Below are 72,089 nucleotides of genomic sequence, written 5' to 3' on the forward strand. Positions count from 1 at the left end.
TGTTTCCCTGTGGATTATGCCACCATTACTGAAACTTGTGCTGTTTTCATCAGAAGTAATTTTTTTAAAGATTGTGGAAGCCAAACTGCCTAACCTTGCAGAAAGATGGCCCTTTTAAAACATGGAGGAAAAGTTGGTACCAAGATTTTTTCCCTGCTGCTTCTTGCAGTATAGTCTGTGTTATAAATTTACCTGTCCAATTGATTGACAGAGACTAGTCAATTAGAATTTTTTTGATTTATTAAAGCAAGCAACAAGTAAGCAAAACAGCGCTGGGCGACCGGGGAGTCTCCTGCTCCACCAACGGCCGGCAGCTTAACAGTCTTTCAGTCCTCTCTTTATCCTTTTCGTCGGTTGTCAGTTTCTCCAATCACAACCCGTTTTCACTCGCGCCTTCTTTCGAATCTTCCAATTGCAATCTACTCCGCTCCCCCCTCCCTTCTACCTCAGGGCATGTTCTGTCTTACTTGTAGCCAGGGGTATTCAAGGTGTTAAGCAACGATTTCTTATCATGCCGTTCCATCTTACTACACAGTTCTTTCATTCTTAGCATTACCATCTAAACTTTAATGCTTTAAGAAAACTTTAGCGAACTTTAGGAAACATGGTTATGCAAGATTGTCTCACAGGACTTAATTGTATAACACATATCACAGGACTTAATTGCATCTGACACAAAGTTTTATGACAGTTTATAGTTTATCACAGTCTGCAAATCACTTTTTGTTCTGTTTTATATTCTGTGCATTTTTAAAACATGCTCCAGGCAGCTCACTTTCTCCTAGCACTGACATTCAGAAAGAAATTCCATATTAAAAAAACAAATAAATAGCCACACAATTAAGGGAGATGATAAAGTCTGATAAACTATCTGTATTTCTCCCTTTGTTTACAGTCATAGATTCCAGGACCCATGGTTACTTGATGTTACCTTGTCTGCCACTGGTGGAAAATTGATTAGTTACACCAAATATTAAAAAAAATGGTCTGTATCTTATGTTGCCGTTGTCTTCATTGGAAAGAGCAGGTGTTTGACCTGTTCAGAATTTAATTATTTATTTGTAGTAATAGTGTCTTTTAAAACACTCTTTCCTGATTTACTAATTTGAATTAATGAACAGACTCCTGCGACTGTTTTTTGGATTTTATTAAAATGACATGAAGACACATGCTCAGTGATTCACCACTTGAGTTCTAAGTAGGACATTTTTACTAGGTGGATCAATTTTAAAATGACAGCATCTGGTTGCTTGTACACATTTATTTATGATTCTTCCCCAGGCGAGTATAGCAGGAGTCTGGTGAGTAATAACCAGCTGTTGGAATTAGCAGATAGGGAAAGTGGTTATCTGATGTGTGAAGGAGTATGGGAGCCAAGGCCAGAAGTAATAAAAACTAAACAGATGCCCCAAATGCATAAACCCAAGTAGGGACTTGTAAATTACTTGCCTGCTGATGGGCAAAATAGTCTCAGATGTGTTGACTTTGTCTGGAGTTTTTGTTAGAGATTAAACCCTCTCCACCACCGCATCACAGACAGCAATCCAGAGAGCATCCTGGGTCTAATTCTAGCACTTTTGCAGTGCTCGGTCAGCATGAGCAATAGCATGCAAAGCATGGAAGCTCTCTCTGGTAGCTTTTGTCAGTTGTCTCTCCAATACATTAGAATAGGCAAAAAGGGATACGAGTGTGAGGAAACTCTGCTGTTGGACCACCTTGTCTCAAATCCCAGGTGTGCTGTGACTCAGGTCCTTTCTGGTGCTCTTCTGAGGTGTGTTCTTATACTGAGAACAATCACTGCAGGAGCACAACAGCAACACCCCAGCGGTTTTCCATCTCCTCAGGTCTTCAGGCTGCCACTCAGCTTCTCAGGAGCTCTGTGTCACTTTTGGCAGCCTGGCACTCTTGAATTACTGAGAGAGGTGGTCTGTTTTGTCATTACCTGTGCTTTGCGAAAGAGTTATCAGAAGACTCTTTCTGTGGGACTTCTGCCCTTATCCTGATAGTTGATGAGACCAGCCCTGAAGTGACTGTTGCAGCTTGATGGGGGAAGCTTACCCTGAGAATTAGTGTTACCTTCCACTGTGACTTTCAACAGTGATGGTTTCCTAAACTGGAATTTATATTATGCTCATCAGAGTTACTGCAGTTGCTCTTAAATAAAAACAAATTTATGACAACAAATGAAAAATGTACATTCTTGATACATCTCCTTCACATTTTGTAAAGGAGAAGATAAACCAAGGTGAAACTATGGAAGTTACATTGAAACTTTCATAACATTTCATAACATTTTGATGACTGTCACAGTATTTTATAAATGCTGTATCTTCAGAAATACTAATTGTATATACATCTTATTAAGCTTACACCCTAGCTTGCCATTAGGCTGGCATAAATTGCACACTATGGTATGTAAAGGTGGGACCCTAAAACACATTAGTCTCTAAATGGTGTATTTTGCCAATTATTTGTACAAAGGAAGAGGGTCTACAGTAACTGTAGTGGGCTATTAAAGAAAAGGACTCTGTAGTCACGTCAGGTGAGCAGGGATCCAGAATTTCACAATGCCTTTGCAAGTGGAAAGCATAGAAGTTCAAAAACAACCTGCAAGATGAAGCCTATCCAGTTCAGGGCATGGGGAGTGAGGTAGACCTTGCAGAAATCCAAGGTTTGCAGCCACATAAAAATTTTTAACAGCTGGGTGTTTTTATGATGAATAATAATTGCAGCTGTGAGTTTGAGTTAGGGGCTGTCAGGCTTCTGGTATAAATTAACTTCTCCACTTCTCAAGCCATCACAGGATTAATTCCCTTTCTGTGTTAGTATAGGCAGCTGCATTTATGATCGGTGTTGCCACTTTCCATGGAAAGTCCCAAGTTCTGAGTGCTGCAGGAGTCAGATGGGGCAGCTGAATAATATCTTCTAATAATTTATACCGCATAACCATCTTTTGGGGTTCCATCTCTTGTCAGCTCTGCTCTCTTTCTTAGGCTTGTATACTGTTACATAAAACAAACTAGTTCGATGCCAGTTTTTTAATTATTTGTTTCCTAAACTAACTCAGACTTTTGAAAGTGTATCAGGATATAATGTATGCTTGCATAGTAAACCACACAAGATTTAAATGTAATAGATAGCCAATCTTATATAAGAATTATATAAGAATATATTAACAGGTTATTATCAGGCTTACTATCTTTTGTTCTAGTAGAAGCAAAATGAGTGACAGATATGAGCACTGTTTTCCTAGGAAAGCAACTCTTTTTCTGACTATACAAAGGTTTAAAACCTGCTAATCTTTATTCCTAACTATCTCAATTATATATGTATTTAGCTGTATCTATTGTTTATGTATCAGCCATGTTATATTTTACAATGTTAATTACCAGTACGTTAGTCTTACTTTGCATATCGTTAATTATTATGTTGTTAGAAATTGATTTTTGCTTATCTTGGAGAAGACACTTGGAAAAGTGGTCTCCACTAACGTCTTGTAAGAACATATACAAGTGTTAAAAACACTCTTATTGTTTAGTGTACAGACATTTCAAAACTAGTACACATGTACTACAAGGTTAATTAGTCTGACTAAATAAGCGAGGATGGAATCAACTTTTAAAAAGTATTATGGTTGAAGGTCATATGTTAAAGTAAACATTATTTTATGTTTACTTTATTTATATTATGTTTATTTTAAAAACAGCATTTTATGTTTGTCCCCCAGGTCTAGATTCTCTGTTACAAAAGCTAACAGATTTTCACCTAGAACTTAAAATTCTAGTTGATTTTATTAGTTTGCCCATTTAAAAAGAAAGCCTTACTATAACCATCTTAATAGAGTTAACAGGCTATGAATATTGTTTAGCGTCCTTGTTCTCTGAATCAGTATTTCCAGTGGCTGATCTAAGCTGAAGTGGCATCTGTAGAGTCTTCATTCTGGAAAGCGAGAGAAAGCTGTTTAGTTTGATGCTGGTGCTCTGACGTTCTCCCTGCAGGACTGATGTCCAGCGTCAGCCACAGACATAAAGCTGCCATGCTGCTGAGGGCACCTGAAGCTCTGCCACGTCAGGGTTACTGGTAGTGACTGCTGCTTACAATTGTGGTGCTTCTGTGAGATGATGACAATGAATTCCCCTCCAGCCATCTGCATCAGGAAGATGCTCTCATGGTTGGCCTGGGTGGTGTATGCCTTTACTGGCCATTACAGCAGCGAAGTGCCTGTCGGTGTTAGCAATGTCCCTCTCTGCCTGGGGCAGGGATGAAGGGGAGGAAAGGCTGGTACTGCTGCTGTCCTGCCGTGTGTGCCTTAGGATAAGTAGACTGTCTCTGCTTCCAGGGGTGGTTGGCTGGTACCTTCCATGAGCACTATACTCATTTAACGCCCGCTCCCACCTCCCCCCAAAAAAGGGGGGAGGGTGAAAATGGGAGGTAATGTGCCCTCTGGTCCTTAGATGGGAGTGTAAATTGATGATTGCCATGAGAGTGTTTAGCATGGCTGACTGATTTTCCATTACAGGGGATGAATGGTTGTCTCTCCCTCTGCAAGAAAAAAAACTTGAACACATAAGACTTTCAAGACTTTGAATGTCTTTCCTGGCTGCCTTTTCTGCTCCTGTGGACAGGAGATGAATGATTCTGATTAATAACATGTACAGAATTAATTGTTATATGAGAGTTATTTTCCTCAGGTAAGCAAGGTCTTCCTGGTCAAGAGTGGCAGAGCCATGCATTTCAATTGTGTCTTGGAGTCGAGTGTAATTGTACAGCAAAAGTCTAATGACGTATGTGTCTTTATCAACCTGTTCTCTGCATTGTGTTTTTATCACTGCCATCTGCTCTGCCAAGAGTGGCAGCTGCCGGGTCTCACAAATAGCGCTCTCATGTACTTTCATGTAGAACAACATATTGTCATAATTTCTCTGATATTACTAGATGGAATAACTTAAGTGAGATAAGGTGACATTTTGCATGGCACTTTGGAATGCATTTCATTGCAGTGTGTGTAGGACACATGATGTTCTTTCTGGAGCGGGCTATAACAGCGCACACAGTTCTACTTTCAGAAATCACTGGAAAACGCTTATTTTTCCAAAATTATTATGTAACATCGATCTGGGACATATGTGTCAGTGCTGAGATGCAACTGAGACATAGTCAGTATTAGTATTGCTTACATATGTAGTTATACTAAGCCTTAGTTACTTTTGCTGTATGGAAATAGTGTAAGTTAAACTATTTTTTAAATGTAGGGGGGGTTTTTTGTTTATATCAATTTGAATCTCCTTCATATTTGCAAACATGTTCAGACAGCTCCTTCAACATTAAAAAAAAGAAAAAAAATCTTTACAACAAATCTTTAAAAAGATCTTTATGGCAGTGAGTACTCTTTCTGTTGTCTCAGATGGACCCTAGATAGGAGATCTAATTGTAGACTAGGCCAGATTCCACTAGGTGTCCAGCCTAAGCCCATCCTCTGGGCTCTCTCGAGTTGTTTGAGAGAGATGTCTTCTGAGAGGGATCCATCTGAGACTGAGATGGGGTATCATCCAAGCAAGTGGAATGAATTGCTCTCTGTGGATGTCTGTTTCTCTCCTCAGGCTACAGAAGAAAGCTAAAAGACTAGCTTAGATGACGTTCTTGCCTTTTTGGCAGATAAATGTAGGTGAGGTGAATCACATACTGAATATAAGCCAACATGTCCTCTTGTTCTGAGTGCTTGCCAAAATCTTGTTTGTGCACCAAGTGTAGGAAAATATTTGGTGTAATCTACCTTCACAGAGATGTCTCTCCTTAAAAGTAATGAGGTACATCCTCTTTTACATATTCATCTCATTCTTTTGGATGTGTATTTAGTGCAGTTTTTACTACACAGGTAGTCTCAGTGATTTCTAGAGCAAGTGACTGGCTAGTCTCTTCTTTCTGTCATAGTCCCTCTTGCTGCTTGCAAGGAAAGAAGGAAAATGGCGTGTAACTCAGAGAATATACCTGTCTTTTGCAATATACCTGTCTCATACATGTGTGTTGTAAAACCGTGACACCAAATCTGTCTACCTACTGGAAAGATTTACAAGGAAAACTGATTTAGGATGTTTCTTCTTGCTAATGAGCATTGATGAGAAACAGCCTTTCTGATACGGCAAAAAACCCAGTTGTGATAAAGAATGTGGAATATTTATTCTTGATTCTTGTGTCATTTTCTTTTTCAAGTGTGATAGGATGTAAAATGCTGAACAGCTGATCAATGATATGAAGGGTGGAGGCAAAGAAACAGCTTGCTTGCTGGTCAGCCTGTTTGTAATGATGTGGTAGGTGGAGAGCTTTTCTGACAGAAGTGTGTAAGCAAGCCAGGGCATGGCTCCTGTATGTTTCTCTGCCTCATCCAAACGGATGTGTAGCTTTAGCATGTCATTGCTAGCCAAGCAGAGGCCATTTGAATTGTGAATAGTGTTCTCCCAATGGCAAACAGATGATCAGGCCAGAGAAAAGTCTCTTGGCATTTAAATGAAGTTGTATGCTCTAGAAATGCAAGTCTTGCCTGTGTTCCAGTAGTGCATTTCAAGAGTTGATAAAGGCTGCTGGCATTGTACTGATCTTGAGCACACACCATATCACCTTTTTATCCTAACGATAGGGAAGTGTCATTTTCAGTAACCAGACTTTATATATATATATATGTACCTTAAGAGAAACACTATATATATAAAAAAACTTTTTTTCATTTCCTTTCAAGATTTACAGATCTTATTTGAAACTTCTGTTTGATTTATCCCCCAGACTGGGGCTATAAATGCTGCATGAATCGTTTTTGTGCTCTGTTTTAAGTATATTTTGAAGTGTACACAGTTATTTGTGTTCATACATCACATTCTTATTAATGAGCACAGTATAATTGTTGGTTGTATTGACTTTTGTTTCTGTGGATGTTCTTAAAAGGTATTTTAAAGGCTTTGCTGGAGTTTGCATGTGCTTCAGAAATTAAATTTAGTCTGTGATTTTATTACCCTTTTTATTTAATTTATCTTAACTGTTGCTTTCAAGCTGTGAACCAGCTGTTGACTTTGAAAAAACATTGTTCAATTTGAAAGGAGCATTTTAAAGCTTAATGTAATGGCTGTAAGTAATCACTACAGCAATTATATTTTCCGATGTTGTGCGTCACTATAATAATATTGGAGGTTGTGAGAAAATGCAGGAGAGAAACACATCAAGCCCAAACTTCTCTGTTTTGTCTGTGATGCCCAGCATCTCTCTGTTTTGTATATAGCTTGGTGTCACTCTTGAATTGTGGCAGAAAAACTGAGTGTCCACTCTTTTGGGGCCCTATGTGTGCCCAGCAGAAATCAAGGGCTGCTTCTGAGCATTGCTCTCTGTCGTTCTTCTCAGACTGAACAGGTTTTTTTCTTTCTCCATACCAACAGATTGTAGATGGATGCTTGCTGCAGTAGCAGAGGCACCTGCTGCTCTGCTGCCTCCTCCTGGCTAGTTCCAAGATGTTGCACTTGACATAGAGTGGAATTTTGGGTTTGACTCTTCTTGAGCAGCTGTGTACCCACCTTGTATGGTACCATTGGTAGCAAGGCTCCTCAGAGTGTCTGGCCAGGGCGGGAGTGCTTGGTGTCCTGCCAAGTCAAGTCATGCTCCTATTGTGCTCTGGAAATGAGCAGCTACTTGCCACAGTGAGGAGAATTAATAGAGAAGTTAAGGGTGTATTTTCATCCACATTCTAAGAAGGAACATCCTCCATTTATTTGTGAGCAACTCTCTAGTTCAAGCAGGCTGGAGCTCTTGGGGAAGAGAACTTTCCAGGTCACTGCAGTGAAGGTAAGAGAAGCAGCATGCACTCAGGATCCCTTCATATTGTAACAATCCATGAAAATGCTGTGCAGCTTCCTCTGCACTGGAAATTCTCTCCATAATGACTTTAAAAGGAATGTAATATGCATCATTGTGGGAATGGGATACCTTTCAAAATGAGTCACCTAGCTATGCTGTATTTGTGTTTCGAAACTGTGGATTATAGTGGTGCTCTAAAAAGGTACTCCACCAGATCGCACAATTGTGCAGGACCTAGCCCCTTCTCTGCTTTTGCCAGTGTGTGTTGCACAGCAGGTCCAAGCTAAACCATCGGTTCCCGTTAACAGCTTTGTGAAGCAATAATGCAGCTGGGGTAGACCCAGTAGGAAGCTTAGATTCAGCAGTATACTAAGCCTTCCCCCAATTTACATTGCAGCAAGATCCTTCAGAATAAGGATCTAATGACAGCAAGATCTGAGCCAATACAATTTAGTGACAATAACAGGAAGGGCAAGCATGCAGGGAGCTAGAGGCATTGAGAGCTTGGGACAAATGGGAGACCAGGCTTACTACTGAGGCAGAATTCCGGTGTTTGATTGCCGTGGTTTTGAAGGAAGGACTGATGATGCATTTGGAAGTAGGTTTTGTGATGGCACTTGTAATGGATGGTCGTCATGGTGATATGATTGGGATGATCCTCTACTAAGAGGTAGTTCTCCTTTGGCATGGCAGCACTCAGCTAGAATGACCTGTACTTTACCTTAAAAGAAAAAAGTAAGATTAACAAGAGAGTGAAAGCATACCCACATGTACCTGTGTGTGCAGTAAGCATCAGTATGACATCTGCAGCAAACTGAATTTTGATGTAGTTTCCTGTTTCTCCACCTATGTGTGGTGCACAGGAAAGCAAAAGCACTGATGCAGTTCAGGTGTATCCCTTCCAGACAAGTGTGGTAGAAGCTGGGCTGCTGACCATGTATTTCACAGAAAGGGGCAGAGACAGAATCCTCATTGTGACAAAGGCAATATGACATGTGAATTACATTATATACATATATGTATGTATGCATAAATTAGACATTCAAAGAAAGTAGCTGCTGGGATGGAGACAGACATGGAACAGTGTGTTCTGGAAAGTTAAAACCTTAGCCAGCGTCCCAAGGTATTTTTTAATGCAGCAGAATGAAATTCCTTTGGGTGTAGCAAAGGAGGCACATAAAGTGTAATGCCCTGTGAAATCACAAAGAGCCACTTTCAACAGATGGAAAAAACAACTTTAATACAAAACCAAAAACTGATAGACTCTACCTTTGATAATCCAAATACCAGGTTACACTTTAACAGTATCCATTACTGTCTATAAAGTATATTTCAGTTGTTCAATGCACTTGCTGATTTGTCACTATATAGAACTTAAAGTGCTGAATCTTATATTGTTCTGCTCTCTTCACTCTAAGGAATTAAACAAAGTCTGTGACAAATGGCTCCCAAGTTACATATGCTATTTCAGTCTGCTGTCTGCTGCACCTGTGCTGCTATTCTGAGTGTGGAACCAAACCCCTTGTTTTGAAGCTGGTTTTAGGAGTCCCTGTGGCAGGGGATGTTAAGAGCTGTGAGCGGACACAGATGAACTGCCCGTTGCCAGTGGCAGACCTACAGACTGGCACCCTAGAGCCAGGGAGCTTTCCTGTGCCCCTGGAGAAGGAGCATCATCGTGCAAATGGATGAGAGTCCTCACCTTCCCCGCATTGCACCACCTCTGACCTTTCTGAGACAACACCTCTGCAGAGGAGAGTAGGGGCACCTCTGCCAGCGGTTCTGTGCTGCTCAGTGCAGCTTCAGGCAGCATTTCTTGGGAACATTTAGCTGAATATTCCCAGGGTATGTCAATGCTGGCACTTGGAAAAACTCCCCGTGCACCAGTCATTGTAACCTAATCAGGGAAACCTGGAGACAGCACGAGGTGGGGGAGGCATCAGTGTCTTGTTATTTTAGGCATGCATAACATCAATAGCACGTGTTTAAATGTGACACACTGAAGACTTAGGAGTCCTGTAGAGAAAGGCATGTCTCACAAATCTCTTGTTCTCTGGAGGAGGCCACAAACATGTGGGACAGAACAACTGCATTTATATATTCCATTTGGATTTCCAAAACGAATTCACCAAGGTCGCTTGTGAAAGACTTCTAAATAAAGCAAGCAGCTATGGCATGAGAGGACAGGTCCCCAGATGGATACATAACTTAAAAAGTGTGTAGGAGTAAATAGCCAGTTTTCACAGTGAAGGGAGGTCACCAGAGGAATCCTGTGGGGATCCGTGCTTCAGCTGTTCGACATACTCAAACGTGGTCTGGAGAAAAGGATGAACGATGACTGTGTGTTTGCTGACAGTTCTCAGGTACTCGAGGTAGTAAAAATAGGAGCTCACTGCAGAGCGCTGTGGAAACTCTTGTGTATAGTAAGTGACTGACCTGATGTAATTTAGTGTAGAGAAATAGAAAGCGATGAGCAGAAGGAGGAACAATCCTAATTTTGTGTATACAGTGATGAGTACAGAGGTGATTGTTAAGTCATGAATGAGACCTAGGATTGTAATAAATACTTATATGGAAATGCTGGTGTAGCACTCAGTCATAAAAGTAAATAACATGTTAGGAGTTCTTAGAGAAGGAACAAAACAGGTAACAGGATTATGTCCTTGCATAAGTTCCTGGTGTTTCGCACCTTGAATACTCTATGCGGTGCTGTTCCCCCATTTCAGAAAGCAAAGAATTTAACTAGAAAATGTTAGATGAGAGAGACAAAGATGATCAGAGATCTGGAATGGCTTCTTTATGAGGACAGCCTTGCCTTGTAAAAATGGAATTAAATGGATTAAATGGAATATATGTGTATAAAATCATGTGGAATAGGAAGCATGAGGAAGGAATGATTGTTTACTGCACCTGTTCATGAAGGAGCTGGGAGTGGAGGGGAGGACATGACAATACATATGTCAAACTCAAAGCAAAAAAAAAAAAAAAAAGGAGATACTTCTTCACACTGTGCATATTGGAACTGTGGAACTCCTTGTGCCTGGATATTGTAGGTGCTAAAAGTTTCAAAAAACGAAAGCATAAAACTAGAAGAAAAATCTGTTTGTGATTATTAAATACCAAAGACCCACCGCACTCTGACTCAGAAAGTTTCCAAACTGTATGCACATCACTAGAGGCTGGGGGCATGCTGCTACATGCTTTCCTAATTCTTATCTTCTTATCTAGACATTCTTCTCCTGTCTGTTGGTACAAAAGGAAAGCAGGATATTGGGCTAAATAGACTTTTGGTTTGAACTCATGTGGCCACTCTTACATGTTTATGTTATCGTAAATTTGACACATTTTAGGTAAGAAATTGCGTATGACATAGGTTTACACTTAGGGACAATATTTTTTACTGGTGCTTTATTTACCTCTAAAATTTGCCTTTGGCTCATCAGAGATAACTGTAGCCTTGAGCTGCGATGTGTTTGGTTCTTGCAGTGAAAGTTGTATTGCCAGCAGTGGATGTCAGATCTAAAGACAGTAGGCAAGTGCCTTGTTGCGTGGATGTCAGATTCCACTGGAGATTGGCAGGCGAGCCCCTGATCTGGTGATGTTTTGCTGATTGATTGGGGTAGAGGAAGAAAGGGGAAGAAAAGGTTCAGTTGGCATCTAGGATCCATTCTGAGTTTTCTGTGAGACAGTCAATGAGGCCCTGGGAATGTTTATGGAGGCTTCTGAGTAATGGATGGTGATCTAAGTCTGTGCACTTTTTGGTGAGTGTTCTTAATGCTTGTGCAAGGAGATAGCAGCCTGCTAGCATGGAGGAACCCAGATGGTGAGGAGGTTGTGGGCCTTTCTAGATGGAAATTTTGAATGAGTTAAGCAGACACTGACTCCAGTCTCTACCATTCCCATTCCTTTGCACGCCCTGTTGCTCACTGTGTAGCACAAGAGTCATGGGGGTAGAGTTCTGGGCTTCCTGTCACTCCTTGGCTGTGTTGCCATCAGGATGGAGCCAGCTCCCCAGATTCTCCTCTGCAGGAATCTTCCCATTTACATGCCTCAGAAATAATTCCTGTGAATTTACTTAATCACAGTTTACATGGTAATAACCCTTGGAATATTTTTAATGGGTAAATAATGTGTATCCCCTGCTGTAAGGGGGGTTCTGCTGGTTCCAACATTCAATTATTGTATGATCTACTTCCCATTACATGATCAGAGAGTGAGACCAAAGGAAACTAACAGCGGTGGGAATGATTAGCAGCTACTTTGTGTCTGGGGCATGGGCATACCTTTTTAATGCTCGTTCAGAAGCCCCTACAGTTAAGGAGAATGCAGTTCTTTGGTGCTGCCAAGCGAGTGCCACGGAGGGAGCGTCTGGTTGGCAGCGTGGTGCTGTGCACAGGGACCTGGCTAGTTCTCTGTACAAGGATACTTATTCCCAGAGAAGTTCCATGCGAATGAGGCTACTCAGCCTCTGGTACCTGACTGAGTCCAGTCACTTTCCTTCCTGCATGCCTGGCTGCAAGCTGTATTGCGAGGGGGCCTGGGAATGCCTGGCTGCAAGATTTTGTTCAGTCCCTCTTCTCCTAGCAGGCAGGCTTTGAGCAGCTCCAGATGGTCACAAGTATGTCACTTTCTTGTGAGACAGTGAGAAGGGGAGTGGCATTGCCACCCAGCACCTTTGAGAGAAGAGAAGGTGAAGAGGCTTGCCTTGGGGCTGCACAGTATTTCTGCACCAGAGCAGTGTCAGGCAGACTCAGGACTTCATGTGTCTGTTGCTGGGGCTTATCATGCTCCACTGCAGTCAGACAAGCCCTTCTGCTGAACAGTGGTCCAGGAGCCATCCCGTCACTACAAGCCTGGCTGATAGCTTCTGGAAAGGTGACATACCAGCCCGGCTAGCAGCCACATACATGATCACAACGTGTGGGGAGAACTACTCTGAGGTAAGGTGATGTCTGACTGGAAAGTGCTTGCTCAGGGGCACACTCCAGCCCCTGCACTGTGATTATCCTAAGCACCAGCATATTTTTGCCAATTTATGTTCCTTTTCCTCCCTTCTTTTAGTGATTTTTGCTTTTATTTAATGTTGTATTCTCTTTCGTAATTACTTCTTTAATGTGTAATGTTACCGCCTGCCTCACTTGCCGATGCCCCCAGCTCCTGGGCACCTTCAGGACCAGCACTATAAACAAGTTGTGGTGTCTCTCAACAGCAAGGTTCCTGCTGAAATAGCTCCCTAAATAAATAAAAGGCAAATTGGATATTGGAAAAGAACTTTAAATAACATCTGAATTCCTAGGGAACTACATCTTACATCTCTGTTAGGGACAAATGGGTTCAACATAAGTAATAATCCTCTGGAATGAAAAATAAAGAAACACTGTTCACCAGTCTCTGTGGGCTGGAATGAGAATAGACTTCAGTGATAAATAAAAGCAAAATGCAAAGATGTCCCTGGGTGGCAGATGGGAGCAAAAGATTTAAACATCATAGGACTATAAACACACCATTTCTGAAATATGCCATAGCTTGTCTCCAAATAGCTGGTTTGGATATGATGGGTCTAGCTTTTTCCTCTTGTGTGATGGGAAGAAACTAAAAGCCCTTTACTGAGACAGCATTACTGGCAGGCCTCTGCAGCACATGCTAGACCATAACCTTCCCACATGCAGCTGCACCTTTCAAAACACAGCCTCATTGTGCTGGATTCTAGCTCTTTAATGAAACATAACTCACTGAAATTCTCTCAATCACTTTCTTTCTTGTCTTTCCTCATACTGAGGTAATGCTAAAATCTTCCCTTATTCCCACTTCATGTAGTCTATTCATGTTTGCATTTTGATTGCCATGTCTCTGCTGTTTGATACTCGCCTCTTCTCCACACCTACTTCAGGAATTTATGACTGGATAATGCCAAAAGGAGTGTGCACATCGGCTCCTGGCATTCTTCCTCTTCTGTGCGTGCTGTGCCCATCCTTTTGGTTCTGGGGCAGCTTATTCCTGTCACTGGGTGGACCAACTGCTTTGTCACTGGATGCTTTACTTCCTGAGCTACAAAGTCCTCTGTCAAAGCAGGACTGCGCCGGTGTTTCAAGTCTGTGACTGTGACGAAGCAGCTGAGCTCACTGTGGTGTGGGTGTGATGGCACGTGCTGCCAGGGAATCCCCAAGCACGTTCCGTCCACTGCATCAGAACGTGAAGCAGCGAGTATGGGTTTTGCTACCCTTCATCTCCTTCCACCTGTTCGCCCCCCCAGTTACCAGCAGTGGGTATAGCTACTGCCACTACTGCACTACTCTTCATCTTCCTTTGCATCTCCTGGATGCATGTCCTTCCTGAAGAAAAGCTGATTCTTGCTTCTGTGAGCCTGAGCTGAAGATGAGTGCATTTAGTAGAAGATGTCCTTCCTTTTGAGAAGCCTTTTCTCTTTGCTAAAATGAAGTTCTTGATGTGCCTGTTCATGAAAACCAATCCAAATTCTTCCCTGGCCAACAGGGTTGTGCAGCACCCTGGTAATGATTTAATAGCAGTTCCTGAAGAGGGCAGCATGGGTTAGCTGATGCTCCTTCACGTGGCATTGCACTTTACATTCCAGCCATGTCCAAGGCAGAGCTAGTGAAATGTAAAAGAGCATTGAAGGAATTGGTAGTAAAACTCTTGGCTGTGATAAGATGCCTGGGCTGAGCAGACAGAGTTATCCCCATTCCTGTTACTACAGGAGAATATGCCTCTCACCAGCAGTTGTGCTGCCTGACACAGGCTGACATGAAATGCAGAGGCCTGTGGGACCTCCCTGCAGGCTGGTCCCACTCCGCTGTCCAGGGGAGAGCACAGACACAGAAGAGCACATGTAGGAAACCTCAGCTGCTCCCCTGTCTTTAAGACTGACCCTACATATTGAGTGGATTTTGAGACTTCAGAGTTGTGGACGGGTTGTTGTTAATTGTTGAGCACTGATGTTGCACTCGGCTCTGTGCAATGTACACAAAATAGCAAAATGAAAACACAAATCCCCCTATACTAAGGAGCTTGAACAGTGGTGGGATATGAAGTACTTTTTTCACAAAGAGGAAGACACTCGGAGACCTAAGGGAAGGGATCAGCTTAGTTAGTGAATCCTGGGACTTTGGTGCCTGACTGTCTCACAGGTGATGAATGAACAGCTTTTTTCCTCAAAGGAGAAGCCAGGATGATCTTAAGCACACAAAAAGCCTCGAAAATCATGTGGAAGTACTTGTGACATCCACATTAATACCAGATGAACTAATCAGGATAAATGTTAGTGGGAATAATACCAGTGGATATCGCAATGATTAGACTATTATAATAATGAGTTTTCCAGGGAGGATGATGACAGGTAATTTATATACTGTACAGGTATTTCTTCTGTGTATCCAAATGATAAGCAACTCTGCAGTTTGCTGCAGGAAGTTGGGACTTTTCCTGAAGTTGCCCAGAATGTGGGACTCTTCTAACTAGTTAGTTGGCCAAAAAGATGCTGGACAAGATGGGAGGGAAGGCTGGGTCGAGGAAGAGGATGCTGGTGTTTCATTCCTTAACTGCTTGGAGAGCACTGTTGTGAACCTAGCCCTGAGACGTTTTCTGGCCTCACTGGGAAAAATGAGGAGAACTCTGTCTGGAGATGTGATGCAGGGACAGTTTTACAAGCACCAAAGGCAGTAAGGTGATGAAGGTCTGGCTGCTGTTTTATCACCAAGCTCTACTTTTTTGCTATACAGGCATCATCTGCTTTCTTGGAAGAAATATATCCAGTGGAATATAAACCTCAGTGGTAACAACAGTTTCACACAGTGTATATGTGTACAGTATTTGGCCACAGAAGGCCATGATCTAGTGCTAGGAGTCACTGTGATGTGTAATAGTGATTGCACAAAAAAACGAGGAACCTAAGGTAGTAAGAAAAGGTAGCTGCAATTTTCCATGCATGGCATTTCATCCTTCACCATTTTTTCTGCATCTTTGCTAAGCACTGACCGTAATTGTTGCCATCTAGGATGCACAGTCACTTCTTCGTAGACTTTCCACCATCTCTGTAGGCTGGCAAGAGATAAGGAGTTACGGTATTCTTGTTCAAAGCCTATTCTAGCAATGTGTTATCAAATCGTTTGGAAGAAATTTCTTCTTTGGAACTGAAATCAGAGGACAGGGAAGCTGCCCAGTAGCTTGTTGAGGCTGCAAAATTATGCAACATTTGAAGATCTCATGGTAGATATCGAAGCTCTTTTATTGATTTGTTGACAGAGTGACCAGGGCAGCAACAGCTGAAATTATTTTTTCTCCTCTCTCCTCTCTGGAAAGTTGGATCCTTTCCAGAGTCCCATTTTGGACTTTAGAAGCTATGTGGGTACCTGTGTCCCACTGCAGCCTCATTAGTTAAATACAAAACTTTCTACCTTTGATACCCATCTTGGAGAAGGTAACACAGTATCACCATTGTTCTCAGTGATCACTTTTAAAAATTAAATCAAATGTTTGGTAATAGTAAGAATAATCATCATAATTTTCAATGTAAGCCTGAAGAAAAGAAAATAAGTTCAGGGCATTCATTCTGAAAGTTTAGCATTGAATTTTCATTATGGGTATTTCAGCTATTTCTCACTCAGTGGGGATTGTTCATTTGTTCCTACTGCTGTGTGCTTTGCACACTAAGACCTGAACAGCTAATAAGTGCAAGAGTGCCACAGATGCTGACCAAGCCTTGTTCATTCTGATTCCTGCAGCAGGTTAAGGTTGAATAGTGAGTTAAAAAGCTAAAGTTAACACTGCTGCCCAAAAAATAAATGCCGTATGTTTCAACTGTACTTGTTTTGGGGTAGAATGAGATCCGAGGCAGCATCTTTCAGGTGATAAAGCCCTGTGTGTCCTTTTGTTTTCACATTGAGAAATGACTTTGGGACAGGCGTCCAGATGAAAGCAGCCAAAAAACTCCTGGTTTTTTTCTGTTGTTTTTGTGATTCCTAGGAAGGGACAGCACCGTCTGCCACAGGAAAGAGCTCTGTGCTCTGCAGCAGGTTGCTAGGCTCTTTTTTCTTTGGAAATGCTGTAATTCCTTTCCTGTCACTATAATCCTCAACCCTCAAGTGACAATGCAGGCTTGTTAGAGCCCTGTCCAGAAGAGATGCTGTATTCAGATTGTAATCTGGCAGAGGGGTAGCATCCTGAGCCAAAGCTGCTTGTCCACCCACACCTCCAGCCAGTAACTGATGATACACGCACAAGGACTGAGCATGAGGGGATGGGACAGGTGCTGGTTGTGCTTTTTATTTCAGTGAATTTGAAACAATCTACATGAAGTGTTGGTTTGGAAGTGTTAGTTTGGAAATGTACGTAAACCTAGACACATACAGCTAGGGTTAATGTGTTATCAGTGTTATACCGGGGAACTTTATTACATGACGCTTAGATACACAAACATATTTTTATGAAAAGTGCCCCCCATCGGTACTTCTGTTTTAGTTTAAACAACCCAAATCATGAAGGGCAGCTGGTAATCTACATTAAAGCAAGACTGTGCTGTGCTACATTGCCACTTGAATGCTTCAGTACCCCAGAGGTTCTTTTGCAGATTTGCTCAGGTGACCATGTCACCTTTATGTGCAGCTCTGAGGGTCTCTTGGCTCAGTCCAGAATGGGAGGGAATGCAGGCCAGACTTGCTTACTAATTACTTGCATTCTGAACTTACTCTATTTCATGCTTGAATTTATCTTTTTTTTAAGCTGTGATTAGACTTTGCAGATATCTCACTGATATGCAAATGTCAGGCTGGGAAGTACCCTCATGCCCAAGGAGAGCTTCTGTGAGGTGATTGTTCCCAGCAGAAGCAGGCCTGCTGTGACTGCAGGTTGTTCTGAATAGGCAACACTCGGTCTTGACAAGCTTGGGGCTTGGTATGGCCCTTTCAGAGAGATTCTATCTTTGCTTAACCTCCTTCCTAGTGCTTTCTGATCTGTATTGCTGTACTGCAGAATGAAATGCCTGATTCTGGATGCCTGCCATACTGGACCTGTTGGTCACCAATGCATCTGAGCTAATTGGTGACATCAAAATTGGAGACAGCCTGAGCTGCAGTGATCATGCACTGGTGGAGTTTGCAGTCCTGAGGGATATGGGTCAGGCAAAGTGTAAAGTCAGGACCCTGAATTTTAGGAAAGCAAACTTGCAGCTCTTCAGGGAGTTAGTCAATAGGACCCCCTGGGAAACTGCCCTCAGGGACAAGGGAGCAGAGCAGAGCCAGCAGATCTTTAAGGACACTTTCCATAGAGCGCAAGAGCTCTCAATCCTCAGGTGTAAGAAATAAGGAAAGGAAGGCAAGAGGCCAGCATGGCTGAGTCAAGACCTGCTGGGCAAACTAAAGGGCAAGAAGGACATGCACAGGCAGTGGAAGCAGGGACAGGTATCCTGGGATGAGTACAGGAACGCTGCATGGTTGTGCAGGGATGAGGTCAGGAAGGCCAGGGCACAGCTGGAGCTGAACTTGTCAAGGGATGCAAAGAATAATAAGATGGGCTTCTATAGGCATGTTAGCCAGAAAAGGAAGGTCAGAGAAAGCGTACCCCCCTTGATGAGCAAGACTGGCAAACTGGCAACAATGGATGAGAGGAAGACTGAGGTATTCAATGACTTCTTTTCCTCAGTCTTCACTGGCAACGTCTCTTCCCACAACTCTCGAGGGGATGACCTGCAAGATGGGGACTGCAGGAGCAAAGTCCCTCCCACTGTAAGAGAAGATCAGGTTCAAGACCACCTGAGGAACCTGAACATGCACAAGTCTAGGAGACCTGATGAGATGCATCCCAGAGTCCTGAGGGAACTGGCTGATGTAGTTGTCAAGCCACTCTCCATGATATCTGGAATGTCCTGGCAGTCAGGTGAAGTCCCTGGAGGATGGAAAAAGGGTAACATTGCACGTATTTTTAAAAAAGGTACCAAGGAGGACCTTGGGAACTACCAACCCATCAGCCTCACCTCTGTGCCTGGGAAGATCATGGAACAGATCCTCCTACAAGCTATGCTAAGGCACATGGAGGACAGGGAGGGGATTCGAGACAGCCATCATGGCTTCACCAAGGGCAAGTCCTGCCTGACCAACCTAGTGGCATTCTATGATGGAGTGACCACAGCAGTGGACAAGGGAAGAGCTGCCAATGTCATCTATCTGGAGTTCTCTACACGGTCCCCCACAACATCCTTCTCTCTACATTGGAGAGATATGGATTTGATGGGTAGACTGTTGGGTGGACAAGGAATTGGTTGGTTGGTCTCATCCAGAGGGTAGTGGTCAATAGCTCAATGTCCAGATGGAGATCGGTGACAAGTGGTATCCCTCAGGGGTCCATACTGGGACCAGTACTGTTTCATATCTTCATCAATGACAGAGACAGTGGCATCGAGGGCACGCTCAGCAAGTTTGCAGACAACACCAAGCTGAGTGGTGCTGTTGACACAGCTGAGGGATTGGATGCCATCCAGAGGGACCTGGACAAGCCTTAAGGAATAGGCCTGTGTGAACGTCATGAGGTTCAACAAGGTCAAGTGCAGGGTCCTGCACCTGGGTTGGGCCAACACCCAGTATCAGTACAGGCTGGGGGATGAAGGGATGGAGAGCAGCCCCATGGAGAAGGACTTGGGGATACTGGTGGATGAATAGCTGGACATGAGCTGGCAATGTGCACTTGCATCCCAGAAGGCCAACCGTATCCTGGGCTGCATCAAAAGAAGCGTGGCCAGGAAGTTGAAGGAGGGGATTCTGCCCCTCTACTCTGCCCTGGTGAGACCCCACCTGCAGTACTGCATCCAGCTCTGGAGCCCTCAGTACAGGAAAGACATGGACCTGTTGGAGCGGGGCCAGAGGAGGCCACAAAAATGATCAGAGGGATGGAACATCTCTCCTATGAAGAAAGGCTGAGAGTTGTTGTTCAGGCTAGAGAAGAGAAGGCTCTGGGGACACCTTATTGCAGCCTTCTAGTACTTCAAGGGGTCTTAAAAGAAAGATGGGGACAGACTTTTTAGCAGGGCCTGTAGCAATAGGACAAGGGGTAATGGTTTTAAACTAAAAGAAGGCAGACTTAGACTAGATATAAGGAAAAAGTTTTTCACAATGAGGGTGGTGAAACCCAGGCACAGGTTGCCTAGAGAGGTGGTAGATGCCCCACCCCTGGAAACATTCCAGGTCTGGTTGGATTAGGCTCTGAGCAACCCGATCTGGTTGCAGATGTCCCTGCTCACTGCAGGGGAGTTGGACTAGATGACCTCTACATGTCCCTTCCAACCCAAAGATTCTATGATTCAGTTCTAGATTAACTTGGTCTCTCCTTAACAATGTACATTTACTAAGGATCTCTGCTGGCAAAATCAAATGTGAGTGCCCTGGTGGGTGATAAAGACATCTAGGAACATTTTGTGTCATCCTGCTGAACCATGTTAGGTCTCTTGTCACTGGCTGAAGATCAAGATGCTGCATTCAGCTCATTTGTTTCAGAAGTAAAATAGGAATACATGAACACTGCCAAGGCCTTTTCATGGTGCTGGACTGGCTCCACAGTGAGCAACCCCACAGACAAGAGTGGAGCTAGTATGATTTACACCAGCTGTGAATCTAGTTCCCTGCACTCACTTTTTTTGTGCACTGCACACTGCTAAGGTAAGCAGTTGAGCTTTTGCTAGGGAGTATGTCAAACTTACTGATTTTGCTCAGTCTTGGATTAAGAGAGCAGCAGTACTGCCTAGAAGCTAGATCTGGAGAGTTCAAAAATTTTCCACCAGAACCCCATTAACTAGAAGAGGATAAAGTGATCTGTAAAGCAAGCTCTTGTCATGTCTGTCTTCTGTGCTGTCAGTTTGTCAGGCATGGACCTTAGACAGTGTTCATACAGGAATAAGTTACACTTACTCCCTGGTTTGTGCCCCTGGGATGAAATGACAATACAGCACAGCTAGACTAACCATGACACTGACAATCTTTCTAGTTTGGTAGACTAAAGAAGAGGAAAGGAAAGGCATGTACACTGATCATGTACACTGAACTTAAAAGCAGTTGAGAAGGGGGTGATGGGTACTGGGAGCACCAGGTTGTCCACTGGGGTCTCCAGGAGCTATGTAGAGCTCTGCCTTTGGAGGCCAGCAAAGGAATTTGTCCCTTCGGTCAGGACCTGCATAGAGTTCTGATTCCGCTTCTCTGCATGGATTCACATTTTCTTCCAGATAGTTGACTACATCCAATGTCTTTGGGAGCAATTTTTGTAGGCTGTTTGCAGGGCTCAGCTCCTGAATTACTGGCAGCTGCCTAAGTCACCAGGGGCCCAGGTAGGAAAGATTCTGCAGCCAGCAGTGTAGGTCAGGACCACATGAGCAGGGCAACAACATGCACCTCCTAAGAAGCAGAGGTAGTAAAGGCCATGGCTCTGATCATAATGGTTGTGTAGAGCGGGAGGCATGATGAGACCATCCAGGCAGTGAACAGTGAATGTCTTTGCTATGTGTAATTGGCTTGTGGCTCCAAAGAGCCTCTTCCCTTACTGTTGATGCTTGTCTGCTCTCAGCTCCTGATCCTTGCATCTGCCCTTGCTGGCCTTCTGCTTTTGTTGTCTTTTTCAGCTAATCACTCTCTGTCTTCTGTCTCTTGATTCTGATGTGTAAAACACTGGCTGTTTGTAACAAAATCAATGAAATTTCTACTCAGACATGACACATCAGGCCAACCAGTGGAGTCTGAGCAAGGTAGCCCATAATTAACACCTCTTATGGAGGTGCAGAAAGGTTGACTCACTGCACAGAGGCACAAGGGCATGCCCTGTCCAGACAGGCTGGCTCCCTGGCGCTTGGCTTGGCTTGCACAAAGCCAGAGTTTTGTTTGTTGCATGTCTGTCTTTGTAAGGAGATGCAGGGTAACAACTTTAGCTTGGTGTCAGCTGGCTGTTTTAAGCCAGACTACACTGCAGGCTGCTTCCATGTCTCCTCAGGAAGAGGCTGTGTTAAGCAGCTTAAGCCATCCACTTTTCAGAATCAAACTAGTCTTGTCCTATATGCTCCAATCAGACTCTTCCCAGTGTCTTCAGACCCATGTGACTTTTTAGGCTGAAGACCTTGGTCTATTTTCTGTCAGTTGTTATTTTCTGTTAAGTTCTTCTGTAGATACAGCATTATGCTAAGATAAAGCAAATATTCGTTCTTCATACAAAAATGAGTCTTCGCATACCCAAATTATTCCAATACAGAAGCTTTGAGAATTTATTAACCATTAACCATGTGCAATCAAAACATAACTTTTTTCCTACTAGTTAGATGTTCAGAGTTGTTAAATTTGACTTTCCAGAAATGGTTGCCAGTATCATAATTGAACAGTTGACTAAATATATTAATGCAGTTTGCTTTGGTGTAATTAGAGACCTATAAAGTACATTTTAGCAAGGTGAAAGTGTTAATACAGGCCCACACATTTGCACATTTTCAGTTTTGTAACATTACCTAGGCTGTGGGCATGTGGAGACCAGGGCTAAACCTCCCAGCGCTCTTAGAACAAACCAAGGAATCATACCTGTTTTGTGGGGGTTGGTGGGACAAATTGTGCTTTAACATAGCAAATAAAATACTGGATCATTTAAGCTGTGCAGGTTCCAACCACTGTGTAACCCATGCTGAAGAACTGTTCATTGGTTTAGAAGATGGACCCACCTGTGGGTTGAACTCATGGTTGGTGAAAGCACTGCATGCTCCCAGAGCGCAGAGTTGCCTGAAGTTGTTCCTGGCCATGGCAGTGATGTGGAGCCAGTTTGGCATCAGAATTAGGCAGCAGGTTGCATGGTTGCCTTGCATGTGTTCCCTCCACAGGGACTCACCTTCCCCAGTCTGGGGTAGTGCCACATGAGCCGTGGTGTTTTCCTGCAGTCTGTTAAATGTGTTTGCTTTACATTACATTTCCTCTGCAAGAACAGAAGAGCTCTAGATATATTCTAATGGTAAACATAATGTTCAGGCTACTGCAGAAAATAAGACCACAGGAACTGTGGGCATTGTTGGTTTTCCTTATCTTGTAATTCAGCTGAAACTTGAAAAAGGTGTTAGTGTTCATTATAGGTGTGGGTCCGCCTGCATGGGCAGTGCTCTGTGGAACCTCAGACATGGCACATCACTCCGGGTTTCTGTGTGTGGGATGTGAGGGCCAGTTAGTTAGTGGGCCAGTTAGTTAGCTGATTGGCCCTGACTGGTTGTTACCATCTCAGAAAGAAACACTCCCAGACTTGTGAGCAGACCAGCACTTCTACTGTGAGATTGTGTAGGAGAGACGGAGGATAGCAGGACTTAGGCTGAAGAGGTGACTGCACTTTTGCTTTTGAGCCTCAGCCTGCTAAAAATGGCCAACTTTCACATGAGATGCTTTTACAGCAGCAGGGGCTTTCCCTGAGAGCCCAGGCTGAAGAATGTGGTACAGTTTGGCAGTGAGTGTCTGCCTGGCGGGGATGGAGGTCCCTCTCCAGAAGATGTTCCAGCACAGCCAGGGGCTCTAGTCTATGCACAGGAGTCTGGTGGGGAGGCTGTCTGTTTTTTCCTCTGCAGGTGTGTCACAGTAACTGCTTTCCAAAATTTAGTTTTATCTTCATCCCCATGAAAAACATCCACTGCTGTCACAACTAGCATGAAAGAGCAAACCATCCTCAGGGGATCTGTGGGAGATTGTCCATGCAGCCACAACTGCACAGTAGGTGTCCAGGCTGCCAGCGTACCCTACCCTACCTGTGCCCATTGGGGTAGCAGGACATGTCTCTCTGCAGGCCATGATTCTGCACAGTCTAATCAAGGTACTGGAGAAGGTGTTCATTAAAGTATCCTCTTCTCAGTGACTTCCACAATGTGAATCTGTCAGACTGCTCCCTACCTAGGATGTTCATGCTTGGAAACGCAGCTTTCTGCACTGTGTGCTACTGGCCTGACAAACTGTTCTGAACTCTTCTGCTAGTGGTGTGTCAGTCTTTTGGGACTCCAACTTTCTCCCTCTGCCTCCTGCACCAGAAAAATTCTCCAGGGTCCGTGTCCTCTGTTTTAGTCCAGTGGCTGGTTCTTTCTTTCCCCTTGTCCTCAGGTCATCACAGGCTGCTGCCACTGACCATTTTGGCTTTTGTTGTTGCAAAGATGGTCCCCAAAAAGCTGAAGAAGCAGCCAAAGAGTAAGAAGAGTTTCCAGGAGAACAGAAGTGAACTTTTTAATGAAATTCATGAGAAATCTTGACTCTAGTGCAGCATATCAAAGCCAGGTCAAGGCATCTTTTAAACTTTACAAACATGACATTTGCTCCTCCAAGGCTAAATCCACACCCAAAATTTATGCACAAGTAGCAAACTTCTCTGGGGATTTTCACTTTACTCCCCATGCCCATGTTCCTGTGCATCTGTGCAGGACCCACAGTTCTGGTTACATGTCAATGTGTGAAAGCAACTAGACCAAGAGGGATGCCGTTTGACTCACACTACCTTGCAGCCCTCCTGAAAAACACACATGACAACTCCCCAATTGTCTATCCAGCCCCAGGTTTCCTGACAGGGCAGTGGAGAGCTCTGGGAGACTTGCAGCTGTTCTGCTTAGTCAGGTCTGAAAACCATGGTCTGAATGAACACCAGGCTCCTGAATGCCAGTGACACACTGCACAGATAAAATTACTTAGAGCCCTAGGTGCAGGAGTTGCCTGAAACATACCATATGTCTGAGTTCAGGGTCAAGCATCAAGAGCAGATTGGCAGAATGTGGCATCTGGAGACCCCAGGGCTCAATTTCCTAGAGCTGGTCTCTGTGCATAGAGACCAGAGCACACATTGCATCACATTTCTGCTCTCTCAGCCCTTGCGTTCATCATAGTCAGTGCCTCACTGAAGGTTATAGGCTGTCATCTTACACTGTTTCAGAGGTTTGCCCTTTACCAACAGGAAATTTCTAGCCTTGGTGTGGACTGGTTACCTCCCTCTTCTGTTAGCTGTAGACTTACAAAGAGATGTTCATACTTTAAATATGGTGCAATGACATCAATAGTAATAATTATTGCATGCATCAAAGCTTTGGAGATTAGCCATGGATCATGCATCTAAATGGCAAATGGTTATAATAGCTCCATACATGAAACATCAAAGTCTGAGGAGACGTTGGTCTGTTATAAAAAATACATCAGAATGATCATTCCACTCCAAGCGAAGTGCGGAACTGTAGACGTGCATGGAGCAAATGCAACACATTTCATACTCAATTGGGGGTTTCAAGTATGGGGAAAATTGATTCCACAGCTCCAATTACCAATCCACATCAAGTGAAGACTGTATTGAAATTAGGAGATTTCACACAATATTAGGCTTAAGTTGACTCCTCCTTGTGAAAATGTATTTATAATTAGGGCCTAGAAAAGCAAGAAGCAGTATTTTGAGTTTTAATTTTTTATATGCTCCCTGGCAGAGAGAGAAGTGGCTGAGATTGCATAAAATTCTTAAAACCATGATGTTTCAAGTATCCTTTTGCTGAATTGAAATGGCTTTCTTGTAGATTAAAGGAACTACACTGTTGTTTTCTTTGTTAGGAGAAAAGTATTCCACGAAAAGCACAGGCTGTCTGTACTGAGCCTGGGGACAGCTGCTGGAATAAGAAAATGCAAAACAGTCACTAGAACAACAGAACGTCTGAACTCAGCGACTGAAATTCCCAATTACAGACATGCTGCTGTTTTTCCTCCCTCATCACTGCTGTTTAGCTTGATCACTCCCCCAGCCCCAGTGAGACAAACAGTGTGAAGGATGCAGTGCCATGCATGCTCCGACAGCCAAATCAAAGGCCCAGCCTAGTCTCTGCCTCAGCTATGAGTCTGGAGGAAATCAGAGACCCTCATTAAAGTTTCAGAAAAACCTAACTGGTAGGAGGACAGCATTCAAAAACGTATTTGGGGAAAACAAATATTGTTTTAACTCTATTAATAATTGATGCATTGCCAGCAGAGATCCTCATAGCATGAAGGGAATTGAAAATTAAAGGCACAAAGACACTACTTTAAGAAAACGTCTTGATAAATAATTAATATGGCATAGGCCTACTGGAATCTGAAGAGTGTAGGTTTTAGCTTGTCTTGTAAATCTATGCTTTCTAATGCCACAGTTTCTTCCAGAATGAGAGCATGGTCATTTTAATTTTGTATCGACAAAAGGTCTAGTTGTTTATGCTGCTCAGCTGGAATAATTTACTGGCTTCTCCATGAGCTGCTTGTGCTGAGCCCCTAGGATCCTAAGTAGCACATACTGAAAGATCATAGCTTTCTTAAATTAAAGGGAAAAAAGATTGATGATTATTTAGAAAACAGAAGAGAACATGCCTGTTTCAGGGAAACTACTGTTTGTCAGGGTCAAACTGGATCAGAAGAAGAAACCTTGGCAATGCCTGTTCAGCAATATGGTATATAAATGGCTGGGAGAGGTGTCTTGGGATGTGTAATATGCAGGAACAGCTACTGCTTTAGTTGTGTGTCTCTAGCAACGTGCATTTTCAATCCTTATCCTGGCCTGTATCAGCACTAGTGTGGCCAGCAGGAGCCAGGCAGGGATCGTGCCCCTGTGCTCGGCACTGGTGAGGCTGCACCTCGAATCCTGTGTTCGGTGTTGGGCCCCTCACTACAAGAAGGACATTGAGGTGCTGGAGCGTGTCCAGAGAAGGACAGCAAAGCTGGTGAGGGATCTGGAGAACAAGTCTTATGAGGAGCGGCTGAGGGAACTGGGGTTGTTCAGTCTGGAGAAGAGGAGGCTGAGGGGAGACCTTATCGCTCTCTACAACTACCTGAAAGGGGGTTGTGGCGACGAGGGCGCTGGTCTCTTCTCCAAAGTAACCAGCAATAGGACGAGAGGAAATGGCCTCAAGTTGCGCCAGGGGAGGTTTAGACTAGATATTAGGAAAACTTTCTTTACTGAGAGAGTGGTCAAGCATTGGAACAGGCTGCCCAGGGAGGTGGTGGAGTCACCATCACTGGAGGTGTTCAAAAAACATGTGGACGTGGCACTTCAGGATATGGTTTAGTGGGCTTGGTGATGTTGGGTTGATGGTTGGACTTGGTGGTCTTAAGACTTAAAGGTCTTTTCCAACCTTAATGATTCTGTGATTCTGTGAATGCTGAGGCCAGTCTTGGGGACTACACTGAATAATTCAGCAGCTGGCACTTCCCTTGTGCATTCCATCTCATGGGGATCTTAAGGACAATAAATAGAGCAACCCAGCATTCCATAGAATACAAGTCCATCAGTATGACTAAAGCAAGTCTGGACATAGGATGTGCTAAAGAGAGTAAATACAGAATTTCTGTATTTCCCTCCAAAGCAGCTCTCTACCACTGCTGTGAGCAGAGCGTGGGAGAAGAAGCTTTCAGATACATGGCTGAAGAGTTTGGCTGATGCACAGTTCCTGACATGGAGAGACACTGTAGTTTCAAACCAGAATATTGAGCACCACGTTAACTAATAGAGCTTCTGCCATTCTGAAAACCTGTGTGTTGCTGAAGGGCATACAAGCTCTTTAAAGTCCCAATTTATTCTAGTCCACTCCTATCTTTTAGGTTGTTATAATGAAGCAGCTAGTAAGTCAGGCATAATTGCTGGCAGGCATTCTAAATTAAGAAACTGCACAAGAGCATCCACAGAGCTATGTTTATCATTTCATTCCTTTAAATAAAGCAAAAGTGAATGCAGCTGCTTCATTACAAGTGTCTTAGTGCTTTACATGCCAAAGGTTTGTTGAGATTGATGGAATTCATAAACACCCTTTATTTTACTACAGCAAAGTTAATAATTAAGCAGAAGAGAGAATATCCACAAATGCTGTTATAAAAATAATTCTTGCCCTAGTTCCTAGCAAAAAGCCCATGTAAATTAGTCGTTGAGAACATAAGGGCGATCCAGTAGAACTATAAAGGGGAGTTCATTTTTTCCCGTATGGATAACGTAAATGCAGTGGTCAGACATCGCCTCAACATATTGGTGAGTGCAAAATTATCCACATTGCAGCTGAGTGTGTCCTGTCTCAGGCAGATGCCCCTTTCAGCAACCCCCGGCACATGGACTGCATTCATTGCATCTGCCCTGTGCTGAGCGAGAGCTCGCCATTCCTGCTTGCGGCTGTGACCTGTGCTTGCTGTGACCATGGGCAGCAGGGTCACTCCCGTGTTGAAACTGGAAAGTGTGTGCACTGGCACCCACTGGGAAGGTCGGGGCTGACATGCCAGAGAAAGGGTTGTAGAAAATCACCTCTTGCCCACAGTCCAAATATCGCAAAGTTGTTGATATGTAAATTTGCACTTAGGAGGGGGACATGCTAACTACACGCTAACTGCTGCAATCAAGGTTGCTGATACCTGAACAAGAGAGAAAGAGAACAATCCCTTTGGGGCCTACAACCATCAGAGACCACCCGAGGGACACCACTCCCCCCACCCCCCCCCCACCCCCCGACAGTGTGGCATGTGTGAAAGGGAGGGAAAATATGTAAATGACTTCTGGGAACTAATCAACATAAGACTACTTTTTCCAGGAAATATAAAGAATATGTGAATCATGACGTATAAAAATGCCTGCCTCTCATGAATTGGTGTGCATGTTAGGTGGAAGGATTCCCCATGCACCTGGCGCTCTTTTATTGAGAATGTCTACTCTTTAATACTACATTGGCATTAAAGAGTCCTCTCCCCAACTTTTTGGTAACACAAAGAAGTGGATTCCCTTGAAGAAGAATCCTTTGGTTTCAGTGCTGTTATCTTCTCCTGACTGCATTGCTGTTCCCCTCTCCAGTATGGCTGTCAGGGCTCAGCTGGGAAAACGGGCAGCACAATGGTTAGAGCACAGCAACAGGGAGGCCACAGGGAAGAGCCACGCACGGCCAGTTGCGGTGGTCAGGATAGGGTGCGAGTGGCCTGTGGGAGGGCTGTTAGGTGGGCAGCCTCAGGAGCAATTCTGTCTGAGCACCATGAAGGCCAGAGCTGCTGCCCTGTGGGGAGAGGCTGGCTGCAAGACTGTACCTTCCTGTAGCTGTTCCTCCCCATCCCGCTGGTGCAGCTGCAGCTGTTCCTCAGTTCTTCGCTGTGTCCATGTCTATGGCTCTCTGTACTTCTGCTTCCACTCCTGCCTAGCTCTGGATGCTCTGCCCTGCATTCCTCTACCTCTCCCTGCTCCTGCCTGGCGCTGCCTGCCCCACCTCCTAGCGTTGCTTCTGCTGTGTCCCTCCCTCTCGCTGCTTTGCTCTCCTGGTGTAGATGCCTTCTATCCATCCTGCTGCTGGCTGGCAGGATGAGCTTCAATGCCTGCCAGACAGCTTTATTGTTATTTAAAGATGCTGACTCTAGGAGCCTCATCCCCATCAGGCAAAGCTGGGAGTCTGTCTGATTTAACAAAGCAGGGAAACAAGCCAGTCAGAGTTATCTTGATCTGAAGTATATTCTAGGAGTGATTAGCTGCCTAAACTTACACTGTAATTATCTGTGCTGAGTGGCTTCTGCACATCATTGCCCATTTTTCTGAGTGTTTTTATTTAAGTTGATAATGGAAAATGAAGAAAGCCTTAGTTCCACTCTGATTTTGACACTTGTGCCAGAAAATATCTGAAGATGAACATTTTTTTGTTCACAATAGTTAGATTAGTATTTCATTTGCTAGAATCCAGCAAGCTGATTAGTTTACCTCTGATATGGCTCAACTTTGTAATTACAGGAACTGGCTCCTCCTGGTTTATGCCTGGGGTAAGAGGCTCAGAGACGTCCTGACATCACTGTGACCACGACTTCACCAGGCTGACGTACTGCGAGGTTATCATCTGAAATCTCTGCTCCTGGAAAGAGGTACAGACTGGGACCTGCTCCATATCTTCCGAGGACAGAGAAGATCTGTCCTTGATTGCATTTAAACTGAAGGGAAAGAGAGTGGAAACAAGATGCAGCCATGTCAGGTCTCAAGGAATGCGTGGTGTTTGCCTGCTGCTGCAAGCCAGGCCTGCCTTGGTGACACAGCCCATCTGGTGCTGCAGGCGTAGGGGAGATCCTGCAGCACTACAGTTTGTCATACACTGGGGATGGGCAGAGCTAACCCAGACACAGGAGATCGCCCCGCCTTGATGGTGACCCTCTGTTGAGCCTGGGGAATGCTGACACTGACAAGCCATTGAATAACCTCCAGCACCACCATGGAGGCAATCTGAGAGAAAGCTCAGAGTGGCATGGAGGGCTGGCTAGCTCAGGGCCTCTCTGGCCACAGCAATTAGCAGATGCTTGTGAAAAGCCTACAGCAGACAGGGCATAGATTACATGATCATTTGCTATGGTCATCAGGGATTCTGGTCACAGTCCATCTGGAGTAGTGGTGGTATCTGACCATCGCACTGAACTAGCAGGTAGGGCTGTGCTCCAGGAGTGTCTCTGAAGCCTCTTGAAACCCATGAATACATCTGGGCTCCACAGTGTTCTGGGCAAACAGCCACATCCAATTCAGGGGTCATACTGCCCTTCCTCTTTCAGCAAGATACCGAATAATTACACAAAATCACCTTGTGATTCCTACATTGTGAAAACAAGGGCTAGTGCACATTCAGTGTGCTCTGGTGATCCCTCCTGCTACGGACAGTCCTGCCTTCCTGACTGCATTTGTAGGCGAGTTGTCTGCCTGAGTTTTGCTGGACCCTCCCTCTGCCTGCTCTTGGGGAAGCAGAGGCAACAGGCAAACTCACATCCTTTGTTCCCAGGACCGTGCTCCCAATGCTTCCTTCACAAATGCAACTACCACCTGTGACTCAGTCGTCCCAGTGATTAAGCCTTCCTTATGTTCTCAGAGAGCAGCTATGGCTCAGAATCAAACTGAGCCTTTAGAATTAACCCATCTGTAATGTCCATTAAGTCTGGATTCCCCTGACCAGTCATGCAAAGTAATATCTTGTCTTAGTGCCATATTCATCTTGCACTGTCAGTTTTACCCAACTCCTAAGCACTCCCTAATAACAAGACTGTCAAGGTGTTAGTTATTCATTAGTTTTCACTCACTTGAAGAATATATCGTCATCATATGGCACATGGCACTGGGAACAAACTCCCCATGCAGACAGGGATTAGGGCCATCTTTCAAATGCTTCTGACTGTTAATTTGTACATTGTTTGAAGGGAAAACATTTTGTTAGAACTCTGTTTTGAACATTACTTTGACAGAGCATAGTGGGCAGTTTTCACATCCTCTCTGATAGCTTAGGGGACCAATGGGTGCTGGTGACAGGGATGCAGAGTGCTACCCCTATGGCAGTATGTGCCTAGTGCCTCATACACAGTCCTTGTTCATGCACCCAAAGCTAATCAAGTGAAGCTCATCAAAATCCACTTGTTCAGCAGCTGACTCTATAATAGCTGCTGGCTACTCAGCCTCCATCCCTCATGACTGTCCTCCAAAACTGTCTGCCAAAACCTGATCAATGAGAAGTTCAGATATTTTGTTTAGCTGCAGTACAATCCTAGCTGGGTGAGAAAAGCACCAGGCTAATGCCACAATGAACAAAGCATTGGTAGTAGCCAGTCCATGGGCAGCTGCTCTGCTCAGGAGAGGGATGGGAGGTTATGAGGGTTAAGTCTGGTAAAACTGGGAACAAAAAGTTGATCATCTTATATGGAAAAGGTGAAGATAGCCACAAGTCTGCGGGCTGGTGTGGAGGGAGCGTGTCTGTGGTGAGAAGGAGGGACCATTTCATGCCAGCTATAAGGTTACTGTTGTGTCCCCAACACTGACGAGTACTGCGACAAGGACCTTCTGCAGTAATGTTCTTGTGGAGATGCAGTGCACCTCACTACAAGAAGGACACTGAGGTGCTGGAGAGTGTCCAGAGAAGGGCAACAAAGCTGGTGAGGGGTCTGGAGAACAAGTCTTATGAGGAGCGGCTGAGGGAACTGGGGTTGTTTAGTCTGGAGAAGAGGAGGCTGAGGGGAGACCTTATCGCTCTCTACAACTACCTGAAAGGGGGTTGTGGCGACGAGGGCGCTGGTCTCTTCTCCCAAGTAACCAGCGATAGGACGAGAGGAAACGGCCTCAAGTTGCGCCAGGGGAGGTTTAGATTGGATATTAGGAAAAATTTCTTCACTGAGAGGGTGGTCAGGCATTGGAACAGGCTGCCCAGGGAGGTGGTGGAGTCACCATCTCTGGAAGTGTTCAAAAAACGAGTGGATGTGGCGCTTCAGGACATGGTTTAGGAAACATGGTGGCGCTGGATTAATGGTTGGACTTGATGATCTTGAAGGTCCTTTCCAACCTTAGTGATTCTGTGATTCTGTGATTCTGTAATTCCACATGTGCAAAGGGCAAAGTGGGAGGAGTGCCATGCCTATGCAGAGCTGGCTTCTTGTGGAGCTTAGGGAAAGCAGGTCAGGCGGCACCCTCAGGTCTGTCACCTTGTGTCTCCTCAGGCCAGAGGACTGCTTGGGTTCAAGAGCAGCTTAATGATGGAAAGGAGAATTGATTAACATTCAGAACTGCTCCATTATTCAACAACTAGAGCAGATCTTCTTTGTACTGAAGCTGGATAATCTGGGGAGAAGGGAAGGAGTAGGGCTTTATATCTGAGCCAGAGCACTTGCTATTCTCAGCTCTTCCGAGTTACTTTTCATCATCTGAACAGCTGCCCCCAGGGAGCTCTGGGAGGAGTGATGGCAAATACTGTAGAGCTCACAGTTCAGCCACCAGCTCCTGCAAGCTGAGTGTCCTGTTTGCTTCTAGACTAAAGCAGCAAGTGGAACAGCCACCTCTGGTCGGGTGTTCTGAGCTGTGACATGTCTCTAGACTGCCTTCATGAAAGGCAGAAATATTAAAAAGGAAAATTAATCTTTCAGGGGCAAACAAATCAAACCAGCAACCTCTGCTACAGCTTGTAGCCTGGACTAGAACAGCATAAGTCTGGACTAGAACATTCGTTGCAACCATTTAGTCACCCATGCTCTTCCCAGATTCATCTTATGAACTGGAAAAAGCAATTTGTCTGCCCATGTGCCCTGAAGTACAGCTATTTGTTAAATCCACATGCTTCAAAAGCCCTAGAATTGAACTACTGGATATGTAGAGAAAAAAGCAAATAAAGCCAGCTGTGTTATGTCCGTTTCATCTAGATAATATTCTGATAAGGCCCCGTTCATTGCCTTTATGTCTTAAAGCCAGGCAAGCCTCATGGGATCTCACCTTCGTCCCAGTCATAAAGTACAATGAGGCAGGAGGAGGAGGAGAGTTTGAGAAAGGGGAGCCAGAAATCATATTTGCCTGTGGAGGTCTCCGAGTGCTTCCTTTCCAAGCTTTCCAATTCACAGTGCTGTCTAGTTCATCAGTTCGCTGGCACATCAGCTGTCCCTCTCTGTCTTGGTGCCACGCTCATGCATACTGCCATCGGCATGGCTGCAGTGAGCCTTCTTGCTGCCTTGGCTCCGGGGTGCCAGCATCTCCAGGGCATGGTGCCCGTGGCTGCCCAGGGTGGCTGTAGCACTCACCCTTGTGCGCTGTTCTCCTCTGCAGAATCTGACCTTCTTTGAAAAATTATTACAGTAAGAAAGCCCAGGCTGAAACCAAGTTATCAATGACAAGAACAATATGAATGTCACCTGTGAACTGGGGATAAATAATAAGGTAAGACAAACACAAGGCATACAGAGGGTAATTAAAACCACAATACCTAGGGATATTTCTAAATGAAAGAAATAATCTTCACACTGAAATTGCAAAATAATGCATCTCAGTGTATTAGTTCTGGCCAAATTAGCAGTGCCTAAAGAACTGTTGACATCATCTGCTAGCTTCAGAGAGCCTGATGGGGTTAGCAGAGCAACAGAACTTTGGTCTCCCCTTTCAGTGTGGCTTGGTCTTTGGGACCAGGGCTGGGGAGGAGACGCTGCATTTCTGTGTCTGGCTTCCCTGCTGGCCTACAGCTCCCTGTGTCGGCTGCTGAGTGACAGCACACGTCCTGAGCTCTCTGTGCAGGTAGGAAGGGAGCAGGCAGGCACAGGCTTTCCCCTGCTCTTTCAGCCAGCTGCTGCTGCTGTGGCTGCCATTTTGTCATATTCCTTCATGTTTTGAAGCAGGCTAAAAAACTGGAGCAGATGAGGATAAAAATCTTTGTGGAGTCCAGCACTTTTCATGGGGAACTTGGAGCGAAATCACAGAAATCTTCCAGGAGATTGGCTAGTTTTTAATGATACAGGATTATAGTTTGGCTGTTTAATTCAACCTGAGTGACATAATGTCTTTCATTTGGACTTATTACCAGCAGAGCAGTTAGTCAGTTGGAAGCAGACCTAGGGCAGGGCATTTTGTCATTATTTTAAATTTTCTCTATCTGACAAAATTGAAGGCCTTGAAAAGACTAGAGCCATTGTAAAGGATAGAGCATCAGAGAATAGGTCACACAGTGTATTAAAGAATGAAAATTGATTCATTCTTTCCTCTGTTGAATAAGCAGCTGTACTTTGGTCCCTGTGATCCATGAAATAAGCTGTCAGGGAAATAGGAAATGTGCCACATTTGAACTTCACTCATTGATTCTGTTCTGATCTGAGGTGCAGTATTAAAATGCATTAAAGTGGGTGCAGAATCTGCAACACAGACAGCAGCTAGGCCTAGCTTGCTAGTTAGTTGTCTGGGCTATTTGTTATTAAATTAATCAGTGCTTTACAATGCTGGGACTCATTTACTTAGGTCATCTGGTCAGAGCCAGCTAACAGGAGGAATTTCACAAAAGTGACATTTGTTAGTTTTAAATAAAATCAAAGGCGAGGAGGCTCAGGAGAAGTGGTTCTAACAAGATCTATTGGCCCTTTTATCTGGAGAAGCATTTTTCAGGCAATTCAGAGATTCTGACAGTAATCAGTGTAAGAAGGGGTAGCAGAGACTTCTAGAATATGAGATTATTAGCTGGAGCACGTTAGGCCAATTAATGCCTGCAACTCTGATAGACTGCTTAGCTTCAAAATTAAATGGAGAACATTCCCCTTATTGCATAGAAACCATACCCAGTTTCATTTTTTGTAACAGAACACACCTTCTTCTTTTACACAGCTTTTCCCAAGTATAAGTTAACCTTGTTGTGCTGTCCTTAAGTAGCATACAGAGGACTGCCTGCAAGTATTATTTCTTATGGTAAATCTGGTTTATCTGTACTGAAGTGTCTTTTGCTTCTTTTGTGAGTTCTTAAGAGTTTTATTAAATAAAGCATAATTTTTGCTGCCTTTGCTTTATTTGCCTCAGAATTGTGATTCATAAAGATGGATTTTTATAATTAAGGTAGAAATGAGAAATAACCCCCTATATATAATTTAAAATGTTGAAATTATAGACACTTTCTAACTTCAGCTTTAAATCACAGGAACAAACTGTTCCCCATTAGCAGCCCTAATTAAATCCATTTTTCTAAGAGTCTTTGGCAAATTCCATTTTAGTGAAGCTGTATTAAGCTCTCTTTTATTTCCTCTTGCTTTGCAGAATTCTGAGATGAATAATAGGTCAAATATGGTATGTGACGGCTCTGTAGACTCCAAAGATATAACATGAATAAATATATTGCTCTGGAAAGCTGGCATAAGAACGCTACTTAGGATTTAGAAGGATCTTGACTACCAGACAAGTAGGAGCACTACCATTCTGGCCTGAGGAGTTTATACGTGGTGCAAGAATTGGCAAACATCATGTAGCAAAAAGGCTGTGGGAAGGTGGAGGAGGCTTGGAGAAGGGGAAGAGAGGGAGAGTACTGAAGCCAGCAGCATGCTGTTCCCCCTCTACACTGCACATTCAGGTATTGCACTCCTGAGCTCTGGTCTACCACCCACTGTGCCCTGCTGGTGTTGCCCCAGGCCTTTTATGAGGAATGAGCAGTTGCAGAGGAGTGGAGAGGAGAAAACTTTCCGAGGGTAGCTAGCTCTGCTTTTCTTCAGTATGTGCAGTCATACGGAGATGTGTTTTCTGCAAGGCTGTGCTGAGTTGCCTGTAGCATATGTCTGAGTCTTTCTGTCGAACCTGTCTAGCAGGGGCTGTGCTCCTGCTGAGCTCAGACCTGTTTCTGCACATGGATCAAAACCTGGCCTGGGTCACTGGTCCTGTACATAGACAGCTTTGTTAGGGTGGTGCTCACTGACAAGTTGACCGAGGAAGCAGTGCACAGACCAGAGAACCCACCTGAAACAGCCTCTCATTTTGCAGTCCTTGTGTGTGAAGATTAACTTACTCCCGATAACCTGCAACAGTCCTAGAGCAGCAGGCTTACTCCTATCCTCAAGCGGCTCCATCATTCATTTACTGTAACGATTGGCTTCAGCCTTCGATTTCGTCTGTGGAGCATATTGGAAAGAGAGAGGCTGAGCTGTGAACATTAATAACAATGAATAATAACAGTAAGAGTTCCACAAGCTTTAACAATCAAATGAATCAACAGTCAGAAGAGTTTCATTAATAAATACTTGCTGGGGTTACATGACAAGGGAGCTAGTGCCAGAGGTGTGTGTATCAGTTAAAGGCACTTATCCTGTGTGATCCACCTTTCAGCCCCTTTGCTTACCTGGTGGGTCCCATATTCTCCTCCATGATCTGCTGTGGAGGGCGTGGGTGCCAGAAGGAGCAAAGGAGCAGACGGCTTGGGCTATGTTGCTCTGTTGGTATCTGCACTGGGTTTATGTGGGTTTTGGTAGTGGGGGGGCTGCAGTGGTGGCCTCGGTGAGAAGATGCCAGGAGCTGCCCCCATGTCAGACAGAGCCACTTCCAGCCACTTCCAAGACAGACCTGCTACCGCCCAAAGTCGAGCCCATCAGCAACACCAGCGGTGCCTCTGCGATACCATATTTAAGGAGGGCTAAAAACAACTGCGCAACAGCAACTGGGAAAGAAGAGTGAGAATATGTGAGAGAAACAATCCTGCAGACACCAAGGTCAGTGAAGAAGGAGGAGGAGGAGATGCTCCAGGCGCAGGAGCAGAGATTCCCCTGCAGCCTGTGGTGAAGACCATGGTGAGGCAGGTTGTGCCCCTGCAGCCCACAGAGGTCCACGGTGGAGCAGACATCCACCTGCAGCCTGTGGAGGACCTCATGCTGGAGCAGGTCGATGTGCTTGAAGGAAACTGTGCCCCATAGAAAGACCACACTGGAGCAGGCTCCTTGAAAGGACCTGTGGCCCTGTGGAGAGGAGCCCACCCTGGAGCACGTTTGCTGGCAGGACCTGTGGCCCCATGGGGGATCCACACTGGAGCAGTCTATTCCTGAAGGACTGCACTCCCTGGAAAGGACCCAGGCTGGAGCACTTCATGAAGACCTGCAGCGCATGGGAAGGACCCACATTGGAGAAGTTCATGGTGAACTGTCTCCCGTGGATGGGACCCCATGGAGCAGGGGAAGAGCATGAGGAGGAAGGAGCAGCAAAGACAATGCATGAGGAACTGATCGAAACCTCTGTTCCCCATCCCCCTGTGCCTCTCAGTGGGGAAGAGGTAGGGAAATCAGAAATGAAGTTGAGCCCAGGAAGAAGGGAGAGGTGGAGGGAAGCTGTTTCTACATTTATTCTTGTTTCTTATCCTACTCTGTTTTGATTGGCAATAAATTAAATTAATTTCCCCAAGGTGAATCTATTTTGCCTGTGACAGTAATTGTGGAGTGATCTCCCTGTCCTCATCTTGACCCATAAGCCTTTTGTCACATTTTCTTCCCCTGTTTCTGTTGAGGAGGTGAGTGATGGAGTGGCTAGGTGGGTATCTGGTGGCCAGCCATGGTCAACCCCCCACATGCTGCAGGAAGGCATATGCCCTTCAGTGCCAGGGAGGTGGGTGCTGCTTCCTCTCAGCCTGTGGTTCACACCCAGAAATCACTGCTGGGTGCAGTATCTCCGTGTGCCACCCCTGGTTCACTGCCTTTGTCTTCGCATGGTACCATAGGGAGCTTGTTACACTGCAAAGGCAATGGTGCAGAGCCTGGGGTGACTTGTAATCCCTGAAAACTCAGGCAGGAGTGGGTAAACGGAAGTTGGTATAATGTTCTGCCATGTTATGTATAGAAATTGAGTAGCTTCTTTGTGACTCAGGGTAAAATGCTCCCCTTCCAAAGCCACCAAAGTAAAAGGTGGGAAAGACCTCTTAAGTTACAGTATATTCTCCTCAGGACAGGGTGAGAGGTGCAGGGTAGGGCTGTCTAGCTCATCTTTTGCAGCTTTCTCTTTGGGTGAGCTGAGCCTGGGATGGTTTATAACCTTTTATACAGAGCAAATTCCTGTGCCAAGAGGAGTAGCCCTGGTCATTAGGCTTTTACTATAGCAACAACAAAAGGCAACAGGGGCTTTGTTTGGTCTGGTTTGAAATCCAGTATAGAGCAATTGTAATTCACCTAAGGAGGTTTTAAGGGCCAACTACCAATGTGTTCATTCCTTTCAGGAAAAGAGAATAACATCTTCTGTAATCATGATTAAAGGAGCTGTTAATGTCTCTCTCAGGTTTTCCTGTTACCATAAAAGCAAGAGATGTGGTTTTCTCTCTTTGGAATTTGCAGCAAATATGTCATCTGCCTTTTTTGTCTGGGCTGTTTGAAGTCAATTTTGTGAACTTCCATGTTTTAAATAACACAAATTATTTTCTGCTAGAAGTCCTGCCCCAAGATACATGATGCTAACATAAAGGACAGTTGGTTTCAAGAGAAATCACAGAGTTCAGGGGTAAAACAGAGCGCTCTACAGTTACAAGGGGTAAAACTAGGAGCTGTTGTTCTGAGGATCTATGCAACAGTTAGGCTGCCTGCCAGGAAAAGATGCCTCCCTTATAAAGGCATGGGGTTTCACCTCAAAGACAGGGACTGTGAATCCCATTCCAGTGTGTCATCTCACCATTTCCTGCTGCTTTTATGCATTCAAGTAACTCTTCTCCAGTCTCTGAACTTCCTCCACCCTGCCATGCCTGGCATGTAGGAGATTTCATCAGGCTTCACGTTACAGGCTAATTATACAGCACACTGCAGATGCTTATGGTAAGTAGGCTTTGCATGGCTTTTTTTGGCCAGGGCAAGCATGTTATGCTATGGGGCTAGCACACCTGGGGTACCTCTGGGCGAGTGTGAAGAATATTTCACAGCCCTAGTAACAGACCTAAGCCCTTTGCATACCTGCACCCATGATTAATTGTGTGCACATCTTGCTCCTGCATGGCAGTAATGGAAGTTGTGCTGGCTCAGGTGAATCTTCACAGTAAGGAAGAGTGCAGATTGTCACTTGATTTCTGAGAGCTTGGTGCCTTCTTTTCCTGCTCCAAAAGGAGTGTCTCTCTGCTTGTCTCCCAGTATGTCCTCTGTGACCAATGATGTTGGAGTGCAGAGGTGCTATAAGGTCACAATGTATGTGTGCCTTATAGAGAGAGCAGTGATGGGGCTTCAGACTCTCAATGGTTTTTAAGTCCCTCTCCTCTTTGATGGCATCTGTCAGTTTGGCCACCAGCACCTGGGCAGGTCAGCATTACTGAGCATATCTACTGACACTCAGTGCAGTCCATACTTTTGACCTGTGAGGTTTGGTCACTCCTTTGGGCTTCATTCTCAGACTGCTCTCATCTCACAGGCCTAACAGGGCTTGCAGTGGTAACGTACAAAAACACAAGACTGACTTGCAAAATTAACAAAGAGGTCATGAGAGAAAGCAGTCTGGATTCCGGTGGCTTCTTGTGCTATTGATGTGTGCATGCAGCTTGTCTAGAATTGTCACTGGGGAAACCCCCAAAGCCAGTGGAGTGAATCACCCCAGAGACATGTGCTGAGTCCTGTGGCCTTCTGTAGTTTTTGCCTTTGGAGTAATTAATGCTGTGCAGCCATTGAAACTATTTTCTCTTAGTGCTGTTGCTTTTCATCTTGTATCTGTGTTTTGGTATGCTTGTTGCCTTAATTCCACTGAATCCTCTTCTTGGCATCATCAATCTCTTTGTCAAGTGCATAGGGTGCTTGGCAGCCTCAGAGCTCTCCATCTTGTCCTTCTGTAGCCTTTGGGCCTCTTTGCCTTTCCGGGTTGCAAAGGCTATGGAGAGGTGCTGAAGAACAACTTGTAAAGTACCATGTGATGGTTTGTCTTTGTAGAAGTGCTGTTCCTGGCATGCAAACACCATCCAATGCTCTCATTTTTGTCCTTGATCATACACGGGTGTCCTCATTTCTTGAGGACCCTTTGAATTGCTCCTTTAAGTCAAGTCCACCTGACAGTCGATACCCAAACTTCTCATACAAGATGTAGGTGCTTCTTCTTCCATGATAAAGCACTGGCCATTGCTATTTGAGTGCCATGCTGGCATATGCTTTTCAGCATGTGCAAGGGCACTGTGTCTACAGCACTGGCAGCTTGGGGCTTTGTTGCCTTAACGCTGCAATTGCTCTGACCTCGCAAGCTGGACAGCTGGGTACACTTACACCGTGACCAGAAACCCTGCAAGTGTTCCTTGTGTGTGCATTGCAGCAACAGAAGCTCCAGGCTCTGGATGGAGCCGATTTGCAAATCCATTAGGGCTTCTTGGTCCACTTCCTAGACCAGTCAGGCTGTGAGGTGTGGTGTCCAGGCTGGGTGCCAAGACAATGCTTTACATTCTGTCTGAAGCTCTACTGGAGTTTTTATGGAGAGGATATCCCTTCTCAGTGCCTCCCAAATCTAGTAGCTGCATACAGCTGCTTCTTCCTGTTTCAGGTATGGGTGAAGTGATGCACCAACAGAAATTCTGTAAGGCTGTTAGACTTACAGAAAATGTTATATGAATTAAATAATAGTAATGATTTAATAAAAATGCTGTTAATGATTATGAACTCAGCCAGAAATACAGCCTGTTCAGTCTGTTCTGAGGGTGGGACTTGCATTTGCCTCTTCTGCTCTGACGAGCTACTATCAGAATTACTGTTGTTTTTTCAGCAGAAAGCCCCGCCGTGGGCCATGCCAGACATTTCTAAGGATTCAGTAGATGCGTCATAGCCATGCTGCTCTGGCATGCTGTCTGTGTTCCCAACATGTCTGTGTGCTTTATTGCTTGACTGTGTTGGTAGGTCTGTTATGTCTTGCTCTAGCAGTCTGTTGGACTTCAGTCTTTACCTACACCCTGTTATCCAATGCTCTCAAGATCAGGGTAAGGAGATTTTCACTCTTTTTCCAGCCCCTATTTGGACTCTTGACAGGTGCGGTCCCTGTGTGTTAGTAATGCAATGGGGGACTACTGCAGACCGCCAAAGCTGTTACTGGCTCACAAGAACATCAGAGTCATGAAGCAGCCCTGGAATGTGTCATGTCAGTTTAAAGTGACCAATGCAAATATGAATCATTAAATCTATTAGCATGAGGCTGCCATAATGAAGTGTCAAATTCTTCACAAAACCAATTCCTATTAAAAAGACCTAAGATTAAAAGCAGAGTAGATTCTAAAATGATGGGAACTGAGAGGAATGAGAGAACACAGTATTGATCATGCACACCATTCATGTCTTGTTTCTATTTAGAAATATGAAAAACAGATTAATGAATTAATGATTCCGTGTTAAAAAGGGGCCCAGAAGGAGCAAGTCTATTTTAGTCATGTGACTGTGACTGTAAAAACCTCTGCGCTTTCAGGAGCTGGTAAGAAGACAGCAATGTTAGAGGGGCCGAGTGGCAGTGGTTACAAAACCCCAACACAGGAAAGGGATGGGCTGTATCAGATTTCAGCTTCACAACAGAGAATGGACATTGAAAGTCTGGGTTCACAGGGCACAGAACAGGCAACACAGAGGTAAGAAATAACCACGTATATTATCCACTGTGTTGAGATTCAAGTTTTCCAGCTCAGCCTTTAACAGTTGTGGTGGGTTAACCCTGGCTGGCTGCCAGGCACCCACCAAGCCATTCTCTCACTCCTCCCTCTCAGCAAGACAGGGGGAGAAAATAAGACAAAAAAACTCCTGTGTGAAGATAAGGACAGGAAGATCACTCATCAATTACCATCACAGGCAAAACAGACTTGACTTGGGGAAATTAATTTAATTTATTGCAAATTAAGACTCGAATAGGATAGTGAGAAAGAAAAACAATACTAAAAACACCTTCCCCCCACCCTCCCTTCTTCCCAGGCTCAAATTCACTCCTTCACTCCGAAATCCTCTCCCTCCTCCCTCCAAGCAGTGCAGGGGGATGGGGAATGGGGGTTGCAGTCAGTTCATTACACTTTGTTTTGCCACTCCTTCCCCCTCATGCTCTTCCCCTGCTCCATCATGGGTCCCCCATGGCCACGGTTCCCCTGCTCCAGCGTGGGCTCTCTATGGGGCACAGTTTCCTTCAAGCACATCGACCTGCTCCAGCATGAGGTCCTCCACAGGCTGCAGGTGGATGTCTGCTCCACCGTGGACCTCTGTGGGCTGCAGGGGCACAACCTGCCTCACCATGGTCTTCACCACAGGCTGCAGGGGAATCTCTGCTCCTGCGCCTGGAGCATCTCCTCCTCCTCCTTCTTCACTGACCTTGGTGTCTGCAGGATTGTTTCTCTCACATATTCTCGCTCTTCTTTCCCAGTTGCTGTTGCGCAGTTGTTTTTACCCCTCCTTAAATATGTTATCGCAGAGGCACCGCTGGTGTTGCTGATGGGCTCGACTTTGGGCAGTAGCAGGTCTGTCTTGGAAGTGGCTGGAAGTGGCTCTGTCTGACATGGGGGCAGCTCCTGGCATCTTCTCACTGAGGCCACCACTGCAGCCGCCCTGCTATCAAAACCTTGCCATATAAACCTAATACTACAGTGACCGCAAGTCATAAAGAAGGAACTGCACAGACACTGCCACAACTGGAAAGAATTTGTGTTTGCTCTGAAACCTGTGCAGGTATTCTAGCTTTTCCTTACTGAAGCTGAGCAGCTTGTCCTTGCTTCAGCCTGAATCCGCATCCAGGAAATCAGAAAGTGCATTGCAGAAGACTAGAAAAATGAAACCAAGGTGTGAGGCAGAAACTTACACACCGTGTTCACCTTTTGAGACTGAGGCTTATGACAGGAACTGGTAAAAGATGTAGAAGGAAGGTTAAAGAGAGACTTTTGATGGAACATTTTGGTTCCAGGAATAAAAGTTATCAGAATTTCTTAGCATAAAGTGTATATTTGCATGTCTGACTTAGTTTGTTGATCAACTCTCATATTTATACATGTGAGCATCTGTGGTTTTGTGCTCCTGAATAGAGGGCTAGAAGTCTGGGCAGACCCACACTTTGGTTCAAGCTTTTTTCCCAGGTCAGCTGATTTCAGGGGATGTCCTGCAGTCATACAGCTCTTGGGAAATAAGTTTCAGTTGCCCATAAATTTATTTCTAAAGCTTCAGAAATGCCTTTTCCTTTAATCTTTTCTGTGTTCCAAAATGCAACGTGTGTGATCTGTATAGAAGGGCATGCTTTCTGTCCCTACAAACACAGACCTAATCATGTTTGAGAATATCTGAGCTTATTATTCATCTAGGCACATGCATGTGTAATTCTGGCAATGCGTGAGTAGCTTTCCCTGGTATTGTTGCCTAGGGGGATGCACTGTGAGGCAGGGAGCTTAGGTTTTATTCTGTTAACTGGTATTGTTTGAATGCATGGCCTTGGGAAAGTTATTTGAACTCTTGGTGGAACATTTTCTCAAAAAACCAAAATGGGCACAAGGAAAATTGTCCACTTATATATCCACTAGAAATCTAAATTCAAGTAGAAAGGCAGTAAAGAGATTCTGAGAGGAAATGTAGAAAATATTTGAGAATTTGGTGTCCGAGTCACAGGGAGTAATTTGGAAAAATTCCTGTTGAAAATCCCCTACATGGCATAGAACCACAGCACTTGTTTTCTACTGGCATTAATGTATCACGTGCATAAAAGGTCCTTCTCCATTAGCCACCCATGCACATATTGCTGTGTGGGGTAGTGGTACATCTTCCATGTCACCTGTGCTGCAGGTGATAGAACCACCTCGTAGATTCTACTTGTTTTAGGGTGATAATGCTTGTTTTGTGTACGCACATACACATTTCTCTAACTGCTGTGCAATATTCTACATAAAGCTCCTTGAAATGCTTTCAGTGATGTCATGGTTTAGCCCCAGCCGGCAACTAAGCACCACGCAGTTGCTCACTCACTCCCCCACGGTGGGACGGGGGAGAGAATTGGAAGAGGAAAGTCATGGTTTGAGATACAGACAGTTTAACAGGCAAAGCAAAAGCCACACACGCAAGCAGAGCAAAACTAGGAATTCATTCCCTGCTTCCACAGGCAGGCGGGTGTTCAGCCATCCCCAGGGAAGAAGGGCTCCATCAGGCGTGATGGTGACTTGGGAAGACAGATGCCATAACTCTGAACGTCCCTCCACCCCTCCCTTCTTCTTCGTCCCAGCTTTAGGGACTGGGCATGATGTCATACGGTATGGAATATCCCTTTGGCCAGCCTGGGCCAGCTGTCCTGGCTGTGTCCCCCCAGCTCCCCATGCACCCCCAACCTGCTCGCTGGCCAGCCAGCGTGAGAAGCCGGACTGTCCTTGACTGCTCAGCAACAACTCAGAACATCAGCACCTTATCAACGTTTTCTCAACCCAAATCCAAAACAGCCTCACACTAGGTTCTGTGAAGAAAATTAGCTCTATCCCAGCTGAAACCCGGACAAGTGAGATCAAGTAACTTACAAAAGCATGATTTACTCCAGCAGGATTCTTGTCTACATACCGCTGGTCATTTGTTGCACCTCCTCTCTTCAGCTTGTGTCGGGCTGGTGTCATCTTTTACTGGCACCTATTTTGCATGCACAGCCTCTTTCTGGCTGTGTGTAAGCGAATGGCGCTGCTGTTCACACCTTCCTGTGCATGTATTGCAACACCTTCCCACACATACAATTGAAAGGCAAAACTTAATTTTGCAGAAATTAATTGTGTTAGCAAATGGTTTTTAAAACACTCCAGAGAATGTTCTGTCAGCTTGACAGATGAAGGTAATGCTACAAAATGAATTTGTTGACAAAATAATTTCAGGCTGTTGATAAAATGTATTTTGTCTTGAGAGTGAAAAATACCAGACTGACAAATACTATTGTCCTTAGAAGTGTTTTTTCAGCTGTCAGTCAATTATTCCCTTTTTAAGCCAGCCAATAATACTTCTTCGTAGCTGAAAAAGCTTTCGTAAAAGATAGCATACAGCTCTGAAGGACGAAATAATTAAACTTTGATTTGTTGCTTTCAAATTGAAAGCAGCTTTGTTACTTTGATGAACAAGGCTTGGTCGCCTGCGAAGTGGAAACAGGTGGCAGGCGCTTGACGGAGATTCGACACGCGTTGTGGAGAAGAGAAGGTGGATTCGGAGCTGGGTTTCTTGAAACGGCTGTTTGTTTGAAAACTTCTTGTTAGACTATTTGAGTATGTTGCAAGCTTTTAAAATGGGTTTCCTGCAGACTTCACCAGCCATTTGCATGCACTGAGAAGTCTCATTTCTTCTTCCTATTATGTTGCACTTCGTGAGCCGGAGAGGAGGGGCGCGCAGCCGGTTTTCTGCCTGGACGTGGGCAGCGGGCTGCGGGCAGCTGGCAGCGGCGTGCTCGAGGTGGGCCGGGGGCTGGCGTGCCCGCCTGCCCGAGAGGGCCCAGCGCGGGGGGCTCGTGCCCGCCGGGCCTGCGGCGTGCCGGCAGTGGGTGTGCCGCTGAGGGGTGCGGCCGGGGTGGGCAGCAGATGGGGGCCAGCAGCAGCACGTTGATGATGGCTGGAGAGCCTGGGGCATGGGGGGCCTGTCCTGGGTGGCCATGCTCCTTCCCGGCGGCTCTGTTCTGCTCCAGCAGCGATTTTGCACACTTGCTGCCTGCAGGCTGGGCTGCCTCACCCCTGGTGAGGTACGGCCTGCCCTTTGCCACCCCAGCTCGCAGGACTGACTCATCCCACTGCGGCCAGAAGGCCCTGGGCTTCCCTCTTGCCCGTTTTTAGGAAGGAAAGCCTTTCCAGGGTGACAGCCCACAAGGCCACTGGCTCTGTGCAGACCAGGGCAGGACAGCCAGAGGCTTCCTGGCTCTCTGCTGCTCGAGAAGCTACTGCAAGGCAGAGGCTGAGAAGCGGAGAAAGCGGGTGAGGCTGCTGCAGCACGCTGCAGGGGAGGCAGCGCTCCGGGGCTGCCTGGTTGTGTGGTCTGCAGACGTGGAGACTTTGCGTCAGCTTTTGCTATGGTGAACTGGTGTCATCAACAAAAACGCACCTCTGGAGCACAGGCAGCTGGCATGGCTTACGAACACCGATACCATCACCAGGCTTCTGGTTCAACCTTAAAATAATAATATGGACATAGAAAAAAAAGTCTGTGTCCTTCCAGCAGCTCTCAGGAACACTAGGCCCCTTATCATGACAGCTGTATCATATCAAGCCCAGAAAACCAGTGCTGAATCTGATGAGGTTTTATTTTTTAGTTATTGGTCCAAAGTCCTGTCTGGTGCAGCCCAAGGAGAAGTTAACCAAGTTACAGTACTGGTAATTGGAGTCAATATAATTTCAGTCAGTAAGTGCATGGAGCTTTTTCTCCTAGATGCTGTTTTGGGTAAGGATCTCTTGGGCTCTCTGGCCATTCTGCTCCTTCCCAGGAGGGTGGAGTGCCAACATTTTTTTTTAAACCCTCTGGTTTCTCACTGGGATCTCAGGTTCAACAGACACGTTCCCTTTTGTCCTGTAACACAGAAAAGGAAGGAACAAAATCTTGTGTTACATATGAACTGGACTCTACTGGGATTTTTGAGTAAGCTTGAACTCAAGGACATAGTCTTGTGATGAGATAATGATGCTTCATTGCCAGGTTGAATTTTTTTTCTTCTTTATCAATACTGGCATAACTAATTACATTAAAGCATAAATGACCTTGTTGGAACAGCTAATCTTAGTCAAATGAGTGTGCCACTCCCACAAGTCACTGGAATGACACTTAGCATAATAGCTCCTTAATATGTGGAACATCTGTTCTTCATTTTTAAATATTCAGTGATTCTTCCTCATTACCTTCACCTACCAGTGCCGAAGTGAGCCAGCCATCTCTGGCATAACATTTAAACTTTCTCAGTTCTGGCTGGATGGGGTTTTGAAACCACTGACAAGAAAATAAGCAATCAAAACTATAAATTATCTGAAATCCCAGTTACAAGTAATGTGTGATAATTAACTAATGGTGGTTAATGGCACTGGCTAACAAATTAACAAAAGCACAGTTTCTCTTTTGGAATTAGAGTAACAGGGATGCTAGTAGCATCAATTATGCCTTCAGTCTTGCTTTTAAGGGAGACTGTCCTTTGCTTTAGGAACAGTCTGATTGAAACCACTCCAACAAGCTGAGCACAGAGGGTAGTCTTTTAACACATGCTAATAAGTACGAGCGCCCTCAGTGACCATGCAGTCAAGCCACATCATAAGCAGAGTTACCCGTCTGCATAAATAGCTGCTCTCATTGCAGCAGTACATGGGCTGCTCAAACACTGTTTTGAGAGAGCCAAGGGAAGAGATGGGCTTCCCGAGGCCCTTGGAGGGCGGTGAGCTCTGGTTGTTTCCCTGCTGAGGAACAGCTCCCAGCACTGTCTGCCTGGGTGCTTCTGCGGCTTGTGCTAGGGACACTGTTATGGGCAGAATGTGCCTCAGGTGACAGAAGAGCCATGTTTGGCTCTTTAGGTTCAAACCAATCCCTCTAGTTTGGTTTAGCATGGCAGGGAATTACGATACGGCCATTCCCCAGGGGAGCTGGGATGTCTGAATATTTGCTGATTGAGCTTCAACAGAGCCATGCTCTCCCCTTCTGTGCTGTCTGTCTTTAGCAGGCAGATAGCAGCCTGGCTTCTCCCTGCTGGGGTTTGGAGGACAGGGAGAATCAATGCATGCCTACTAATCTGCCTTGAGTTCACATCTGCCTTTTAGGCTGCTTTGTCCTGTGGTACAATCACAACAATGCTAGACTAACACCTTAAAACCAATCATTTTTATGGGAACACACATATTATAAAAGGTCTGACTGTGCACACATACACCATCAATGGCTATTACCCAATAACGATGTCAGATAGAGAAACATCACAGCAAGTCCTTGAACAATATCTCCTCAAGTTTAAACAGAGAAAAAACTCCTCACAATTCGTTTCTCTTAAAGGAAAGAGGATCAATACAAGCTGAACAAATGAAGCAGGGTTGCTTTCTATAGACAACGAGAGAAAGAGGGTTCACAACCACTGGTGCTGGCTTTGGGAGGGCAGCCCACTGGCCATGCAAATCACCCTGACGGACTTGGCAAGAGCCCTCAGCTGCTAAATGCCAGTGTTGACTGCATGCATTGTCTTCTCCCAGAATTTGACTTTTATTCTGGAGAAGAGCAGGAGCCCAGGGTCCTTCCTGGGAACTGACAAGCCAGGGACTGCAAGACAGCCCTGTTCTCTGTGCTTCCAGCACAGTGAGAACAGTCTTAACAAACCTGGAATAATGAGCAGGGTATAAACAAGCTGCTTTGCTGCACGGGTATCCTCATGTCTGTAAATGCTGTCAGCACCCTCCTCCATGCAGCACAGATGCACCCAGAAATTCTGGGCTTCGCCATCCCATTTTTACAGCAGTCCTTGGCCCCAAAAGGAGATGTAGAAAGTGCTTTAATTTCTCTGTAGTGATTAGGAACACAGTGCTTCCTTCATGACATACTGTCTGTGCTTCTGAGGCTCCTGCAGACTTGAACCCTTGTATTTCTCTCTTCACAGTGTAAGTCCCATGATGCTCCATTTAATGGATGTTATTTAGGTTGAAAGGTAAGCAGCTTAAATGCTTTGCTTTCTAGCATCTGTGTCCTGTTAGAGTCATCTCACTCACTCTCAATTGCACATTTTGTTACATGAACATGTTTAGATAGAACAAGGGTTTTTCTCTCCTTCAAATATTTATAGTGATGACTTGTGATGTAATCAATAGGGTTTGCAGAATCTCACCCTGCACCATCACATCTTTATTCTTCAGAATATTGCTTCTGCAATATTCTTCAGAATGATGCTTTCTGCAATATTATAGCTAGGACTGACAAGATAAAGCTGAGTTAAAACATATTGCACATTATCTGCTTCCATCCTGCTGTTGAGATTGCAAAAGAGAACAAATGAAATTCTGTCAAAGACAAGCTCTTCTCTCTCCTCCCAAGCAGAGGAGTGGCACCTACTGAGGCAGACTGAGAGCAGCTCTGACAGAAGCTATGCTGAGGTGGGGCTCCTATTCCCTCACTCCCAGCAGATGACCTGTTGCTCTGCACCAGGCTTCCAGATCCGCATCCATCTCACCTCCATGCTGGACCCTGAGCACATCTTTCCCAACCCCTCTTCAGTCTTTGCTCTGTCAGCTCCTGGGGGATCTCCAGGACTCAGAACATCATTACAGGCCATTCTGGAGTATGGCCTAAGCTCTCTTTCTCCTGCAGCATACCCCAGGATGTGTAGCAATAGCTCACACCCACTGTTGTCTGGTCTTCTTGTATCCTTCCCCCAAGAACCGCTGTGACGAGAAACACTTTTAGGGAACTGGGATCATAAGACAGTTTTTTCCTCCCTGTCACAGCCAGCAGTCAGCCAGTTTTCATGGGCCCACAGAATGCCGATGTACCACACAGTCCTAGCAAGAGGTAACTGGCAGGATCCTTTTGTGGGCCAGTCTGAATGCTGGCCATCTGCTCTATCAGGCCTACATCACAAAGGCTTGAGCATTTGACGCTGCTGGCCTGCTGTGAACCTGCCTCTTGCTGGCACATGCTGGAATTATTTTTTGAAAGACTCTGGGAAAGCAGGCAGGCTATGGGGAGGTTTGGCTGATGTAGCATTTGAGGGAAGTGCTGTTCAATATGGTTATGCTGAAATAAGAGATAATAGCTCTTCATGTAGTGAGGAATGAAATGCAGCCTTTTCAGGAAGCCACATGCTCCTGTAGTTGATGAGGAGTTGAGAGCATCTTGCCACAGAGCTGCCCAACTAGGGGACAGACTCGGCACGAAGTCATTGGGCAGCATTTAACAATGTCCACTTGGTTCCTTTGTGCTATTGAAGGATCTGACTTCTTTGTCTCAGTCAGTGAGAGTGGGATGCTCTTTTGGGCGCAGAAACTGCATTAAAGAACATTATGCTATCCTTGGTCTGGATGGAGCTGCCAGGAATTGCTGCTTCTTGCTCTTGGCTGGAAGATGGCTTCACTCTTTTCGTTGTATGATGTAGGTGTATTTAAGTTCACTTGACAGGAAGCCTCTTGACTCCAGCAGGAAGGCACTGCAGACAACTCTGGCTTATAGGCCAAAGAACTTCCCACTCTTGGTGCTGCCCCTATGAAAAAGAAGAAAAGAATTTCTCAAAAATAAATCACATTTGACATGTAAGCAGAGAGTGTAGCTTGGCAGATGACAAGGGAGAAAATGAGGCATCAGGCACTGGGAAAGTTACAGGCAAAATACCACCCCATTTCTGTCTACTTAAAAGCCAGTTCTTTACTGGGAAAAGTTGCAGACTGTCTCTGCACAGCTCTTTGCCCCAGTCTGTGAGTGCTGAACCAGGGATTCCTCCAGTCTGAGACTGAGAGCTGCAGAGGAATGCTTAGTATGTGATTGCTACCCCAAAGGATAATTACTGATCTGAACTACCTGCAACGCTCCTGGAAAGCTGTTTAGCATCAAAGACATTATTTAGCTAGCCAATAGCAAAGGGTAATTTTCAAATACTCTAGGAAATAAATTTCTCCAGATTTTGAAGATACTAAAAGTGATGGATGGTTATTACCTGGTATTAGGAGTTATTTTTCCTAATTCTCTGTAGAAAAATCAGGCACATGCTGATAGGTGGAAGGAGCAGCAATCCTATGTAGCCTTAGTTCAGAATATACTGGGCATAGTGGAGGCAGGAAAAACTCTTCCTCCTTCTTTGTAGGGACACAGAGGGATTATCTCCAAGCCCATCATTCCTGAAATGCTTTTTAATTGCTGAAAGGTCAGTTCTGTCTGGGACAAGTCCCAGAGCAGTGTCCTTCTGGACACTGGTCCATGATGAGCTCTGCTAGCACCAAGGCCCGACAGCCTCAGGCTCTACCGGGCAGCTTGGTCAGGACCTCAGTGGCAATAGCCCATGGTTCCATGGCTGGGGGAGGCTTTAATGGCCACACCAGCCAGCCACCTGCTTTTACATTTAGCCAGAAGGACACAAAGTATGTATCACCCTTAGCACTGGACCATCCTGCCTTGGGAGATGTGTCTGGCACAGCGCTTGGGCTGCGCTTGGCATTGCAGTCCAGCACCGGTTAATGCAACTCAGCAGGGAGTGCACCACATGCACCTGCGAGTGCAAGATGGGGCATTTGTGCAAAGACATGTCAATGCCATGACAGTGTGCTTGCCTGTGGCCACGGTCATCTTTGCCTTATTGTCGATAGAGATTAATGAGTATTTTATAGCATATATGTGGTGGGCCACACCCCCTATTTCTGTGTTAAGGGAACATAGATAACCATCCTGGGTCCGCTGCTGGTGCACATCCTGGGACTCATTCTGCCCATGACTGCCCAGTGAACAGAGGTCCACAGCAGTGGAGCCAGGTGCATGTGTCCCTCTCCTGGCCTCCTTCAGATGCGCACAGAACCGTGTGAAGAGCAGATGCAGCCAGCCTCCTTGTTGATGCTGGGAGTGTCTTGCACCTGCAGCACTATCCCATTCTAGTAAGGATGCTGTTAATAAATGTAGGGCTTGAAAGTGCCAGCTGGGACCAAAATACTAACGAAATTACATCATAAATACAGCAGTAAAGCCAATGTAGGTCCATGTTAAACAATTCAGCAGTATATCCCATTTCATAGAGCTCTGAGGAGGCACCACAGATTCCTTCCCCCATCCCATTCAAAGGAGCTCTGTCTGATTTGAGAGCCTGCATTTTTTCAGAATATCAAGGGTTTGGTTTCTTTGGACCTGACTGCAAATCCAGGAGGCCTCTGTGTGTCTTTCACAGGGCTTTATCCCTGCAAACAGATTCCTTTGGTTTTCAAGCTAGTCAGGCCCAGGACCTACTCTGTGTTCTCTCCCTTTATATCGCTGTTCTATTACAGCAAGGTACTGCAGAGGAAAAGAAGCTTGTGAGTCTGTTTCTGTGAAAGTGTGAATTTATTTTTAAATCTCTTGAATTATTTACTTTGTCTGCCTTTTTTTAATGACAGGTGAATGTATTTATGACTTGTTGTCTTTCCCAAGGTAGCTCTTGGCATGAAGGGAATTAATTACAGGGAGAGCAAATGCAGCTGATGTTAATTTTCAAGTCAAGTTTCAGCTTTGCTGAAATTTCAGAAAGAAAGTAGTGTTTTATAAATTAAACTCTGCTTTGTGTGCTTTTTCTTTAAAGAAGGCTTAGCATTTGGAAAGGCAGCAGGAACAGAAAACAAACATACTAGATGAGGGAAACTTGTCTTTAAGGATGCACTCCATCAGCTATCAGTAGGCAGCTGTGAGAGATCGGTGTGGCAGCCTATCAGCTGTATGGGGAGAGTGTAATACAGTCCAGCAGCACACCAACACCTTCGGCAGGAATTGGCTTCAGTGGCAAATTGCTGGTCTGTGGCACAAGCTGCTGCTTTGAACTGACAGGGTGATTAAACTAGTTGCTCCTTTCTGTGAGAGAGCACATGCTGTGTGCACTACCAGGAAAACCTCGTTCTGCTTCAAAGCCATTCAGATACTGATACCATCAGAGCTTAACTGAAAAAGATCCTGCACTGCCATGTCTGCACCGTCTCTGCAGAGGCACTACCAGCAGGACAGGCGAGGCTGTGGTTCCTGGGAATACAAAACTACCATCAACATACACTGATGGGACTGACAAACTGGTCCCCTTTGTTGTTCCATCTTAGGCTATCGTTAGCATTTCAGTTCCTTCCTCCAGAAGTCTGGAACAATCTTACATTAACTTTTGTGGTATGAGAAGTCTCAGGAGCACAGCCCCAGAGCTGGATAGGTCCAGTGGGCTGGACCAGTGGCGGTGGGTCCAGCTGGACTGAGTGCAGGAGATGCTGTGCTGCTTTCCAGCAGATGGGCTGGGCATGAGAGTGGTGACCCTGGCAGCTGCTTGCCAGACCTCAGGAACTGGGCCCTGCAGGCAGCTAACAGGGAAAGGGTCATAATTAATTTAACTCTCCATCCATCAAGCCCAGTTTCCATCCCTGGAATGACAACTCGTACATGATGCTTTGGAAGAGAGCAGTTCCTTCCAGCCTCCAGTGCTGCTTACAGGCAGTGGTGCCCTGTGCAACTTAGCAGAAAACAGACCTGTTTTAAATGTGGTCTTCTGGTTTTATGTGCTGTAGCATTTACTGTCCAAGTTCTTATGGCCCAGATTTCCAGCCGTTGTGTTTAAATCTGATGGAGATGACCCTGGGAGCAGAGGGAGAATCTCTGCTGCGGTGAAACTGCTTTGGCTGTCCACTGCCAGTGAAGCACTCTGAGCTGAGCCGGGTGAGTTGCAGTATGTCTCATCTGCATCATTTCATCGTCTTTTAACAAGCGGACTGTAGTTTAATGTGTTTGAGTGAATTTATTGCTCTGTGCCTTGTTCTGAGGAGCAATGAGCACTGGGTGCCCCATTATCTTTTAGCTCATGTGTGTATGAAACAGTCATCTCATGTTTCCTGTAGCTTATGGCCCATATCTGATAGTGGAAAGTAAAATGAGTTTATGATTTAGAAGTAGAAAAGGTTAACTCTAAATAATAAGTTAAAATGCAGAATAGAAATGTTACTTTAGTTTTTATGGGTTCTACATAATTTTGTCTCCATCCTCAAAGGATTTAGTATAACTCAATGAGAAAATTGCATTCAAATCCTGTGGGCTGCTCTGCCGTGACTGAACTGAAATTAGGGGAGATACACAAAGTGTATTTATACAAACCGTTTGGATGTCTGCCCGCTGGGGGAAGCACTTGGTCCCTAGGCGGTAGTGCCTCTTGAACAGGACAGAAATGGGACAACAGCAGGCTTGTGGTAAGAAGGGAGGATGCAGCTGCATGCTCTTGAGGCACTGTTGCATTGCTGGACAATGCTGCACTCATGGTCCCACGGGACCTGAGTGCCCAGTGGCCTCTGCTTGCTGTGCCAGCCCCTGGGATGTTTGCTGAGAGCTATTGGGTGGGAGCAGCTCATCAGATGGCTTCTTGCTTGGAGTGTGGTTCTCATTTTAAATGTGGTGTTGGCTTTTTGATGGCAACTTTACCTTCCTAGGGCTGCTCAGCATCCAGTGCCTCCCAGAAGGAAGGAGTACCAATGAGAGATTTTGCCATCTAGCCCAGGCCCACGGTCATTGCTTCCACGCCCGTCCTTAGCCTTGCTTGAGGTGTTTGCTGAGCTCCAAAACTTCCCAGAGCAGTCCCATGAGCACGTGCATAACCAAGTTGTGGGTTTGCCTGTTTCACACACGATTCAGAGGACCATGGAAGGATCCTCCTGTACACAGGCAAGGGGCTCTGCCTTGTTCTCCTGTGAATGCTACACAGCACACAGCTGGAAAAAGGCTTCCTGAAACTTGGGACAGTCTTAGCTCCTGGTTTTTGGGAACACAGAGATCAAAATCACAAAGTAACTGTGCGTGTCTGCCCACAAAGGGCCTTTGGGAAGAGCTCCTGAGTGAGAAGGATCACTAGGACTCAGTTTTCTTTGCACAAGTGATGCTCCACAGGGTGTGCTGCAGAGTTCAGTGCTCTGCAAGACTTGCCTGATGCTCATAGCAGGAGCATTTCGGGGTGTGAGCATGCAAAGGACCTGGGTTGTTACTCAGTGCTGACATTCCGGACATGACTAAGCCATTTTCATGAAAGAGATGGTATCTGACAGTATTACTATTCAATCGTTTCTTATAGATTTCAAATAAAAATAAATTGGCTTATTTTAAAACAACAAACTGTGGAAAGGCTTTTGTAAACAGAAGTGAGTGGTCTCTGAAGCATGGCAGACAGCTCTGTATTCACAGCCAGCTAACAAGCTCTTCAATGCCCAACAGAGGGCCTGGACTGAAAAGAAAATGCCTCTTCTCAGCTCTAGCTTTGCTTTGAGGTAGTTGGGGAAAGAAATGCACAGGAGGAAGGGGAGGAGGTGTTAGAGTCTGAGCATCCCACAGGTGGCTGGCTTATCCCCAACACCATCACAACACTACTGCAGACAGCACACATTGGTGAGCTCCTGCCAATGCCTCCAACAAACCCCAGCAGTGGGTTGCTTCTTGCATTGCAGAAGCAGCAATGAAAGCCTGGGTGAGTGCTGTTCTGTTGCAGTGGGTGCAGGAGGCCAAATGAGGTCAAGTCTAGCTGCTGCCCAAACATTCTGGGAGACACGGTTCCTGACCTGAGGGGCTGACAGGCTTGGGGTGAGACTGCAAGGAACAGGCAAGGAGGCAGGGGCCTTGCCTGCTTGAGAGGAATGAACTCCTTGGCCCTTCCAAGGGTGAGTTCTTTGTTGCTGGGTTGCCTCCCTCTTGGGGACAGGCATAGGGCAGTGTGAGCTGAGTGTCTCTGGATGGGCTCTCCATGGGTCCTGGCATTCCAAGGGCTGCCTTTGGCAGACTTACTTTTTCCAGGGTGCTGGAGTTGATAGCAGAGTGGATCTGTTTGGATGTCTCCTGGACCCCCATCCCCTTTGGAGACTGCTTTCCACAGATGCTGCTGCAAGGCATCTGAGGAGCAGTGCATCCATAGGTGCTGTGAGGTGTTTGGTTTGCATTTAGAAGGAACTGCTGTCTTAGGAGGTTTATCTGCTGCTTTTATAAATCATGGTGCTGACATCTCCTCTGCAGGACTGGTAGCCTCTGCACACTGCCAAAAGCGGGGTGGTGACCGGGGATGCTATGCCCAAGCTGGGGCAGGCAGTGGGTACTGGGGAAGGGCAGGGTGACCACCAGGCCCCTGGGTGCAGTCTGCCTGCAAGGGAAGAGTTTGGTGTATGTCCCCAAGAGCTGCTTGCTGGCAGACCATTCCTGAAGAATTAACCTTGGTGCAGACAGAATAGCCAAGAAAGCAATTGCCCTGACATTAAACAGGCTGACAGAAAGTGCAGGGGCTGCATCTGGAGCAGTAATGATAAGGACTGTGTCTGTCAGGGCAGGGCTCACAGGGTGGGAGGAGGGAACTCGGTGGGTCCAGGCAGCCCCCACTGCCCCTTGCACATAGGTCTCGGGAATGCCTGTGGTGAAGAGCAGCAGGCTCCATCCCCTTAGGGATGTTGACCAGAAGAGCTCTGTGCCCTGGGCTGAGAGGTCACCCTGGCCCTTCAGCACCGAGCTGGACTTCCCTGGCATGAACATTGGCCAGGGCCAGGACTGCAGAGCCTGCGGTAGCCGAGGTCATGGATCCTCCTGCCTTCCACAGCGCCTTTGTTCAGGTGGCAGGTTAGAGGGTCTGGCAGTTCTTCTCAGGCTCTTTGCACCATTTAGCTTTGCTCCTAATGACTGGTGTGTGCTGGGCTATATGTTTATCAGCTGGAGTTTGCTAATGAAGGTATAAGCATTCTGGATTCTTTGGAGAACTTTGTTTGCAAAGACCCTGGGATACATGAGCAAATAGCTGTGTGGAAAATGCCTTTCATTGTTCAAGATGAAGAACATCACGAAGCCTTGGAGACATCGCTTCATTCAGGAATTAAATTGCAAGAGTCATTTGCTGTCAAATAAGTTTCATTTAATAGGTCACTCAAATAAAGTTTCTGTAGAAATCAATATCACTTTCTCCTGCAATTGACAGCTCAAGACATTGAAAATGGCATTTTTCACATAAGATTTATTTAATTTTAGGAGGAAGAATCCCTCCTACACTTTCTGCTTGGGCTAGGCAGTGCTGGTACAAGGTTAACAGTCTGCCGAGGTGGACGCCTGCCCTGTCCTTTTCCATGGGGATAATGAGAGGTCATTTTAGCACAGGCTTGCCAGTCTCACATGCAGTCAGGATGCCATTGTCACAGGTCTGTATCAGAGGTGTGTCCACAGCTCACTGAAGGGAACAGGGACAAGTCATTGTGTTCTCTCTTACAGATGAATTTGGCAGGGCAAAATACCTCATTATCTATCTTAGCAGAACTAAGATAACTAATTATCATCTAATCTACTCTACTACTAACTCTGTAGAGGCAGGCATCTGTAGGCTGCAGAGATTGGAGTTTGCAACAGGGATGCTTCTGTGTCTAGGGTAGGTGAATCTTGCAATTTCAGCTTCCCTTAAGAAAATGGGACACCTTTGCTTTTTTATTTCAGTCTGATAGTATCCCATGGGCAAGGGAGGAGACTCGAGCAGCTTTCTGCACCATCTCCCAGGAGAACTGTGTGTAGGAAATGAGAGCTGTTATTATTCCTACTATAGTGAAATTGTTTCTGAACGCTTGCTGTTTCCTCCACTTGCTTTTCAGTCTTAAGCAATTTCTGAGGTTGACACACCATCTCCAGTCACATTTGTCTTGTGAGGCATGACTGATGCAATTACAGCTGACATTGTCACAGCATTTTGCACAAATGCCTTCAATTGCAGGCTAGCAGATGACCCCTGAAATGAGCAGCAGGAGACATCAATGCCCTAAACTTCCTCCACAGGAAAGAGTTGCTGGCTGTCAGGGTAACATGTGGGCAGTGTCAAGTTTTTAAAGCAAACACTTTTCTGCTGGTTGTGTGCAAGAAGCAGTGTTATTATTCCATTCTTGCACAGCCTGCATGTGGACTTTCCCTGTGTCGTGGTTTTGGCTACAATGGAGTTAATTTTCTTCCTAGTAGCTGGCATAGTGCTGGATTTTGGATTTGGGATGAAAATAATGTTGATAACATACTGATGATATCTTTAGTTGTTGCTGAGCAGTCAAGGACTTTCCAGCTTCCCATGCTCTGGCTGGCCAGCGAGCAGGCTGGGGGTGCACGGGAAGCTGGGAGGGGGCACAGCCAGGACAGCTGACCCCGGCTGGCCAAAGGGATATTCCGTACCATATGATGTCATGCTCGGTATGTAAACTGGGGGAGTTGGCCGGGGAGGCACCACGGCTCAGGAACTAACTGGGCATCAGTCAGCAGGTGGTTAGCAGTTGTGCTGTGCATCACTTGTTTTGTATATTCTTTTATAATAATCATCATCATCATCATCATTTTTTTCTGTCCTATTAAACTGTCTTTATCTCAACCGACAAGTTCTACCTTTTTTCTGAATCTTTCCTCCATCCCTCGAGGGCGGAGGGAGGAGTGAGCAAATGGGCATGCAGTTGTTTTAACTACCTGCTGGGTTAAACCACAACACCCTGTCAGCATTTTTGGCCATGAGACACCACCTGCAACCAGTGAGAGTAACTAACTGCATTGGCAATAGACATCAGAGTTTGGGACAACTGGGGAGTGCATGAAGTGCTTTGCCTCCTCTCTGCCCCTCGATACAAGTGCCAGCAGCCACTGTGAGGTGCAGAGGGTGAGGGATTGGGGACTGGCCCAGCAGTCAAAGCCAGGCTCTGGAGATGTGCACGTCCTTGCAGAAAACGAAAACTGTTTTCCGGGTGTTTACTGTGGGAGAACGGCAGGCTTTCAGGGTGCTTGCAAACACTTCTCTATGAAGAAGGATGGCAGCACCTCAGGTGGGGTCCTGTGCAGGAAGAGGAAATGCGTTGGATACGAGCTAAGCAGTCGGAAGAGCAGCGGAGATGTTGGGGACACCTGTGCTGGCTCATGGCACAGGCACGTGGGATGCTCACCAGGCCTGAAATGTCAAACTGGGGTGGAAATTTCTTCTCTTTGGAGCGTACACCTCCAGGAGCCAAGATGTCCATGGGACAGCAAACGCCAGCGCTCGTGCTGAGAAGCAGGGCAGCAGCCAGCTCTGGAGCTGCCAGGGTGGGGCTCGCAGGGGGGCCGGCAGCCGAGCACGCTGCACTCCCTGCGTGGGGACGGCTGCTGGGACGCAGGGCAGCTCCCGCTTTCTTGACAGCCCCTTGCTGGGGACGGGGGAGGCCGGCTGGCCTGTGAGAGGGACAGCAGTGGTGATGCAGCAGCAGGCATGGCTGTGCTCAGTCTCATTGCTCCGAGAGTGGAAGAAGGCATTTTTGAGACATGGTCGGAGCAGCTTGTAGCAGCTAACGCAGCGCTGATGGCAGTTCCCCACTCCCCACCCACCTGACAGAATTAGATGCCATGTAAAACCACCGAAGCTTTTAATGACCTCTTTCAGACACAAACTGACCATCTAACTTTGCACGATTCACTGAAATTCCATTTTACTCAAGGAAATAAAAATAATAGTTTAAACCCTTTCAAATACAGCTGTAAATCCCTAACAACATTAACCTTTTCCAAAGCATTAAACTGATCCCTGGTGGATTCTCAAAATTGCTACTGGGAGGAGGTACGAGATACTATCTCCTGAACTTCATGTTCTCAAAGTAAGTAACAAGCCACGCTGAGTGTGGCATTTATCAGCTCTCTGATTGGTGTCTGCCTGTCTCCTCACCCTATTCTGAGTCATCAAACATTAGCACTTGCTGCATTATGAAGGCAAAAGTTCATGCACAGAATCATGGATATGAGGAGGGGGGACTATGGTGGTGTCTGGGTTCAACGAGGGAACAGCAGCTGCTGCAGAGAGTGCGGGAGCAGAGGAGAGCTGTCTGGCTTGTACAGCCGTGCGCCTTCCTTTGAAGAGGTCTGAGGCTCTGGGGTTCAATTGTCAGAAGGACTTGGCTGGAGACAGCAATAACGGGAGAGGTTTAATTAGGCTCCTGGGTCCAATTCATTCATTATAGAAGACCAGATATGGTATTTCATTTTGATGCACTGGCTGAGGGAAGGGGATGGGGACCATTGACCTTTCTGCAGCTGCAGAGGGTTGCCCCTAAAAGGGTAAAGTGGCCTAAAGGAAACACCTTTTTGATAGTAACACCACAGTCCTGCCCAGACATGAAAAAAGATCAGGGCCTTTTTACCGAGAATATACTCCTGTTGTGGCACATGCATCAGGGGCAGTTTCGCAAGACGAATGCTACCATAAGAAAACTGCAAGAAAGCAAGAATGTAAACATATACATGAATGAACACTCAGGTTGTTTAAGGTACTTTAGCAGATACCCCGAATGTTCATAATTTCACAGTCATGAAGAAAGCATCTCCAGTTAAAAAGCCTTTTGATGAAGAGAGAGCTTATGAAAGTAGCAATTAAAACATAAAAAAGATAGAAATATGTATCTCATTGGGAAAATGAGAAAGCCCGTAAACAGAACTTATTTGGCCAGAGAAGGCACTGGCATGAATGAAGAATCTTTGGGTTAGGCCAGGGTTAAACATACCAGGAACAAATGAAATATTAGCCACAATTATGTTGAGGGTTGGGTTCTTATCAGCAGTCGCAGTGTAGGAAAGGCTGAAATATTCCTAATCTCTATTTGGAAATAAATGGCTGAGCCACTCGCATCCTACAGTAAACATGAAATACTTTATTCTACTGGAAACTAGAGTGGATGATAAACTGGGACTGTTAAATGTTTAAATTTGGAAGATGGTATGAAAGAGTTCTTTCAACCATTAATGTTTTCGAACAAAATGTGGAGCACTGGAGAAGTTTGAGGCCCATAACAGTGACTGTTACCAGCGTTATCAGGAAGGTAAAGGAGGAAGTCAGGAGCTGTGGGCTGGTGAGACTGAGAGTGTTCCCAGGAAAATATGCAGAAAAAGAAGTTGCTTCCCCATAGACTGTGTGTTTAAGAACTCCTTCTTCCTTGTGTGTTTGGGCTGCATCTCAAGGGAATGCTGCATTTAATCTCTCCTGGAGCTGAAGAAACTCTCTCCAGGCAGCAGCCCAAGACCATGGGATGGGAGCAGGAGAGCAGGAGCCAGGTCTGAGGGGCTGTAAGGGGAGGCTGATGCCAGCAGGAGCGGTGCAGATGTGGAGCAATACTTCGTAAACACTGCCTGCCATGGGGCAAGAGAGCAGGAGTGGAACTGGCTAAGGAGAGATACAGGAATACATACCAGCAGAGACTGATCTGACATTAGGAAAGGAGGGTCGGTGAGCCCGGCCTGGGAACCGAGCAGCAGGTGGAAGAGGTTTGCAGAGAGCCTTGCTGTAATACTCTGGACCCTGCAGCAGAGCATTTTGTGTGCTGCCAGGAAGAGGAGGAACTAAGGACCTCGGGTCTCAAGAGTGTTAAACCTTTGAGACGCCTTTCTCATTCTTGTGGAAAGAATCTGTACTGTGTACGCAGCACACTGGGATGGGAGTCTTGTCTGGGTAGCCCAGCTGCAGCCCAACCGTGCTGGTAGCGGTAAGAGCTGTCAGAGCTCATCCCTGCCTAGTCCTGCCATGAAGGTACGTGTTGTCCCTGCTAGCAGTAGTCCCTAGAGAAGATGCGGGTGCTAGCTGCTAATGGTGACGTAGCAAACCACATCTCCTCTGACACAGCTCAGCACTGTCTCTGCTTTGCTGTGTCCCTGTGGAGCCTGGCTCTGTTAGACTCTAGGGGACAGAGCTCCTTTTCTCAGGCTTCCTTTGGTCACATCTGCACCTGCCCTTCTGCCGTGCCACTTTCTGAAGCGCTGGTTCTGCTATCCATTCGTAGCATGCCAGGAGAGCCGCTGCAATAGCATATCCAATAAAGGCAGATTACTTGTAGGCTGCTTCAAGTGCCATTAAAAGACATTTAGTTCTAAGAAAGGACAAGTTCACATTCTATCTAACATCCTTAATGCTTGTAATTTCTACGAGCAGTAATATTGATTCCTAGGGCTGTGCTGACTATAACACAAATGGACAGCCACTGGTAGGAGGAATTTCCTAACCCTGCTGTACAGGGTTCCCTGAAGATGCCGAGTAATTTGTATGTTCCCACCAGCTGTGATCTGGTAGTGACAAAGGTTTTTGACCTGCATGCTATCAGATACATCCTGGCTGCAATTTCTGTAGCAGAAGCTGAGCGGTGAAGTAGCCCCGTGTCAGGGCCCCTCAGGCTTTTATGGCATTCCCGCTTCTCCAATGCAGGGACAGCCCCTGGATGTCTCCTGCCTCCCGACACGGTTCAGTGCGGAGGCAGGAGGTGGGAGGCAGGTGCCGGTGCAGAACAGTGCCGGGAGATGTGCCGATTCCCGAGCCAGCGAGGCTCAGCTCAGCTGGTAAGGGCCCCGTTCTCAGGTGTGCGGCACTGCTCCGTGGCACAGCCGTGCCGAGAGTGGGATGACTGTCAGCAGCGAGAGGCAGGCTGGAGGGACTGGGTGTCACCGCGCCGTGAGCAAACGGGGACGGGACCCTGCCTCTGGTAATGACATTCTGCTCCAAATGGCAGATACCCTGTTTGTAACTTCTTTTAACTAGCTCCCCTGCACTGTTTTTAGACTAAACAGCTGACAATTAACAAGCTTGCTAGTACATTCATCCCAGGCACTTCGCATTGAATTACTGATATGTTAAATATCTGATTACCTTTGAAGGTAACTAGCTTACAATAGATGCAGTACAACAAAAGCATTCTCAGCTCTGAGAAGGCAAGGGTCAAAATTAATGCCATGTGTTTTTTATTGGTAGGGGGTAGAAAACTCCTTTGTGCTCAGAGAAGATATCACAATTGGAAAGCTATGATACATAGCTAAAATAATTCATGTTTCCCATCTTTTCATAGCTACAGAGCTTTCGATAGTGCAAACTCGTTTTTTATTTGAACATATTTGTAAGATTAACCTAAACCATGGGCCTGGGCTGCAGTTTGCACTTCTGATAAACAAGGATAAACATAACCAGTACTAGCTGAGAAAGGAGATCTGGCAGGAAACAGAGCATTATTGAAGAACGTTATTTTCAGAGGTGCAGCTGCTTGTTTCTGACAAACTAAAAGGGGAAGCATCTGCAAGGCACAATGGGAAGAAAATACTCCAGGAGAGGTTTTATCAGGAGTCAGAGGTAATAGTCCTGTGGAGACAGTCTTCTGGTGCTGTGCAAAGTATTATGATGCTAGATGTTAGCGTTCAGAGAGCCAAAGTAGGCATTTGTATGTGTTGTGCAAGGAATGGTATGTTATTTAAACATGCTTTCCTCTAAAAGTCTGTATTCTCTAATTCTCTGTCAGTAAATGCATGTCTGTCTGAGAAGGGTTTGTTCCAAATGAGGAGGGAGTTCACCCTGCAGTGCTTCTTCTGGTAGGAGAGAGGATATATAGACCATCTCCCTGTGCCTTCTCCAGGCTGACACCAGTCCCTCTCACTCCTTGTTTTTGTCTGGACATTTTAATAACTGGGTGAAGACAAGCAGAGGAAATCTTCTACCAAGTAGCATGCCTTGTGTTCTTGCTCCCTGTAGCACACCTAGCAAACACCTCCTGCGTCTCACTTTCCCAAGCAGTGGCCCTGCCTCGTGTGGGGATGTTGCCTGAGACCTCCCTCCAGTTCTGCAGCAGCAGGTCGGGAGCCTGCGGCTGCCCCATTCTCACACCTCGGGAGGTGCATTTCATTTGCACTGCGGCAACCGTTAACACCATTAGACCACAGTGGGAGGAAAAGAGTTTATAGTTATGTGTGAAGTGTGTGCATGCCATTCCAAGAATTGCCTGAAAGAAAGTGGAAATAACATTTACAGTTGGGCAGGAGGACAGCCTCTTAATTTCACTTGACATTTATGATTTCCTGTGCATTTCTTAAAAAGGCATCTTCTACCACTGTGATTAAGGTAACTGTGGTCCATCCGGTCTCCATGCTGTGTCCCACCTGAGGCACTACCTCAGGTCCATGAACCCCGTAGATGCTTGGGTACCCCAAGCACGGCGTGAGCTCTCTGTGCCTCCTTTCCTGCAGCCCAGCAGTGGGAAACCCTGCCCGAGGTGTTGCCTGGAGCTGCCCAAGGCGGGGTGGTGACTCAGCAGAGCTGCTGCCCCATGGGAAGAGGGGTACATGGGAGGGCAGGCCCCCAAACACAGCACCTGCCTGTGTGGGCTATGGGAAATACCTGCCTAAAGCCCCAAACAAGTTCTCGGATGTTTGCCCACACTGCATGTTTAGTGTCTGTCTTCCAACCCTTCTCTGGGACCATCATTTAACCTGGATTCTGTAAATTAGAGTGTGCAGATATTTCAGAATATGCAGATCCAGGCAAGCTTTCCCTTTGACTACACTGATAGTCAAGATTGTATTAAAGCAGCAGCTACAGCTGCGTAGCTATGGGGAGACAGTGTTGGCTCTGCCACACTGGCTTTCAAAGTGTTCAGAAAAGTGTTCAGAGGTCTGTGTATACCAAAGGGAGCTGTCCTGAAAGACACAGGGCACTCCAGACTGTCCAGGCTGGTAAAGCAAATTCCTGAGGGAGCTGGGACAGCCCGATCTGAAGCAAATATAGGACAGGAATTCAGACAAGAGACCAAACACTCTGCTGCCCACGCTGGTTGAATAGTGTTAGGGCTAGAGGGGAAGGTGAGAAGGAGGTAACCCCCCGAGCAAGGGCTCAGAGGGCACTGTGCCAGGTACTGTCTCTTCCCTCGCTACAGCACAAGTTCACCCACAGCGCAGGGTGAGCACGTCCAGAGTCCCTGGCTGCTCAGCGTGCGCCGCTCCACCGGCACCGGAGTGCAGGGAAAATGTGGCAGGCTCAGCTAATGGTTGGAGCAAGTGACTGCAAGTCAAGGAGTCAGTGTGTCTCCTGCCATCACACACATGTAGTAGACACGTCTGTTACTTATTTGAAAGGAGTATTCATGCCTTGTAATGCAGATGTATTCTGTCATGGTGATGATCTGTAATACATCAGAGGGAAACATATTTGGAGAGGTGTGACAGAGGTACAGTACTCCTCCTGCCATCTCACACCTTTCCTTAACAAACTGAGTTTCAGAGATTTACAGTCAAACAAAAGGTGGAGATGAACCTTTTGTAAATGGTAACACTTAAAATTCCAGCTGTTTTGAAGAAAACAGCCGAGCAGATGCTGCATGCTACAGCCATTGCCCTCCTGAGATCATGGGTTTCAATTCACCTCTGTTTACGTTATCTGTTCCCTGCGTGCTGGTGTAACACTGTAAAGTGCGCTCAGCTCCCAAGGTGCCTATGGTCCAAATGAGTTCCTGTTCCAGCTCTTGCTGCTCGTGTTCCGCTCATCCTTTTACAGTGTGCTGGGCAGCAACATCTGTGGCCAAGTTGAGCCCCTGTACGGACAAGTACCTTTCCTCAAGAGAACCAGATGTTCCAAACCAGTTCCACAAAGCTGTCATCTGAGGAAAATCTTGGTCACCTAGCCATGTTCTTACACCTCCTGGAGCATAAGCTGTGGGGTCATTGGGGAAGTTATCGTAAGTTTTCAGAGAAAAGGAGCCTTTCCAGGGGATCAGACTACCTTCCTATGTGATGAAAGCACTGACTTCAGTAATGCCTCTTCCTGGGAACCCATTTGCATGGGGAACACACTGCATGCTCTGAGGACTTTTGTGTGTTTGTGCTGGAGCTGTCATTGGAAATGACACAACTAGGTCCTGAAGTCAAGTCAGGCTTGGGTCTGCTACTTTGCTGAGTGCCAGCCAGCTCCTTGGAAAGAGGAGGAAAGATGTGGGGAGCAGACAGGACAGCAAGCTCCCAGGTGACCCTTGCAGAGGTCTTGTCATCCAAGGATGAGGGCAGTGTGCTGCACAAATAGATTGTCCAACTCCAGGGTAAATGTTAAGCCTGGAGACAGATGTAATTGTGGGTATCCAAGGAGCTTCTCCTCCAGAACTGCATTAAGCATCACCTGTGGGACTCCAGAGAGCCTGCAGAGTGGAGCTAGAGTGCCTCACAGACTTACTATAGCTAATTCTTGGCACAGTTTGTAATGACAGTAGGGCAGAGAAGGCTCTTAAATCTGCAGAGGAGTGTCTTGCACTTCTTGCATTGGAAGACTCTTGCTCATGAACACAAGACTGCATCTACAGCATCCAGCTTCTTGGTTCTGAGCAAGAGACAAAAGCTGTATGCTCTCACTTGTGTACTTGTGGCAAGCAGAGAAAGGATATTTTATAGAATTAATTCTAATAGCACTTAGAAGATTTCTCCAGTGTCCGTGACTCATTCAAAGGGCCAATGAAAGAATGGCACAAGACTGTATTCCAGGGAAATGCTGCCAGGTGTCTCATGCTGGCTGGGCTAGAGCTCTGATCCTTGTCTGCAGGACCTCAGTCCTCGACATTAATTATATTTCCCTAGAAAAATCCAGTGAGATGTAGATGAACCTGAGATAAGTATTGTTTCTATAGTCCTTGGCACTTCCTTAGCAGAAGAAAGTTAACTGATGTAGTTTATTAAATGTCTTTCTTACAGCTCTTGTTTGGTCATGTTTATCCATAGGTGACCATCTATTTTCAGTATGATTGTACTGGAGGTAACTGGCAGGGTTTGATGCAGCAATTTCCTTCAGCTGCCCAAAGCCCAGTCTAGGGCTTGGTGCTTAACATGCTGATGCAGTACAGACACATCCTTTAAGCATCAAGAAAGAGATGTGGATCGGGTTTTTTTTTCTTCAGAAAATGACATTTTGAAGTAGGTTAAATCTACCACTTTTCTACATTTTGTCAGAGAGAGATTTTGTCTGTCTAGTGTACGTGCTTTCCATGAGAAATTGTTTATGAGCTCCTCAGTCCCTTGTCTACTCTTCTTGATGTAACAATAGTAGATCTGAAGGAATGACCAAGGTTAGGTTTATAGTCTCACTTCAGATGTAGTGCCAAGTTATTCAGTGCTTCGTTTTGTTAGTGCCTGAACCAAAGGGCAATTTATCTCAGCAATGTCCTTCAGATTATACCTATATACCATTTTACCAATAAGGCATGCACCTGGTGCTCCAATCCCAGAAGAAATAAATGTTTCATTTCAGAGATGCCAATTCTTTGCTTTCCCTCCTTTTGCCATTCTTATGAAGATAAACATTTTTAGGGGGCGTGGTAAGAAATACAGAAGGATTGTGGAAAAAACTTCTCTACTTCAGCTACCACATCCTCTTCAATTATGAATAATAGACCAGTAAGGGCATCGTTATCAGGGTTTAAGTGATCAATATATATGAATGGGATAAGGTATATTTTTTGTTGGAGTCCGCTCCAAATAATTGCCCTAGAGTGCTGCAGTACTAGTGGGAGGTGTAAGGTGTGAACATGCCATTACTGTCTTTGCTGGGCAAATGTAAAGCTGTAGCTCAGCTCCCTGCTCACAGCCAGTTATCTATCCTGGCACTTGGATAATTATAATACATGCTTTATTGCTTGTCAATATTTTAACCTTTCTGGCACATTATTCCCTAGGGCAACTAAGTAACCTTAATAATATAGCTGATAATTATCCTCTACAAGAATAAAGTTATCACTAGGGTCCTGTATAAATTGCATGCAAAAGATGACAGATTTCACTGGCTGGTCATCACAAAAATGGGAAGAGGCATAGATTGTGACAGCTTAATGGGGAAGGTAATAAAACCAACAATAAAGTCATTTATAATAGAAGCAGTGATTCTCTGGCCCTTCTATTTGTTTTCATGCTAATAGAAGATAAATGTCAGATTAGGAAAAAGACCTGAAATTTCTATTTAAAATGTTTGGAAAATGTCATTAAATATCAGCAATTCACAGCTCAAGAAGTGTCAGCATGGATCTTAATTACCTGTATGGGCTTCTTGGAAGCAAAGTGGGGATAATAGTATTTGCTTTGCTGTTTCCTGTGGGGCTGCAAAGGATTAGCGTTTCTACAATGCTGAGAGCATCAGGACCCTGTACTATCCCTGCAGGCAGCAACTGCCCCTCAGTTCTGGAAGGAGCAAGGTGTGGTGCAGTGCCTTAGCAAGAGGAAGCCTCCTGGCCGCTGGAGGGGGGTGGGACAGAGACCCTGTCAGGGATCCCAAATTGGGTACATCATGACTGTTTCGGCAGGCTGCAGGCTTCACAAGGAACCCAAGCTGTCATTATAAACAAAAAAAAATACTTCAGTGCAGGTGTGAAAAAGCCCTGCAGCAGTAATGGAGTGGTGAGAAGGGGGAGGGTGTATTAGAGTCTATATGAAGGTATGACACACTCACTAGAAACACATGAAGGACTGGTGTTTGCACCTTTCAGTTATATGTCAGTATTGCTGGCTAGTCATCTGGAATGCACACTGCGAAAACGCATGCTCCGCGCCAACAAAGGTTTGGGAGTGCAAGTGAGCCGTGGTGGGAGTACGGAGCGAGCAGAAGTGTCCTGGGGAATGGCTGGCTCCCTGTGTGAGACCAGGGTAGCAGCTGGAAAAGTGGCGGAGCAGGGCCTGCCACCCCGCATCCCCCGGGGTGGCCTGGGACGCTACGGTGCAGGGGCAGGAGGTGCTGCGGGCACTGCCCCGTGCCGTGCCGGTGCTGCGGAGCTGGAGCAGCCTGGGGCTGGCACGGTGCTGCCAGCAGAAGAGCGCGGGTGCCACCTGGGCATCGCCTCCTGCGCGCCCGCTGCCAGCGAAGCCGATGCTGCTGTGGCTGCAAAAGCAGGAACGGCTCTTCCCAGCGAACAGTCTGGGCTGGGCCATCCTGGCTCTTGATGGTCTCTTCAGCATTTGTCTCAGCACAGGGATTAATCAGCGGATGTCTCTGGGATGTAGGCTGGGGAAGGGACAGTGATGGAAATCGTGTTTGTGTCTGTGCTTAGCATTCATGGTGCATTCTCTCGCTTGCATTTCTTCTAAACGAGCGCTTTGAGGTCTGAGCCCTCGTGCCTCTAATCTAGTGAGCGCCTTATTGATCAAGTCTTGCCATTTGATCCCCTGAGCTGCCTAGTGTTGCACAAAGGGTTAAATTCCTCCTTATACTTTAAAACAATCAGAGTGTTTTTAGTGCATGTAGACCAGTATGATAAATACAGAGGCACAGCTGGGATGAGAATAGCAAAAAGCAGAGGGATAATTATCAGCTGGAACACCACAAACCTGTTCCCTAGCTCAGGCCCTGGAGGAACGCGATACATTCGTTATGTTGCTCTCTGGACTGATGCTACAGTTCTGGGGTGTGAGGTATTGAATTACAGTCTCTTGAAAATATTGTTTGGGGAAGGTTGAGGAGAGCTGGTAAACAATGTGCTGGAAGGTGACAGATATGTTTGCAGCTTCATATAGTGCTTTCACAATAAAAAGAGCCATCCGGGGCTTTCCCATCACTGCCCTGCCTGCCAGAACTGGCAGGCAGCAGGCTGTCTGCCAGGCCTTGGTGGGAGAAGTCAAACCCAGCAGCCAGTGGGCTTGCTTAGTTCTGATGACTGTTTTCTTTAAATTATTATTTTATTACTGAGCACAACACTAACAATGGCTGATGAATCTCAAGCTTAATGAAGCACCATCTGTGATTCAGCTGTTGTAGAAAACAACATATAGAGAGCTCAACACTGGCTTTGGACATAGTGCAGCCCAGACACCTCTTCTGGGCTCATCTGTCCCAGCTGTGGTGTCACGGAGGATGCCACAGAGGCTCCTAGCTCGGAGCCGCTGTCCGCATGACCTGGGCATAGCCGGCAATCTCCCATGCGCTTGCGCCAGGAGATGCACCACAGCCACACGAAGGTGGGGTTGGTGGAGGCAGCCAGGATCTGCTTTGTAAGATGCTTTCCTTTCTACCCCCCTTCTTCACAGGGAATCATTCAGAAGACTTTGAATTAGGGTGACGCTTTACTCGAGCTCACGGCGTGCTCCAGTGCTGCCTACCTCTCAAGCATCCTGTGCAACCTCATCAGTGGCCCTGCAAGGCAGTGCCCACCTGCGAGTCACACAGCAAAGCACACACCAAGGTAACGAAGGGCAAATATTAGGTTCTCCCTCAAATGCTGTATTTCTCTGGCAGCAGAAAATAAGGGCTCACTTCATTAATTACACAGAAATGAGTGGTGTGTGTGCACAGGGGTGAACAGGAGATTAATGGTCAGATTTTCTCTGTGTGTTGATGAAAGGGGGAGTTTTAAGGTGGTCTGCTACCTGTTAAGAAACACCACGAGAATCTCAAAGAGACAAAAAGGCACACAAGAGCTGTTTACATGGGAAAATCTACAGACAGCAATATGTTTCTTCTAGAGGGATTTTCCTGCACGTGTAGTGAACACTCCCAGCAGTACTGGAGCATACGATTCCCACCAGGTTGTCTGGTGAGGATGCATCAGATGCTTTCTGCAGGAGATGTGGGATTTAAGGTTATTCCATCCTTGCTCATGTGCCATCTCCACGAGGGGTGGGTTGTAACTGGTATGGCATTACAAATACTGCTCCAGAAATCTTGACTGCATGGGAGGCCCTGATCCAGATTGCTCCGAGCCACCTGCTCCTTGCAGGAATCCTGAAAATCACAGCATGTCTCTTTGCAGTGCCATGATTATGAAAATTCGTGAGATCCTAGTTATGGACTTTAAGGCCAGAAGAAGACACAGCAATTGCATAGCCTGATGTCTTGCACAGGCCTAGTGATAGGTCTTCCTGAGAAATTGGAGAGTTTTATAGCCAAAGGGAAAAAATAGTCCAGTGTTGGAGTGGTCCCTGCCTTCCTGGGGAAACTCTTCCCATGATGAACTGCCCCTGCTATTGAACTGTTCTTTTTCAGACTCTTGCCCTTGTGCACTCCAGGACTGCCCATGTACTGCATGGGAAAATGGGATATTCTCAGGCAGGCAGTTGTTGAGCTGCAGGATAGACAGAGATCAGGGTACTTGTTACAGAGTGTGTCTCATATCAGTAGCTCCAAGAAGGAACTGTGGTTCCCAGGGAAGTACAGTGCAGAGTTTCACAGGTCTTGAAATATTTGCCTTGCAGTGCAATCTCAGTGTAAATTTCTACCTTGTCCCTGCACCTTGAGGAGCAGAAAATACTGTTGTGTGTAACAGTGGAGAAAGACAGATGAAGGAAGAAGAAATGCATTTACCAAGTGCATTCCTGGTGCATCTCCAATATGACAGAAAGGGATGAGATGTCACAGATGAGGTGGGAAATGAGATGTTAGGCAGGAGGGAGCATTGTGGAAAAGCAGGCAAGAGCTATTTGATTTTATTTTAAGACTTGCCACTATCTAGCTGTATTTCTTTATCTTTATATGGAAGAAGCACTTAGAGACTTCAGGGTTGTGAGGTTTTCTAAAAACATAGACAAAAGATTAAAAATTGGGATTTAAAATTGGGAAGATTATGGAGAGGTTCATCTTGAGGGCACTCACAGGGCATCTGCAGGACAACCAAGGGATCAGGCCCAGCCAACATGGGTTCATGAAAGGCAGGTCCTGCTTGACCAACCTGATGTCCTTCTATGACCAGGTGACCCGCCTAGTGGATGAGGGAAAGACTGTGGACATTGTCTACCTGGACTTCAGTAAAGCCTTTGACACTGTCTCCCGCAGCATTCTGCTGGAGAAACTGGTGGCTCGTGGCTTAAAGAGGTTTACTCTTCGCTGGGTAAAGAACTGGCTGGATGGCCGAGCCCAGAGAGTTGTGGTGAATGGCATTAAATCTGGCTGGTGGCCGGTCACAAGCAGTGTTCCCCAGGGCTCAGTTCTGGGGCCGGTCTTGTTCAATATCTTTATTGATGATCTGGATGAGGGGATTGAGTGCTCCCTTAGTAAGTTTGCAGACAACATGAAGCTGGGTGGGAGTGTTGATCTGCTGGAGGGCAGGAGGGCTCTGCAGAGAAATCTGGACAGGCTGCATCGATGGGCCGAGGTCAACTGTATGAGGTTTAATAAGGCCAAGGGCCGGGTCCTGCACTTGAGTCACAACAACCCCATGCAACACTCCAGGCTTGGGGAGGAGTGGCTGGAGAGCTGCCCAGCGGAAAGGGACCTGGGGGTGCTGGTTGACAGCCGGCTGAACATGAGCCGGCAGTGTGCCCAGGTGGCCAAGAAGGCCAACAGTGTCCTGGCCTGTATCAGCACTAGTGTGGCCAACAGGAGTAGGGAAGTGATTGTGCCCCTGTACTCGGCATTGGTGAGGCCGCACCTCGAATCCTGTGTTCAGTGTTGGGCCCCTCACTACAAGAAAGACAGTGAGGTGTTGGAGCATGTCCAGAGAAGGGCAGCGAAGCTGGTGAGGGGTCTGGAGCACAAGTCTTACGAGGAGCGGCTGAGGGAACTGGGGTTGTTCAGTCTGGAGAAGAGGAGGCTGAGGGGAGACCTCATTGCTCTCTACAACTACCTGAAAGGGGGTTGTGGTGAGGTGGGTGTTGGTCTCTTCTCCCAAGTAACTAGCGATAGAACGAGAGGAAATGGCCTCAAGTTGCGCTAGGGGAGGTTTAGACTAGATATTAGGAAAACTTTCTTTACTGAGAGAGTGGTCAGGCATTGGA

This window comes from Phaethon aethereus, assembly GCF_964289735.1.
Source record: "Phaethon aethereus genome assembly, chromosome: 15".
Classification (NCBI taxonomy): Eukaryota; Metazoa; Chordata; class Aves; order Phaethontiformes; family Phaethontidae; genus Phaethon; species Phaethon aethereus.